A 72089-nucleotide genomic window follows, 5' to 3' on the forward strand; every position below is an offset into this window, starting at 1 on the left:
GATGTGTCTTTTTAAGGGGAGAAAACATGCTTTTCTGATCATGTAAATGTATTTATGATACAGGTTTAAAGATGTGGCACTTATTTCACTTCTGACTTTTTCTCTCATTGTGTTCTCTCCCTCAGACCTCACCATGGCACAGCAGCACAGCGAGTTCTGACAACAACATTATGAGAAGACGAAGCAAAAAGAAAAGAGAAAGAAAGGAATAATTTTATTTAACGGAGAACAGTTTAATGAAGGCTATTTTTCTTTTTGACAGGGCAACCTGTCATAGTATTACTGTTTAGCTTCTACTTCTTGCAAAAGAGATTGTTGTTTTTGTCACAGATTTGCTTGTATCTCTCTTTTATGTCCTACGTTTTTTTTTTTCCTTCCTCCCTCTGTTGTGAATGCAAACATTGAAAATTGTAAATACAGGATATGAATTTGTCTTTAAAGAATATATTTTTTGGGAACTAAATAAATGTCATTATAGTCATTTATTACTGAAAACTTTTTCACTAATTGGAAATTGATCATGAAAAAGAGGAAATAAAGAAGAAAAGCAGAGAAAATGGGTGTTCAACAGAAATATAGAAGTGACATCAATTTTCCAAAGGCAGTACCTAACTTTTTATTTTCAGAAAGTTACGGGTTGACAAAGAATTTATGATGCTAATTTGCATTATGTTATAATCTATCACAGATACCAGTTTTAATGTGAATGTTATAATTAATCCCAACATAGACATTCTCTTTTTATTTTCATCCTTTTAAGAAATTCATGTGCAGACACAGTGGATTTGATATTTTAAGGGGAAAATGATACATTTATATGAATATACATATAATATATAAAAATATTATTGATTTCAGTTGGTGACTGTTTGCTTAATGGTGATCACAGTGTGCCCACCTTTTAATTGACCCCTTCGTCACTGTGTCGAGTTAGTTTCACATTCTCGTTGCCAGCCGAACCATGCAGTGTCAGCCCTTTTTTTTTTCTTTTTTTTGCAAGAAAAGTATCGTCCTTATTGAAATCTGCACTCTCGCCAAAATTCTGAGACTTATGCCAACGCCTTGGAAGCCACTGCAAACCCTGCGGAAATTGAAATTGAAGATTTCCAGGACCTTATGAACCTGCGCCTGTGCTTTCAGCCAGGCCTTCTTGCTTTAATGTTGGATTATACCCCCTCAGTGCCACCACTGCCGCCTCTGAAATATGGATCAGACGGCAGGAAAGGCCAGCAGCCAGTATGGGGGCGGCAGCTCAGGGGGAGGTGGATGGGAGGAGGAGGAGAGAGGTGGGGCGGGGGGTTGTGTGTCACTCCAAGCCATCCTTGACGTTCACAGGCCCAAAGACAGGGGGTAGAGAGAGAGAGAGAGAGGGAGGTGGGGGGTCTTAGGGCTGTTAATAGTGAGTATTTCAAAGCTGTGGCCCTATATTCATGCTTGAATTGGCAGCAGATCATGCATGGCACATGATTTGGGGTCCTCAGGCCTCTCAAGGGGCCCTGACAGTCTCAGGTTCATGTACACACAAAATTTAGATTTAATTGCAAATTTGAAGTTGTGCGAAATTTGGACACTGTGTTGAAAACCATTGAAAGTTAACTGATTTATTGTCACACTGAATGTTGATCATGTAATGCAGATATGATAGGTGACACTGTGTCAAGTGGCTACAGTCTGTCGGGAAAATATCTGCCACATTTCAAATACTTTTCAAATCATACAGATATAATTCAGAATTTGGATACAGTTAATCAAATGATCAGATAAGGTTAAATAGTCTGCAAAGATGCAACAAATAAGCATGTAGCCTTGTGCTGAAGAGCTACGATCTAATAGCTAAATATGAACAATTGAAATGAAGACAATATGGAAACTTATATAAGTGGAGAGCTGACTGGGCAGATGGACGGTCCGCAGTACAGTAAAATACATGTTCAAATGGTGATTAGAGCAGGCATGATACTCACTGCTGCCAGGTTTATGGACCTGGACATGTGACTCAATGCTGCCACCTCACTCTCAGAACAAGTAGAGCAGAATTGTAAAGATAAGGAGTGAAACATTTTATGCTCAGGTACAACACACTACCCTCCTCCGCAAACCTACTTTTATCAGCCAACCAAATATTTAATAATAGTAGAACATTATTTGGTGCAAATTTTGCACGGGTGTCATTTCAGCTAAAAGACATCTTTATAAATTCATTAGTCAAGTCAAATAACCCAAAATCAGATACAACAAATTTGCCTCAAAGGCCTTAACAAACCGTACAGCATACGACACCTTCTATCTTTAGACTCTCAGTTTCAGAAGAGCGCTTAAAAACAAAACACTTTGACAAGAAACAAAGGGGAGAAATAATGTGTTTCCACTTGAGAATCGCTCAGTTTGCATGTGTACTTCATTCTACCTTTGGTCATTTGCCTCAAATGATCAAAAGATAATGCAGTGCCAAGTACTCCTATAGGTGAGGCCTTATCTACATCTAGTTCAGCCTTAATTAGTGCAGATTTGTACTTTTCATGCCAGAAACTAATTTGCATCTTCATGGAGGATCAAAATATATATACATCCACTCTTGTGAGGACCTAAAATGCACCCCTGATGTCTGTGAAAACTGTACTTAAATGTGGTCCTCTCACTTTAAAACTGAAGAATTGTTACAAATAGGGTCAAAAGTTGGCAACATTGATCACATCACCATTTAAAAAATGATAACATGGATCTAATAATTTATTATCTAATTTGTAGACAAACCAGACAAAAAATATAATTGATTTTCAATAGATTGGTGGATATTTCCTGATCATCACCTGGAAATCAGACTGAAGCACATTTGTATCATTCCATCAATGCATCAATCACACCATCACCTTTCACCACAGAAATGCATTAAGTCTATAATCAACCAACCAACCTGACATGGGTGTATGAGGTGTGGGAAATAATGGAGTTGTGACTTAAGCGGTGTATTCAGATGCATCCGAATTCCTCCTCTCTCAAAACCTCCTCGCTGTATATCTTCATCCATCCATCCTCTCACAGAGAGAGAAAGAATCAGAAAACAAGGGATAGAAAGAGCAAACTCGAGTCTAAAGAGAGCAAATGAGAGAGAGGGAGAGAGATGATGCAGTGAGAGCTGTCATTGATGTGAGAACAGCATGGAAGGGAGCCAGACACTTGAGGCCATTTTCACTTCCTCTGCCAACTCTGACAGACTGCCATCAGCACCGCTGAGGAGAATATCAGCCACTCTTTCTCTTGCACACTTCACTTTTTCTACACTTCATCCCAGCCAGATCGCGCTACTGTTCTTCCAAGTACCCAAACAATATGTTATTCTTTCAAAGTTGGATATCAGTGAGCTTAGCATGATGGGGCTGAAAATGACATCAATCGGCTGTTTCATCAGTAACACAGCGCGTCCAGAACATGTTTTGTTATGAAAGGAGGGGGAAAAAGCGAGCAGATCCAAAATATGATTAGCGTTTTCTGGCTGTTGCAGCTAGAAACTTCTTCAGAGTCTCAAGTTTTTGCTTCATGTTGGTTGTTTGTCATCCAACCTGTCCCAAAACTTTTCAAAAATAGAACTGGTACACACTGTAAAGAGCCATAAGTGAGGAAAAACAACCACGATTCTTCTCGACGATACCCTGAGCTCTCCTGCGTGGAGTTTTTAGAGTCATATCAGCCCCTCAAACTCTCAGTGTGAATAGAGTCTTCATTGGTGCTTTGGTATTCTGATATAGGCTCTTTGGTGAGTTCTAATCCCTATTAAAGAGGCAGATTATGGAAGGGATTTGTCTTTGATTTGCCTGTCCCACTGCTCTTTTCTGTCAGCATCTCGCTCTCTATATATATCCTTCCCTCGTTCTCTTTCTCTCTGCTTCTCTGTCTGTCTTGATGGGATGGTCATGGATTGAACAATGATTGCCTCCATGTGTCATCCCCCACACACTCCCACCCTCAGCCACCCTCCTGTGATTATAGCCACATGTATGAGGGCTCCCGGTTGCCTGAATAGATTTGTTAAAGGCCCCCAGTGGATGAGAGAGGTCCAAGCTCCGTAGCCTGGCCCTCGTGTGCTCGACTATCCCCTTTAGAGGCACTCTGCATGGGGGTGAACTCCCTGCCAGTCCCACCCCCATCACCACCACCAATGTTACCCCTCCTACTCTTCTCCGCTCCTCCGCCACGCAGAGATAATCAGGCTTATGTAAAGACGACGTGCTCTTTTGACAGTCATCAGCTCATCAGTGATCCAATCAAGCCCAAATCCGTCATTGTTCACCCCTCAAAGTGTCTCAAATCCGCTTGTGCAGGAGAGAGGGGCTGCACTCTTTATCCTGCCAATCACTCCTGACATTCCTGCAACTGTTGCCATGGCCTGGGGTCAGAGGTCGTGAAAACAGAGAGCATGAGCTGACTCGCGGAGAATGGCGGAGCGCTAAAGGAGGGACTCTCCACGCAACGGCCCCATTGGTCAGCCAACGCAGGGGGTAAATGTAGACAAGTTAGGACTCTATAGCCCCGCTGAGAGGGCCAGCCGGACAGAAAGACATGGACAGGAGAGGAGAAAGGGGGGGGACGAGGAGGCGCAGAGAGGGCCGACGGAAGAGAAAGAGGGCAAGAGAGGTGTGTGTGGAGAAAGGAGGAAAAAGAGGGTTAGGGAGGGACAGTGTTTGATTGCCAAATAGGCTTTACAGAGCTTGACCTCGAGGGGCTTGGAGAAGAAAAGGCCTGACACACAGTTAAAGGCTCTGGAGACAAAATAATGAACACACAAGTTAATATTTCTTGAATTCTTAATGGAGTTTCTGCACATAAAATCTTAAAAAATTGAGCATTTTCCCATAACAAGAAGTAAATTCTTTACCGCTGGAGCTCAAGAACAAGCCGCAAGCAAAGACAAATGTTTGATCTACGTGTGTGCGCATGCTAGCTGCTGAGCTGTAATTTGAAATGGAAATGTACCTCCCAACGCAATGAAGCTAATACATGTCATTGCAGGATAAGCGGGGCACCGGGTTAAATCTGTTGTAATGTTGTCAAAAGAATTATTTTCTGTACCCAATGTATACGTAAGTGAGCAAATGTTTAGCCTAGACAAGATATCATAGGGAATTTACGCCATTCACTGTTCCTCCATAGGGATTAGTGGAATTAAGCGTTTACACAAAAGCAAAGTATCAAAACTCATGGGTAATTCAACAAGCTCCACAATACTGAGTTTACAGACTGCTGCTTCTTAGCCTGCGTTTATTGTCGCGTTGCAGCTGCGAGTACCTTGCAGACAAATAGCAAACATTGTCAATGCCTTTAAAGGAGACAAATTTAATATACAGGGAAAATACACACAACAAATACTATGAAAGGGTGGGAGTGATAAGTCTTTTCTGTTGTTGTACGTCCATTCATGGCAATAATCTGAGGGAAGAAGCAGATTAGGACAGAGGGAGGGTTCGTGGCTGAGTGTTCGCATCGCTGGCTCCTTTCAGCCATTTTGAAACAATGTTTATCCACTGCACTGTTCTAGCGTAGCAACTTAGCGTAGTGTACTGCTGGGAGAGTCGTGAGGGGGCTGAGGACTCGCTGCGTCTTTGTTCAGCATCCATTGAGACACGCTGATGTATTAGAGCGGGGCGGGGAAGCTGCACAAAATTAATCCATGTGCAATCTTGGTGATTTCAGTAATTTGTGTTTTAGAGTAGAGATATCTGGAAAATGTTGTAGAAAAATGAGGATCATCAAAGGGATTTATTTATACAGCCGTTGTTTGCACGTGAGGAAGAAAATCAGCACTGGCTGGACTGTTTTAGTGATCAAAAATCACCAGTGGGACATGTAGACTGCACACCATCTGATCTACCGTCTATTATTGAGCTCTAAATGTTTTGTTAGGGCTAGTTGCTCTGTAGGTTGTCTTTTGGTCTGTCGGTCCACCAGTTTGATCCAGATGCTAAAATACCTAAAATTTTGTACAGACATTCATGGTATTAATTGATGTATCCTAATGACTTTGGTGATACCTTGACTTTTCATCCAGGGTTTCTGCAGGGTTCACCATGTTAAATTTAAGACTTTTAAGGACCTTTTTAATACCACATGGAATGCTATATATTACCTTTAATGTACGTAAGTATGATGGAAAAGCAGAAGGGACAATATGACCTGTCACAACAATCCCACTTTTAGGTATGTAACGTCTCCTCGGCAGCCATCAGACACAAAAATATTTTAAACATTACTGACTGTGGCAGGCAGGAAAAAGTACTTAAAGTCCCCATTCCACTCAAAAATCTGTTTTTCTTCTTTTTACAGTTGGATGTTTGAGCTTCACTGTGCAGAATGATGTATGTGCAGAGTTTGACACTGGAATCATTCATCTGCTGAAAGTGGAAAGTTTCTCAGTGCTCACTGAAAAACTAATTTTAATGGGTGGGCCTATGAGCATGATTTGTGACACCACAACTAGTTTGGAAGCCAATCCTGGTCCAGTATGCAATTTACACACGTGTGATGTGGAAACTTGAAGCCTTTAGTGCACAAACACTGAGAATGAACTTTGCAGTGACGTAGGAGACATCTTGTGTCCAGCAGTTAAACTTCTGAAAGGAAAAGTATTTGCATATTCATAGATTATGGAATTTTTAATGAGGGAGAAGGAGTAGATACCATTTCAAGGATTTTAATGAGGTAATTATACTTTTTTTGTGGAAAAAGCACAGCACAGTATCAGACACAGTATTATTTCAAGCACAGTAAATTTATATGTCTTAATACATGTCCTGAGGGGATCTTTAAGATTTTTGCACATAAAATTTATGACTTTTCTATGGCTTTTTTTTTTTTAAGGAAACTGAATTTGTGACATTAGCATTTAGCTTAAAGCACTGCTGTGCCTGAATACAACCTCAAAGAGCTGCTAGCATGGCTGCAGACACTTAGTCTTGTCTTAAAACAAGTGAAAACAAATCTTCCACTACAGGAAATTTATTTCAACCTGTTTCCAATGTATAATAACTTATATAAAGACTATGGGTATATCTTGAGAGAAGACAAAAATAGTGAAAAAACAATTATTAATTCTAGAAAATGTTTTAAGCTGAGCTGTATTCAAAATCATTTAGGATTATTTCACTGCACAGACAGATTTTTAAAAACCTTTTTTTAAGAAAGTGATACATTTTGGGCCCAATAATAGATAAAAATGACAAGATAAGATGTTGATTCCAACAGTGTACAGTCACCTAGAGTGCAAAAAATCCCTCTGCTGTCTTTCACTTTGTTGATAATGATAGATGACTCATGGGTCACATATCTCCACAGTGTAATTACACATGAGAAGCGTGCATGTGCGTGTGTGCACAATCTGTCATTCACACACACACACACGCACACACACACACACACACACACACACACACACACACACACACACACACACACACAGACACACAGACAGAGTTGCAGAGTAATGTGAGTCCTCATTCATCTGCCCACGTCGTTTAGGGTAATAGAGCTTAATGGAGTATATTAACCCTGTCCAGCTTGCATCCCCTCTCAGATATGTGTGTGTGTGTGTGTGTTTTCATGCACGTGCACAGGGAAAGGGGAAACCTGCCAACTGTTTATCTGCAAGGGACACACACACACACTGGGGGAGCAGAGATCTGGTTTCCCACTGTCACAGATGCTTACCCGCCTCTCCATTAGTGATGTGATTGGAGTGGACATAGAAAACCAGCAGCCTCGTTCCCACAGGGGCAATCTGAGGAAATTATTGCCCCGCTCCTCTCTCGGGAATGTCAGCGCTCCAGAAAGAAGCACTTAATCGACTGCTATCACATGCAACTCTGTCAACCGCATAACGTTAGTTTTTGAGCATTTGGTGTGGATTAATACTTTGCAGAATGGTGTTTGATGGTACGTGATCAGTCATGGCACACAGTAAGAGGCCCGCGGGAGCTGCAGGAGATCAGACACTCAGCAGCGTTTACTGAGAATGTGACAAATAGATGATCACTGGAGAATGAAGATTGATACAATAGTCAAGATCTTTAAGTCTGTCTATCTGTGTGATACAGGGAGGAAATCACTCAGAAGTAAGATGTTGGGGTGGACACTGCTGGTGGCCAAAAGTCCTGGGAGGTCCAGTCAGACATGTAATATGAAATCTGCAACCACACACACACACACACACACACACACACACACATATGCATGCATGCAGACAAGCAGACCTACTGTGTTGTCTTTGGTTGGTCACTTAATTGTGGGTGACCTTTTCACCCTGGTCAATAAGAACTGCAAGTTGAGCCCACTGCACCGGCTAACACCACACACACACACACACACACACACATACACACACATCCCATCACCACCACCACAATAACATTGTAGTTCCCTGAACCACCAGAGGATGGCACCTGAGCTCTAAGTAGCAGTGCTGCAGTAGTTCTCTAAAGCACAGGGGAGAATGTATCCCTGACTCCACTTTTCATGGTATCCCTTGATCTAAGAATCTGAAGTGGACACTGCTGTAATGCTCTGAGATGAAATGTGGTCCCTGGGTGACTAGGATTTCAGGATTTTCTAGGATGATTCACTCTTAACTACCATTTGGCTAATTCTATTTACTTCACAAGGAGATTCAGATAATTCTCGGTTTGCTTTGATTTTGTTTAACATAGAAATAACTCAGAGTACAAAGATTTAAGTATGACTTAACCCCGATGTTCTGTTTGTGCTCGGGTCCTGCCTAACAACTCAAAAACATTTGATTCATGTTATTGGAGTTTTATAACAGTCTAATTGACCTTAAATATAGCAATAACACCACTATGTAGGATAACATGCTGTACATTTCTTTGTTGTGAATGACTTTTTGGCAAACAAAAGGAACATATATTTGCTCATGCTTTCCCCATTAAACATATAGACCTAAAATATGAAATATTTAGTAATGCTTTAAGGTCATTTCTGTACTTTGTCACATGTATGTGTAAATGTATGAGCCCAAACCACTTCAATACTTTTCTACATAGAAAGAAGAAAGAGAGAATTATTTTTTTATATTTTTTATTATCATTATTATTACTTTACACAATCAACAGTGGGATCTGTGAGACCCCAAACAATGAGGAAGTAAAGCCAGTGTTCATGTCAACGATAGAGAAAATGTAAAAAATTTAAAAAATGGGCAGAAAATGAGTCAAAAATGAGTCATAAGAGCAGAGAGAATATAAATGGACAGAAGTCAAATCAGACTAAGAGAGATAATGGACAAATAAACAGATAAGGTAACAGACAGAGGATCAGTAGAAGAGTTAAGGTAGGTTTAAGTGTTTGTTAAAGGATGTATTGGTCCCTGTGGACTGAGGCTTGAAGAGCTGAATAATGTATGTCTGCTCCCAAAGTAATGAAGTGGAAGTGATAGGGAGGAATACGGCTGGCCTCTCGGGGCTCAACGCAAACTGTACACACTCTTAAGAGCTGCCTGTAGCCTAAACCTGTCTCCCTCTCTGCCTCTGTCTGTCTCTGTCCACTTCTTTCTCTCTCTCTCACACACACACATACACACACTGCTCAGCGGCTAAGAGGGTTAGCTTGTCTCTGTTCCCATATCCTACATCATTGATGAGGAAGACCAGGGCATTTATAGTATCCCACTCAGAGTTCAGCTGCTCCAGATCTTCCATGAGGCTCTTATTAGACAGGAGCAGAGCAGCAGCAGATAGTACGTATGGTGCTCGGTGATCAGACAGGTACTCGGTGTTGGCAGCCTTGTTTGTGGATCGGATCGACTCTGCTTTGCTCTTGTACTTGGTTGGAGCTATTGCGCTTAACAAGAGGCAACCACTGTAAGCTGTGTCTTGTGGTGAAAAGAAAGGGCTACTTTCATCCCTCATGATCCATTTATTGCTTGTCCTCCTCTGTCCTCTTCTTTCTCTCTGAATATCCCTCCTTTTTCTCAGAGAGCAAAAGCTGGGGGAAAAAAGGTGGAAAAGTTGCTTTGTGTTACCCCCATGTTCATTTGTCTGATGGTAGAACACTGCGAACAGAGGAGGTCTTGCGTTTTTGAAGACTTTTCTCATTATTTCGTCTCACTTTAGCTCAGAACACCTTAAGATTTCTGTTTTGAAAAAAAGTAACATTTCAGAGGATATATTAAGAATTTTTTGTTTTATCTCCTTGTTGTGGTCAGGCTTATTTGCATTCTTGCTGAGAGTTAGATGAAGATCGATACCACTTTCATTTTGTCCGTTCAATACAAGGCTACAACCAGCAGCCATTTAGCTTAGCTTAGCATAAAGACTGGGAGCAAGGGGGGGACAGCTATCCTGGATCTGTTTGAAGGTAACAAATAATCCGCCTTCCAGCACCTCTAGAGCTCATTAATTAACACGTCATATCTGGTTCCTGGGCTATTGTCATCACAGTGAGGTCTCCAACAACCAGCGAGACTCTAGGAAGTCACTGCACCCAACTGACACTGTCCTCCCAAGGTAGCGACAACATTAGTCATTTCAGCAAATCCCCCAAAACGTCATATGTTTACATTCAAGTGACAAAGCCCTCTAATGAACAGAATTATGACTCTTGTCTGTTGGGGGCAAAGGAGGAACCTGTGTGACTTTATGGAGACACAAAGTCTGCCAAGGGAGGAGGTTTGGGTGGATTGATGGGTCAACAAAATGTTGGACTTCAACATAGGCAATCATTGTTCTGGAGGGCAATAACAAATGAGGAGGGCTTGATCCTGAGCTAAGAAATAGTCTGGCACATAACCATCTGCAAAACCACAAACTGTCATTTTTACTCTTAGGTTTTTGGATGGATTGATTTTGTCATCCCCTGACAGAGCCAAGTTAACTACTTCCCCCTTCTAAAGCTAAAGCAGCTGGCTTTAGCTTCATATTTACCATAAAAATGTAAGAATGGTATGCTATCTTATATAACTCTTGGCAAGAAAGTGTATTTCCCAATATGTCAAACTCTTCCTTCAAGTTTCTGAGACACAAAAATACTATCTGAACAATTTTCTCATCTTTTGTTTGTCTGTCTCACTCAAGCTCAATAGACAATAAGGCTGTGTTTTCACTCAGGTTGGTAAAAAAACATTCTCACTTCAATTTGGGCCCTTCAGCACAACCCACTAAGATCTCTTTTCAAGGTGAAACAGCTAAAACCGAGATGAAGGCTCAAAAAGCATCTACATGTTAAACAGCGATTAAAATTGCATAGATTTCACACTTTAAGGCAGAAAATATTCAAATGCAGCGCACTGTGATTGAAAGAACCTGTGATTGGAGTTGTTTGGCCCTCTCTTCTGCACACTCTCTGCAAGTGCCTAGACTTCCACTTCCTCTCACATTAACATGCTTCTATCATTAACCCCCATGCCCCACCTACTGCATAATAGCTAGAGCAGGATGCAGGGAGGAGAAAATAAGAATGTGTTTCCTTTCTTCTTTTTTTTTTTTTTTTTTTCTTGTGGAGCATCTTGAATGAATGATTGATGTGAGGGGAGCAAGATCAGAAAGATATAATCACGGTCTAACGAACGCAGAGCCTTAAGAAATATATATACTGGAGGAATGCCATAAATTTATAAACACACCATATATTAATATATAAGTAGTCCATTGAATATTCAAAAAGACGGAAATAACATAATCTATGCACCTCTGTGTGCAATGCATGCTTTGTATTCATTCTTTGTGTACAAGAAGAAGGTAATAAAAGCTTGCAAGTTAAAACCTAGACTCTCTATAGTCTGTTCATCTATACCTCACAAGTTTCCCCCTCCATAAATTATAGGAAACCAAGATTAAACACAGTCATGTTCATTGTCACTGGCTAAACAAATTGCCATTCTCTTTGAGTGACATATGTTTTGTGTGAAGATGTGCAACGGCGGAACGGGGAGATAACTTCATTTCCAAAGCTTTGAGCACAGATGAGGGAGAGACAGTTAGTCCGTGTTCAGTATATGAGCACCTTTCACGGGACAAATGGAATGTCAATCAAGCAGCGGTACACAGATGCCTTCTCCCCGGTGGGGCTGGAGATGCTTTCTGGTGATGCAGCTCTGTTGTTCCAGCCTTACTCTGGGTGCACTGGGAATATTTTGTCCTTTTACCCCCCCCACACATCCCCTCGCTCCATTTCAGATCCCCTGACTATTAAGAATTTCTTCTGCTCCCCAAGTTTGCTTCTTTAGGCTTTCCCTCCTCAGCACTTCCATTTCTTCATGTTGGTTCCGTTGCATGTAAAGGTTCATATTCAACTCTCCTTATTTCTTCTTCCACTCCATAACTTCTCATGGTTTTCCCATTTTGACTCTCTTCCATTTCCTCCAATTTAAGGGACAATACGAAAATAATTGGGATGGGGAGGGGGATGGAGTAGGTTTACTGTATACTTGATTTTATAAAAAAGCAAGACCTTTTCGAAACATTATCAATATTTTCTTTGGACCTTCTCCTTGAATTAAAAACAATACCTTCCTCTGCAATATCGCAAAATAAGATATTTATGTTTACAGAATGAGCTTTATGGCTACTTGATGGACTTGAGCGCCGCAATATTTTTCACCAAACCCAGACACAACTTAATTAAAAACTTATATAAATTAGATCAGATGATGCTACAGCCTGAAATGTATGAGATCATATTGCTTATGCTTGAGTCGCATGGCTGTGTCTGTTTCTTCCAGACAGCATCCAAAGAGCACGATAAGTCAAACATTCTTTGTGATGTAACAATTTAATCTTGAATAAATCATTCATTTGAATAAAAAATGAATCAAGAATATGTATGGGATGAGGTAAAAGTTAAAAGATCCTCCCCGGCTCTCCCCCAAAAATAAACAAACAAACAAACAAACCCCAAAATCTTCCCCCTCAGCTGATCCCATCCCTCCCCTAATAATTTGTGTGCAGTTCCTGACTCCTTTTCTCTCTGTCTCATGTCATTCTACCCCTTTCCTTCCCTAAAACTCTTTACTTCTGCTCTTTTTGCACAAATTTATCCAAAGATTTTTGATACCACAATCCCCTCTAACATTTTCTCCATCGCTTTTATACTTGCTCTAGTCTTCCTCCTCTCCTACCTATAAAAAAACCAGAGGTGGGTTGAGAGGAAACGAGTCAAGTGTTTCCACTTCACCAGGACGGCTTAAGACTTTGTTATTAAAAACATGACAAGCCATTCAGTTGGTAAAGGTGCTTACTCAAGGGAATGCAGAAAGTGTTTATTCTTTGATTAATTTGCTTGGAGGAGACCTGAAATTTCCCCACTCATGAATATGTGGATGACAGGGAGATTTCTCCGTGGTGACAAGTTATCTAAACTACAGGGCAAAACGATTATGCTAATATCAGGTTGTAGTCATCAATCATCTTGTGTCAATGTGGTGTCAACGCATGACGTTCCTGATCCCCCCTCTGGCCATAGCAGTGTGTGTGTTGGCGTGTGTGTGTGTGTGTGTGTGTGTGTGTGTGTGTGTGTGTGTGTGTGTGTGTGTGTGTGTGTGTGTGTGTGTGTGTGTGTGTGTTTGTTTGGAAAGGAGAATTGATCACATTCTCATTACGCCTGGGGACTGTTGGGGGGTTGCACTTGCGCTTGTGTGGAGCTGTTCTCCTGGATAAGAGCTGAAAGAAAACTGGGAGGGAATTAATTAGGTGAGTTTCTTCTTCTTGATGTGAACACCGAGCTACGCGCTCAGAGTCCGGGCTGACGTCAGAGAGACGCGCCTTAAAACCAAAGAGCGCATCACGGAGAGATGCATGGTTTGATCACACACACTCGCTTTGGACTGTATGATAGCAAGGGCACTGTCAAGGCTGCAGTAGCTTAGTGAATGAAGAGAAACTGCAAGGGAGGAGCCAGGAAGTTACTTTAAAAGTCAGTTCATCGTGGTGCGTAAAATGAGAGTTGTGCGTAAATGTATGCGTGCCTCTAGTTGGATACGGTGGTAGATAATATTCAAATTTTAAAAGCTGGAAAGTTGGCTGGCGGACTAGCTCTGAGCTAGTGTCAGAGGGAAAAGTCTACCTTTGGCACGGATGCTGTTGGATGTCTGCGCTCCTGATTTTGCCTCTTTGATCTCATTTGAGCCATGGCTTACTCTCAGCTGGGATACTCCTACTCCACCACACCGCAGGTACGGTACATATGTTAAGCATGTTTTTCGTCATTTACCTTATTGAGTCATAACTGTCATTCAAGTGATTGAAAAGCTAAGTAAGGGGAATGGTATATAGACGTATGCACCCACATAATAGCCATTCACACGCCATTCGACTCTTGATTTATTTACAAAATATGACACCTAGAGTAGCATAGTTTCATTTCTTTTCCGTGCATGTTTCATTTTTTTTCAATAATTAACTGAAATTATAACGTCTCAAAGTCCTAGAAAGCAAGCGTGAACATTTAAGACAATAGAAAACTGTAAAGAGATTATTTTACAGTATAAACTAAAGGTTTTTTAAGTTTTGGATTGAAAAAAAATTAACAATTTCTTTCTTAGTGAAGATTCTGTGGGACAAATTAAATTAATCTCACAATTCTCTCCGAAGTTTCTGATGACCTCCAGCTCCTTGGCCGGTTGTCTGGAGCCGGGAACGACTCCGTCCCACCCGGCGCTGCGCTCACCGGGCCACCAACTCACCCCTGGTTCCAGCATCGGTGTCTACAGCGGCCCTTATCCAAAGAGCCAAGGTTACTACAACACCTGCACCAGCGACGCCACCGCTCTCTATTCCAGAGTGAGTTTCACATGCCATTTATAGTTTATTATCATTGTCCTTGTGCATTCATTTAAAAATGCGCAATTGCGCAGAAGTTGTTACTGACGTGCGAGGGAAGAAAGGCAGAAAATGTTATTATTTTTTTAAGGATTTTTCCAGGTTCATATGGTATTATTATCTGAGATAGAGAGAAAAACACCTCACAACAGATAAAGTCACTTCTTGGCTAAAACCACTCTTGACTACATTCCTTTGAAAATATGTTGGAATATTTTAGAGTTTGATATTGATTAGACATAATGTATATTAATGTTACATATTTTCCATTTTGCAGGGGCCACTAGAACCCAAAGACAGAGCTGCCTCTGTGCATGTGGGGACATCTCAGACTCCTGCCTACTATCCCTATGAATATACATTTGGACAATATCCTTATGACAGATATGGGTAAGTTAAAGTTAGTGGTTAGGCAAACGACTGCTTTTATTGCCCTTAAACTACACATTATTTTCTAAAATCAAAACCGTAATATCTTAATTTCAGATATGCTCGTCCCATAGGACTGCTGACTCTCTGATGAAAATGTTACTAGTCTGTAGCACGCTCATAGTGACCATATCTTCTTTAATGTCTTTGCATGAATACATATTATATCCTAACAGTAATATCCCTACTGAGACTTAGTACTGGTACAGTGCGGTTATATTGTAGCCTACTTTATGGTATGGGTATGGGTAAAGCATCATTAAAAGGCTTTCAGGATTTCAGAAGTCAATAGTTACTCTTATTCCTCTAAATGACACAGGCCTTTCTTTATAGCAAATGTCTTTTACTTATTTCTGGAGAAACAGTAACATAATAATGAATGTCACTACTTTGTTCAGGTATTCCTCCTCTGATGGAGCTTCACGTCGTAAAAATGCCACCCGAGAGACAACGGGCACCCTGAAGGCCTGGCTGCAGGAGCACCAGAAGAACCCCTACCCAACTAAAGGAGAGAAGATAATGCTTGCTATCATCACCAGGATGACCCTTACACAAGTAAGTTGTTAGCAAAATATTTAAGATTTAAGGGCACTTGGGTTATTATAAGTTTAGTTGTCGGATAAAGGGTATTTGTCTTATTTTCCGTCTTTCTGTTTGCTTTTCTTACTTTCTTTCTTACCCTTTACACCTTAATATGTTTTTCCTTCAGTCCTTCTTTCTGCTCCCTATTTCCTTTCTTTCTTCCCTTCATTCCTGTATAACTTCCCTCCTTTTCCTTTTCCTATGCCAATGATTTTATTTTCCTTTTTGACTTCCATTCCTTCTCTCCCTCAGGTGTCTACATGGTTTGCAAATGCCCGCAGGAGGCTGAAGAAGGAGAACAAGGTGACGTGGTCACCGCGGGCTTGTAAAAGCTCTGACGACCGAGGCTGTGATGAAGACAGTGATGAGGCAGAGAAGCCACTTAAAACTGACAAAGATCTTCCTGGTAAGTGGGACCGAAATCCATTTGTGCTTGGCTTAAATCAGCTGTTTGTAGAAAGTTTCATTACCCTACACAGACTTAGAGTTATCTGTGTCATTCCTCAGATCAACAGTGTGCAGACCTGCAGAGTGATCTTGAAGACTTCGACCTGCTGGAGTCTGATGCTTCTGACTGTGAACCAAAGCCACAGTTTCTACCAGAGGACAATGAAGCAAACCCAAACACAAACATCCGACATGGGCATCTCACACACAACCCAGATCCACTACACGGGACAGAGAGATTGACTCCTGACTGCCCCAAACTCACATCGGTCCAAGACCAAAACAGCACCTTCTATCCTAATCCAGATGTCCGAAGCTCAGACGCCAAGCCGAAAATCTGGTCCATCGCTCACACTGCTGTGTCTTTGGACCCCAGCTTGCAGCCAGAATACCCTCCCTGTATGCTGTCATCGACCAGGTCCTCCTCTCCCGGGTATCCATCAAATATGGCACTAACCAAGGCAGACAGGCAACAGGATTCACCGGTCGACACTCTCAGAGAATGGGTGGACGGAGTTTTCCATGGCCCCCCTTTTCAACAGCCCAAACCAGCTGCGTTGTGGAAAGGCTTAAATGAAGCAGTGATAGACAGCAGAACGCCAGGACAATCCTTTGTTAGGTCTACGTCATCTTTGTAGTGCAACCAGGCACCATCAATGGCGTTTTTCAAAGACTGCTGGACTTAAAACATAAAGTCTATATTTTGTTGTTGTGACTTGGTAATTGACTGTTCACTAAGCTCTGCCCTCTCTTGGTTTCTGTTGCTATGGTGGCAGATTTATCACTCTGAATTTTTAGTAATTTTTTAAACAATGAATCCTTCATTTCAGACACGTACATTAAAGCAGGTTTGTCATTTCTAGCCAACAACCGTTGATTTCGCCATCTGTAATGACGACATTGGTAGCAGATTTTATTAGCTTTGGTTAGCTAGCTAATTAACATTAATGTTAATTAATTTATTAAAAAGATTGACTCCAGCTTACTTTTTAATGTTTCCAGCTGAGTCATTTTAAAATGAGAGTCCTGTAAAAGGGGTATTAACTATGCACTTAATGGCTACATGCATAATATCGTGATAAAAGACTGAGGCTAAAGCCTCATGTCCCACGCAGGCAAAAAGTCAGCATCCCCACTAGTTATAAAAGACGTACAGGCTTCTAGGATTAAGACGTATTTGGGAAACGTAATGCTGTCTTGGAACATTGGCTGGGGTTACTGGAGTGCAAATTTCCCCAAACCCAATAAAGGGCAGGACAGAGCTGCTAACGTTAGCCAAAACTCTGATAGCATGCTGGACCAAGGTTTCCACATGGTGGATGTGCTAGTCTTGAACAGAACTTTTTGTTAACGTAACATTGTAACCCCACAAATTCATATATGCTCCTTAATGATGTGCTCCTTGGCTTTGGAAGCAATGCTCGGTTACTGTTGGGAGAAAGCTAGTTGGTCGGATATTTTAGCGATTGCAGCAAAAGTTGGAGCTGGTAAATGCACTGTTTAATCCATTCCTTAAATGTTTCTCTTGTGTATTGGGTTTTGGAACAGCTTTAACAAAGACACAACCCTCCAAAGTCTTCAAATGCCGGACATCATTTTTTACTACTGTCCCATGTGCACCGTTTCATCAACATGTGGAGAAATCCAAAGCTTTGAAAGATCTGCTGTGCCTAGTTATGGTTACCAAGCTAGGATTGGACAATTGTTCAGGGTAGGGGTTTAGCAAACAGTCAATTAACAATGTATGATCCTACTTTGGCATTTTGATAAGCTCTAACTCTCATGGGCCCCATTAATGGTCAAATGTCTAAGAACTGCCACCACACACTTCCCTGCAGCAAGGTTGTACGGTTCTCACATGAAAAATATACAATATTGTACACTTGCACTATAGCCTGCACACGCACTGAACCACAAAAATAAAAGGTGTATTCCGTAGCATGGCAATTCTCTGAGTGTGCCCTTACATTATCTGTCCATTGTGCTGAAACCACTTGTGGTATCAGTTTAGATGATGTAAATCCAGTTCAGGAATAGTGGAATATACTTCCGCAGTCTTGAATGTGTGTGTGAGTGTTTGTATGCATGTGTGTGTGTTTTGAGGGAGTGAAAGGGGGGAAGTGGATGGTATTCAGCCGTGACTAATGGAAACACACAGAGGAGGGTGCTGCTAAATTGTTAAATCGATGCCACTTCCACCCCGGCTCCAGATATAGCTGCAATCAGTGATGCGTCCCTTTTCATTAGGCGGCTTTTGACTTTGTCAACCTGGGACTGCAAGAAATTCCACCACTCGCAAAATGCTTCATAAAACTTCTTAAGTAATTTTAACTGAGTATCATTCTGTGCTCATTGGCATATCTTCATCCGCTTCAGTGAATTTGAAATACAACCATTAAGAAGAATAAACCTCATAGAAATAAACAGAGAAATAATGCTTGCATCATTAGCCCTAAATGGTTTATAAAAAATACATTTTCATCAGCTTCAATTATTAAAGGAAACTTGACAAATTTGGCACTCACAGCATTAAAACCAACACTTCTTAAAACAAAGCACAACAAGAAAAAGTGAGAAGTTTTTTTTTCTTCACCGTCTTTCTCCTCCTGTTTTTCGATTTAGGAACAGTGATAAAGTATTTATCAGAACAGAGGAGGGATCTGCCCGGGCTTTGTATGGAATTAACCATTTCAGATTAAATAATTCAGGATGAATTCAACCGAGAATTTCATTCTCTTTCTGCCTCATGAATAAGTAAGATTTAAGATGATAAATAATGACATCTGACTTCTTATTTTTGTAAAGTTTTCTTTCTTCCACTCGCTGTCAGACAGGATCTCATTGTGGTAGGTTGCAAATATATTTTTTATATTTTTGCTCACTTTTTTTTCCTTTTCTCTAAATTTAATGATAGAAATGATACAATTGCTTCCTTTTTAAAAAATCTCAAGTTGAATTTGACCTCAAAAGAAGAAAATGTAGACTCATAAAGGATATCGAATGGCAGTCAGATAAGAGGTTGACCCAGTGCTGAGTGGGGTTGAGAGATATAAGGTTATACTTGTTCTCACCTCAAGCTGTTTGGGACATGACTTGTCTCTTGAGCCTAAAGCATGGGGGAAATATGCAGAAGTACATATACACACTTTAATTTAGTGTTGAGCATCAACAATCTACTTTGATTCAAAAAAGTGTAATTGGAATCAGGTAATTTCATCAAGGTTTTAATTAAGAAATTTCTTAATTTTCAGCATTCTACAAATAATAGCATTTATTTATTTTGAGAATCCCTCAATTAGGAAATCAGTGGAATCCCATGGAAATCAGTGAAAAAAGGCAAGTGGGTCAGTGAAAATACTCAGAAAACAGGAAGGGACCTGTGAAATGCAAAAAAGTGAGAGAATTTAATATGCTCAATATATGCATGAATACAGGCACTAAATGGCACGAAGAACACAGAAAAACCTTGGATCAGCTGCTACTGAAGAGAATCCCTAAAACATGAAAATGTGTATTGACCAATCTTGTGACAATTTCAGTCTGTCAGAGTTTTCACTTCATCAATAATCAATGAAATGATTTTCTGAGAATTACATTTTAAAGTGAGAGCAGTATTAATCCGGACTTTAAACCTGCAATAGTGAAATTTTTGACCATTTGGCAGAAGCAGAAAGCAGCTGTAAACACTGACATATCACCTCTTAAGTTGATGTGTTGCCTACTGGCACATCCAGCAGACACCAAGCAACATTAGCAGTCATTTGGAGTTGTGTTTCTGCCACCTGTAAGGTGTCCAATATGCTCTCCTTTTAGCTCTGACAGCAGCTGCCTTCTGCAGCAAAAAACAACACTATGAAAGCACTGGGACTGAATCAAAACAGTAAAGTTGTGGGCTGGAAGACCAACAACAATGAGCTGAAAGATTTTAAAATGCTACATAGAGCTGAGAGGAACTGCAGAGTTTGTGGGTCCATCAATACGAGCAACATCTTTCAACCACATGTAGTCATGTGATCCATTGTTAATATAAGCCTTACTTTTGACTAAGAGATACTATCCACTTAAAATAAAATATAAAATAACATTGATTTCCAAATAATTGCATATGGAAAAGAGTAAATATAGCTGTTTTAAGTCACACTTGTAGTTACAGTACAAAATGCAATGCAAAATACTGTCAAAACTGAGCATAGACCAAATTTTGGGCTATTTTGAAAAAATTCTAGTTAGATTCTCCCTCCATCATCTCTCTCACTTCCCCCTTTCACACTCTCTAACTTTCTCTGCTGACCTCTCACACTTTTTCTCCCCTTACGACTCCAGCCATCACTTATCTTCTCTTCTCAATCTTTTCCTTCCCTAACCCACATCCCTCTCTCATTCCCTGTCCCCCATTAGCCCCCCCCCCCCCCCCCCCCCCCCTACTCGTGTCACCTCACCTCTGTCTGTTCTAGACACACAAGCAAGCCACTCAACAGCCAGTCTGACACGAAGGCCTGCTCCCTGGGCCATATAATGTGATTAAGCCACAGTGAGTTGCTGTACAGGTTGGGGGAATGTTAGACCCACTGTTTATTTGTCTGGCTCACACCACCAGGAGTTATTTGCCCCTCTGTGACTTATGAGACAATTGACATAGAGGTGATAGGCAAAGGACTTTTTTTCCACTCAGAACATTAATGGTTTGTTTGAATTAGATTTCCATTTATACTTGTTCATATTCTTTTAGTCTGTGCACTGTGACCCTTTTTCTGAGTCACTTCTACTTTTAAAATTTTAGTTGGAATGTCTGCACAGGAAAGTATTGACAACTTCAAATTACTCCTCTCTGCACCTTCCGTCTGACACCTATTTCCTCTCCACACTGTCTGTATCTCTGTCGCATACCCAAACACACACACACACACACACACTGCCACTCACACACAGACTGGTATACTTATACACACAGTTCTAAGTCTCTTGCGTCTTGTCACACACACTTTGGTTTTCCGGGGCTATCAAAGTGCTGAGTGCAAACTCTCTCCTCCAAAAACTGTCACATGTCGCCAGAGGTGTCTCGCTCCCTGTGGTAACCCTCTGAACCCTCTGGCACAAGAACAAGTCATTATTTCCATGGTAAAGGTCAGAAGCTCTGTCACCTGACTCTAAAGTGGAGCTGAGTGGAGTCGCCTCGAGACAATGACCAAAGGTCAGTTTTCTGTTTTGCCTCCTCATACAGTAAGTATAGATTTGAGGACGACGGGCTGCTCCCAGATCTGCCTAAAGCCCCCTCTGGTCACAGTGGCTTCCAGACATGGAGGTTCAGATAATTGGCTGCAGGGAACTTCATAATGAGCCTGAGGGTCTGTAATATGACACATCTTCATGGAGAAATATTTTAATGGGGCAATTACAGCAACAAGGACGATGTTTTGTGTAGAGTGAGTGATTGTTGTGGAGGGGCGCTGTGTTAAGGAATTCAATGGCATTTAACTCCATTATCTATCGAGGAGATTTTCAATATGAATACAGTCTCATTTGAGCTTATCTTTGTCTGAATGGTCTGACCTAAGAGTGCAGGTCGCATTATGCTTAAGAGTTATATTTGCAATTATTATCCAATATTATGCAGAAAGGAAGTGGATAACTGGATGTAGCCATGCACTCATCTGGTGATTTGACAGTTCAAGGTTGAACCCATGAATGAGATCATCTGCAAATTGGTTCAGTCCGCCTTCATAATCTGGAGTTACTTGACATATATGATGTTTAAGAATATTCTATTATACTGGCTGATGCATTTAAGAATGGTGAATAATTAAAGGGTGCAGTTGAATCCAGCACAAAACATAGTGCTGTTTAATTCAGCACAATTCATATGCTCGGTTTCATCTGAAGATTTTGCCCCTGGCAATGCCTACAACTCAACCAACCACCACCTCTGAACCACCAACCGCAAGACCAACCAGTCAGCTCTCTGACACTGACCCGGCTTCCCTGCCTCATTTTAACAATGCACCTCTCTCCCCTTCAATCATCCAAAGTGGTCTGACTATAGATGAGGTTAACTACAGCATAAGCCTCACTTCCAGAAGTCACCAGGGCCAATTATATCAGCCTGACTACTCATACCCAAACTGAGCTCTATGGTGTGGAAAATGCAGTTCCACTGGCTGCATCACTGGGGACAGAACAGGCTAGTGCTGTCTGGAGCCTGAGCCAAGCGCAGGCCAATTTGGCATGCAGAGGTCTATGGAGAATAAGCCTGATGAAATATATATATGATCTTCTTCAAACATGTATTGTTCCGCGCTGCTGTGTCTTATCAGGCTGGCTCCCTCCTGATGTCTTCCAGGCTTGGCAGAGCGAGACTCTGCAGCGCAGATTGTGGGGGGCCGATGCACAAGGAATGCTAAAGGTTCTGTCAGTGCTCCTTACAGTAAACAGCAGAGACGAGCCATATCTTGCCTACTTATTGATGAAAGCAAGTTCAAAGCACTGCTATCACAAGCAATCAGTTATTCATGCAGCAAAGAAATAAATCCTAGTCATGCAGACAACAAAAGAGCAGATGACACAGGTGCACTGTAACATTAATCAGATGGTTTACTGTGGTTCAAACCAATTTGGAGTTTTGCTTCAAACAGACCCTTTAGTGTCATATTTAAAACAGATAGCTTTGGTCTGTTCAATGGGAAATAAAGTCTGAAACTTGGCTTTCATTGCTGTACCAAAAATGTTTCCTTATCTTGGTGCTCTCTGATCAAACACATCTGCAGGACACTACTGACCTCTGCTTGTCATATGGTGGAACTGCATCCAACTACTGCACAGGTAGCAGTTGTGTTAAATGGGACATGAATCTTCACAAATTCCTCACAAAAATAACCCTCAAAGAAACATTTTTATATATTCAACTGACTATGGAAAATACACATTTCAGCTCAGGACAATGTTGTAAGTGTAAATGCTGCAATGTTTATTCCAACAGTCTTCAACAAAACAAAAGCACCCTCAGACAGATAGATATAATTTATTAACCAATATGGCAATTTATACAGAGAAGCAAAGACAAAGGAATTGTTTCAGTGATGATGCTTCTGCTTAAACTGTAATCCACAGTAGCCACATGTGCCCACTTTCGTATCTTTATCCTGGAAAGAGAGAGAGAGACAAAAAAATAGTTAGGAGTTAGTATCTATGTGATTTGGGACCTTTGCATAAATAAAAATAAATTACACATAATAAGCCATAATTCATTTTCACCTCATCTCAGTTGATAGAGATCGATATCAGCGAGAACATTCTTACCCTCATTTAGCTATGCAAGTTTGAGTTCATGAATCCAGAAAAACAGTAAAAAGGTCATACATTTACATGCGCTTAATGAACCACTGTGTAGAATCTAGTGGACTTTATGTAGGTTCTCGTGTATTTTTCTGTTGCTACCTGACAGATTGTTCTGTTTCCTCTTACAGAGATGTCTGGATTTTAACAACACAAACTGAATAAATCCACATAAACCTAGGTGTATGCAACACTTTGAATCTCCTAACCAATCTGATTCACAATAATAAACATGTTGTCTGCTGGTAAACATCACATAAAGCACTGGTTGCACCTATCAGGTTTGACAAAACAGGGCACTTCTAATTATTTGAGATCTTGTGTATGCACAGACTCTTACCAGGTTGATATAGACTTTGGGGTGACCCAGGGCTCCTCCACCTCCATCACAGGACACCACTCTGGCCTCAATGTCAGTCACTGGCTCCTCTGCCACCAACTTGATGGCAAAGTTCTTATTCACCTTGACACAAATAATTTGATTTCTGTAATTATCTCCTTAGTAAAATTAGGTTAAATTAGGTTTATACTGGAAGCATATAAGCAACACAAGGGTATTTACAAACATTACAGTGAGACTGTCGGTGTGTGGGTTAATGATGTTTTGATGGTTGTAGGCTATCACTTGTGTGTACCATTGCTTCATTGTTATGGCAAAGATACAGATTTAAAATGAGTTAAGTAGCGAGCATATGAGATTTTCAGCACTGAAAAATACGTGGTGAACTTGTTTTGAATGTCAATTCATGTCCAATGGTTGAGTCACATGATGAAGCGAGGAAAATACGTGGATTTTAGAACAAGACTGTCGTGTTTGACAAGATTTCAACATTTGTATGATACAAGTGTGCAAATTCGAGGGCATCATTACTTGAATGATTCACACAACACCAGTGATGCACACTACCAGCCTGTTTTTTCAGTTGTTGAACAATACATCCCAACGCAAACGTTTTTAGTTACTTCAGTGTATTAGTTACTTACCTCTTTCTGTCTGCCAACGAATCTGGCTCTCCTGGGATCCTTTTCATCATACACCTGAGTGCAGAAAACACTCAAGTTATAAACTGGAGGAGCAGCCATATAGCGGCACATAACATTTACTTATTTGCTAATGATATAGAAGTCCATTTTCGGACTGTGTTTTTTTTTATATAGCTGTAACAAGAGGCAGATACATATCTTCTCCTTACACACACAAATTAAGGGATAACGTTTAAAGGCATGTAATTTGAGGGGCTGTCCGATAATGGACGTACAGATGCACCTATTACCAACACTACTACGAGGCTAAGGGTTAGCTAACACAAGGCCAACCAATAATACAAACAGAGAGAATAGAGGAAAAGCTTTTAAACTTACCTGGCCGGTGTGAGTGATGACCTCACCGGTGCTGGAAACCTCTAAACTGTAGCGGTGAGCAGGTACAGCTGACAGCCTCAAAGGTGAAACAAGCACCTTAACATTTTTACTGAAGGACAGAACTCTGCCCGCTGCGGCCGCCATGTTTGCACCAGCTTGTCTTGACTTCCTGAGCTGGCTCCTTCTGGTTTTATCGCTTCCCTGAGTTTTGCCTTTCAGGCTTAACGTTCAACGGTTGCGTACCACCTTCAACAAGGTTTTCACCCAAATGTATATGTTTTGGTTTAAGTTATAAAAGATTTATGCTCGGATTACAGCTACATTGGAGTTAGGGTCTACTAATGACGAGAGAGGCAGGATTTGAACGAAGCCACAGAGAGAGAAAACTGACTGGCAGGCTAAATTCAGGGCAGCATTATCTCCATATACAGCAGTTGAACCCTCACTAGCAAGAAGTAGCATCACGGTCGTGTTGTGGTGAATAAAGCGCGACATTCAGGGGTCTGAACCCCTTTTTTGAGTTTTCAAGGAATCTCTGAAAGGTTTGTTCACGTTGTTTGAGTTTGTGATAAGACTGTCTCGCTGGGGACTTATGGTAGGGCTGTGTTCGTGTTTGGTAATGAAGCTAGCAGGTCAACCCTGTCATGCGCGTCTCCTTAGCATGTTGCATAGCTGTCCTGAAGTATATACCGGGCCATGGTATTTACATTTTATGTTACACAGGCTTTAAAGCATATCACTGATTTCGAAAAGGTTGCTAAATATTTTGTGAATCTGGTCATATAGGGGCACAGTTGTCTGTATAGTGCACACTTTACTCATTTGTAGTCATTTGAAGTATTGCTGAATGGTATTGCTACTACAAAATGTTGATGCAAGATTGCCTAATTAATGTTAGGAGTACGTGTGTTGATAATCTCGCAATATTTAGGCAGTTTTGCGTTCAGGCAATAGTTAATCTTACATTAATTCAATGAGAGGAGAAAATGTGATTTTAATAGTTTTTAGTAAGTTAACGTAAATGAACTTTTCCTCTGGAAAAACTATATGAGACACTTATGGGACATATGAGACTATTACTCAAAGTAGAGCAATTTTAAATATCATTTCTTAACTTTGGGTCAATTATTTATGCCTCTGACAAAAAAGGATAATATGATGGGCAAGCAAGTAAATGCATTCAAGGTTCATTTCTGTCAGCTGTGACAAAAAAGCTTAGAAAATATGTTTCATGCTGCCTTGAAAAGTATAAAAATGTAAATGCATGATCTCTAAAACACAATCTTGTGTCATATATATTGAAACATCTACATTTTCCAGCTATAACTTGTGAATAATCTGTTTCTGTCCATCTCTTTAGGCTTTGACATCATGGCGTCCCACCTGTTGAAGCACCTGGCTACCTCCCTGGCCCAGATGAGCCGGTTAACGCCAACCTTCTCTTCACCTGCAGCTAGTGCTTACAGATGTCTGTACACCCTCACCACAGCTCCCCGCACACTGCTGCTGTCATCGGCCAGAGTCAACTCAATCCAGCCCTGTTCGTCTGGCTCCTCAGCTCAGTGTGGATCATCTCTGTTGGGACACTGTGAGCATCTTCCCTGGATCCAGCCCTCTGCAGGGATGAAAACCAAGTCTGCCCTGAAGAGGCGCTGCAAAGACTGTTTCTTCGTTCGGCGAAGGGGACGTATGTTTGTGTACTGCAAGACAAATCCAAGACACAAGCAGAGACAGGGCTGAAATGTGTCAGGTTAAAGGAGTATGGAGAAAATTGCTTTGAGATCATGGGGATTTCTATTTACGAGAACTGTGCTACAACAATAAATTGTTTTGCTGACACCCATCATAGCTCTTTCTACTCGTGTTTCTCTCTCAGCAAAGATGGGGCAAAGTTGCATCAGATTTATGTGTATTCAAAAAATGGTGAAGAAATGATAAATTCTGTCATTTTCCACTTTAAGAGCATTTTAGGAAATGTATATAGCACAAGAGTTAAGTAGAAGTGTCATTACCATGATAACCATTTCAACTGGGCCTTTCTTAGTACATTCACATATTTTAGAAACTGACTGGATGTTTGTTTCTCGCCAGCTCATATTGGAAAATATAGGAATGCTTTTAATTTCTTTTTGAGTCATTATGAATTTGTAACTAAAAGAAAAAATAATCTTAACTTACATACATACACAGTAACATATTACACTGCCATTATCCGGTTATAACCAAAGTAACCTTTTGCAAATTGGGGCTTCAGTTTCCTAAAATTATTAGCGCACTTGTTAGTTCTGTCTATGGGATAACAATCTATCATTTCAATCTTGTATTTTATTGATTTTATCACACAGACAGTCTTCCATTGTTTCTCCACATGGGGGAGCCAAAGTCTTTTCTACACAAATACAGGAGCCAACCTGTGTTGGTCCCTTTGAAGTCCTTGTTCTCTAACCGCAGTTACCTATTATAAGTTGTGTCTTTCATCCTCTGCTTCTACACATTTTTATCAGTGTCTTAACAATATTCACTCATAAAATGTGCAGAATCTTGTGATGAAAGTTGTCTGTCCTTAGGCTTACACTTGTTAAGGTCCTAAAAAACAAATAGCTGTGTGTCCTAAAATCTGTGGCCACCTTTTATATTTTTACTGAAAGACAGAGAAAGCACAATTTACACAACAGTATTGACATACTGTGACATGCAAACTGTGCAGCCATGGAAACCTGGCTGGTTTAAAGGTGTTTGGCAACAAACAGAAATAACCTGCTTGAATAGTTTTCCTGAAGGTTAATATTTACTGATGGAGGAACAAGGAGCAGCAAAACACTTGCCTTTTTTTTTAATGTATACTATATTATTTAATTTGAATGTTTGTCTTATTCCCAGAGAGCACGGCAGGATGAAGTTTACTATTTCTTGCATTTCACTAAAGCGTAGTCATGAATAAACTCAGAACCTTTCTGTGTGGCCCCTAACATGTTATCCTACATTTATCATCCTCTTACAAGTCCTGTGTTAGTGAAATACTGTAATGAAGGGCATCTTGAGTAACAGATGTTCATTGAGCTTTACAGTACATACATTTTCAGTATGTAGTTGATGAACAAGTCAGCCCCCGGATACAGTGTAGATCTACCATCTGTGGCTTTCAGAATCAGTAAATGAGGAGTTGCTGTCATCTAGAAATAAAAGAGATGGAGGAAAAATTGATGGGTGGATCAAAAAAAGGAAGTTTGACTTCAAATAGATACTGTATGTTACTGAAGGCCAATTACCCCAAACATCTCAAACATACATTCCACAGATGGCCTCTGAGTTCTTACCATCTTATCGTGTGTGCATGTGTGTGTGTGTGTGTGTGTGTGATTGTCTCTCAGATAAGTTGTCCACACTCAAACGTCACAAATGTCTACTTTTCTAAAAAGAAAAAAAAAAGGATGTACTCAATCACTCAAGTTGTAAATTTCTTAATAAACTCAATATTTTTACTATTTCTATAAGCACAGTGAAACACCCAAATACATATGTTAAAGATTTAATTTGTATTTGCACAGTTGTTGTGCATGTTTATGTTTATTTTAGAATTGGACACACACAGGAAATGTACTGAGACATGCGCGTGTTCCCGTGCGCACGCGTGCCACCACGTTTCCAGAGCTGGTCACATTTTTGCCAATACGAGTATACCTCGTGTAAGCCTAAAATATATAAATATATAATTACTTTTGCGTTTTTATTAAACCGCGCGTGGTATCTACATATTGGGAGCGCGTGCACGTGGAGAAAAACCATTTCATTGTAATGTGTATTTTATTTTGAATTTTCAACCGGAAGTCAAGTCATTTAATCTAGCCAGAGTGATGTAGATAAAGAGAGTGGCGACATTTCCGTTGACTTTCACTGGTATTTCACCAGCATGATTAGTGTGTTAGCCATCGTTAATGTTATGAATTACACCTGTATTTGATGAGTCAGGATGTCAGTAATGAGAAAGGCCTTCTCATTTCTGATCCACTGTCTCTCTCCATGGTGCTGAACAATTCAAAATAGCTTTGTAATTAAACAATGACAATTTTACACTTGCCTCATATTTTAAATATGTTTAGGTAAGAACATCTGTGATAGAATATGTCTTATAGACCCTCTTTGATTACAGCCTGTAAAATGTAAATATTTTATATATGGGGTACTAATGAAATACTTTGTTTTTTATTTTATTTATTTATCCCATTAATAAGTGAGGAACAGAATTAGAGCAACTTATATTAATACAAATTTGGCAAAAATGATTGAAATGTTTAAAAATGTTTCCTTTGTGTTGCATTACCAGACTACAGATGTAATAGCAGATTTGCTACTACAAATAGTTGATTTGTGAGAAAGCTTTGAAAAGTTTTGATGTAAACTGTGAAAGTAAAACGTACAACTTTCTTCAGGGGCCAAATCTTTTTGCTGCAGGGCCAGATTTGGCCCAAGGGCCACTATTTGCCTACCACAGCTATAGACTGACATAGCTGCTTTTTGAACCACACTAACAGTTGTCTCCAGTGGTTGACGCAGTCCCTCACTACTGTGCTTATAAGTTGATTGGTGTAACCCTTTATTTAGCATTGGTCAGCCAATAATAATTGCTTAGAACACAAACTGGACTATTGATTTGTTAACTGAGTCAAGATATGTCTGGCTTGATTGCAGCATCAACTCCCTCTCATCCTGTCATATGTTGGATAATACACAATATTTGATATTACTTTTAAAGGTGGTTGTAGCACTGTTTGTATGGGTGGCTTTTCTTCAGGGTGCTTGTGATGCATATGGTGCCATACAATATTAATTAACTGTATTTAAATAGCCAAATATTATTTAATTAAGCCTTAAAAGCCTCCTGTTTAAGTCTGTTTAATGAAAGTACAGAATGCGACTTTTTAAAATATTTTTTTCCCCCAAGGTGGGTCTTTTTGGCCTTTCAACAATGGCACTGAGTGCCCTGATGCTGAGAGGCCTCCTGAGGAGAACAGGATCATCCACCATCTGCCAGTCCTCCCAGATGACCACGAAGAGGAAGAAGAGATTGACATCATTGGTGATGAGGATGGGATTCAAGAGGCTGGGCCTTGTGGAGGTAATAGAGACAGTGAGAGGGATGGTGGTCGAGATCAATATTAGTATTGGTATCTTAAAAGTCAGAAAGATAACAATAAGATGTGATGCAACTATCACAGAAGATGGAGTAGCCTATGGTAATGTTGCACTCAAATCTGTTTCCATCATCATTAATATATTTAATATTCCAAACATGAATCAATGATATTAATCACTGTATACAATACACAAAATTACTTCACAAGGCTGTACAAGGCTTTAAAAGTCGTTTTTTGTTGGTAAATCCTGATGGGTCTGAATCCCACATTTACAACATTTCCGAGCTACATGAGTCATGTGACCCGCTGTCGCAACTCTTCTTCTACACGGCTCTGGATGTAGCCAGCTGGTAGTAAATGGACTATCCTCCCCGCCCAGCATCACACAGCAGTCTCTCCTCTTGTCAGAGGAGGGTAGACCGGGAGCCGAGGACCCACTGTCGCCACAGTGCAAAATAACGAACTCAACGAACGTTTCGGAACATTTTGGACACGACTTTTCTGATGTTTTCGGGTGTCAGGTTGTCGGCAATGAAGTCGTCACACAGTCGCCCCTCCAGAGTGGGTAGAAACCCCTTCGCCCACGAGCTGAAATTCACCATGACAGAAAAAATAAAGGTAAGACCATTAAGATAACAAATGATAAATTAATTGTGTACTGTTGAATACATACAGCAGACCTGTCAACTCTCATTTTCCCGAGTTTCCTCCATTTTTTCACCCTCTCCCATCGTGCTCGTGTTTAATAATTTCCCCTGTAAATCTCCCGTATTTCCCTTTTTTCTTTTTACAGTCATACGCAGGGCTGTAGTGCAGACTAAACGCACGTAAACGCCGTTCACCCACTTCTGAAATTCAGAAATAGCGTTTACGCAGACTGTCCATCACTTTACAGCTGTTAGCTCAGACTGCCTTCCTACCGCACATTCTGTTGTAGAGCGCTCGTTTTGTTGTCCGTTTGAACATTGTAACGCTCGTATGAGAGACGGAGGATACTGTTAACACGGAGCGACCGGCCATTCGTGCTACGCGGATGTTTAAAACAAACGAGCCCTTCGTGCTGAAACTAGCAGGTAGACTGGAGCCGCTTTCATGAGACAGACGGATGAATCAGAGTTCAGAGGATCTTATATGACATTAACTGACATGTGCGGCATCAAATCATAATCTGTTAGACAAAATACAACGAAGTAAGTAGTCAGAAAAGCTCTTCAGTGGAACAGATTTTTATTATTTTTTTAATTGACATCTAATCAGTGTTGCTTAACCGCCCACTGTATCAAGTGCTGCTGCTAGTTAGCTTGACTGCTGATGCATTCCCACTGTGTTGTTTGTCCACAATTACTGTTATTAACACCATACAAGTTAAAGTTCAGCTTCATGCTCACTCAGACTTTTTAAAAAGAAGACTTTTTAAATTTCAAAATGAGTGAAGGAATCAAGAGAGAGAGACAGAAGTGAGGAAAAATTGCAGGATGTAATGGTGTTGAAAGAAAAACAAGGAGAAAGTAAAGAAGACAACTAATTCAAGATCGAAAGAAATGGATTAAGGAGGAAACATAAACACAGAAGCATCCCAGGTGTCAGGTGATGGAGAGACATGAATAAATTCAAAGTAGGAAAACTGGTAAGAAACTTAAACCTGTATCTAGATGAATTACTGTGCTGGCGAATATTTTTGAAGCCACAATCTGTTTGCAAAATGTCAAAAACGCAAATCCAAATATAAACTAAAGGGCGTCCCCACCAACAAAAGTCAAAGCACAAGATTGAAACCTGCTATAAAAGGATTTACGGATCTTTTAATACAGGCACTAACGCTGCACAACAACTCGATTTAACATTAACATTCTTAAGCCGTTAAAATGTTGTTGACTTCAGTAACTGTACCTTAACCAAACAGGTGAGACGCCAGCAAAAAAAAAAAATTGCTGTGCAAATATTTAAATACCTGGGGGAATATTTTTCCCATTCCTGACAAAAGACATGTTAGGAAACAACCATGCATTTTTGCAAGGTGTGTAGGTAGACTTAAGTGTTGGTCATGGTGGGAAAAATGATGTTAACCAGTATGCTGTTAAACATAAGCGTGCCAAAGAAACCACAAAGAACACATTAACCGTCCGGTCAATTACAGCAGGGCAGGCAAAGTAAAGGCACCTGGTGATTAGATCTCTGGAGCCGAGCGAGGATACCCTTCTCATAACGTAAGAATTATGGTCAGGTGGTATCCTGGAAAATCTCCCTTATTTTCAAAGCCCAATGTTGACAGGTATGACATACAGCAATATATAAACGCAGCCATATGTTATATATCTTCTTTGGCTGTGAAAAGCTATTTGAAGGGACCCTTTTTGTTTGTTGTATAACTACACCTGAAGTTTAGGTTTATAGGGTTTCCTCACTGTTTTCCTGGTTGTAGTTACCACAACAAATGAGCAGTCCATTTAATTACAGCATTAATTCAATATCTTCATGTCAAACACAACTTAAAGAGAAAAACCATTTGTTCAGCAAAGTTTAAATACATGCAGTCATTTCATAAATCTTAGACCTTTAATAGCCCCCCAATCCATGCTGTGTGTTTATTTCTTTAAGATTTTCCCCAGCCTTAGCTTGGCAGAGGGTCTGTATTCCCTGCTTCATACGTGTCAAAAAGTGAGGAAGCAGTTGCACTATAAGGCTCATTGTTATCAATCTGACCATGATAATTGTTTAGCCGCCAGTTGGTTTGTGAATGTGTAAAGACACCTGTGCAGCCTTAGACTGAGCTAATATTGGTAGGAAGGATAACAAATAGTATCAATCACATGTATCGTTTATTTCTTTCATATTTTTGGTCATTCAGTTCATGTAACTTGCCATGCCTCCACCTCATAGGCTCCATTATGAGTGTTATGTGAAACTAATGGTATCACTGTGGGGCCAGCCACTACCCCACATTTTCCTGGAAGGATTTACCAAGCATGAGTTGAATGATGATTGACCAAATTTGCATGTCAAACATTTGCATTAGATTTTCGGTGATGCACCTGCTGACTGTGGGAAGTAGATTGCACTTAATTGCACTCCAAACAACATGCATGTTTTTCTACATCGTTAAACTGTTCACCTGTCACGCTGATATGCTGACGAGGGTAACGTGCATTTCACTTCCTCCCGCATTCTCCCTCTATCAGTCAACACTTCTCTGTTTCTAGCCATTTGTTTTGGCTCATACAAGTGAATGTAAGCATGCATACTGAACATACACACAAGCTCGCAGTGTATACACCTGGGTGTTCACTCTGTGGTAAACAAGTGGACGGCTAACTGAGTCTCTTGTATACTCCGATAGACCAAATTAGACTGGATCAGTTCACAGGATGGGGTCGCAAAAGTGACTAATGGCTTAGGTCAGAAGTTAGGGCCTACTAGGTGGGATGACTGATACTTAAATACTGTGGTAGCACATTTAAAAAAGACGCTTAATGAAGTACATAGGCTACTTATTAGAGGAAACTGTGTGCGCTTGGCCAAACATGAACATGGAAGTGGTAGTAGAGATACTCTTAATGGTTCTGCAACAGATGGACAGCTGTGGCTACAGCCTAAGTCAGCCATTGAAATTGATGGACGGCAGTCAGGCTGAAATGCGTCCTCATCAATCAACCAATGGATCAATGGACTTTCATGCTTGGTGATTGGTGGGGTCTGCTGACAGCATGAGACCTGGAGACACACTGCTAATGTAGTTCGACTGACCAACTGAAAGTCATTTCTCCTATTGTCATACTAAAACAAAATGGAAATCATCCCCTTACTGGTGCACGGCTCTATGGATGGAAATGTCATTTAGATGGTTGAACAGTTGGTTGGTCAGTTGGTTGGTCTGAAATACTATATCTCAACAACTACTAGATGGACTGCCATGATATCTGGTGCAGATATCCATGGTGATGGTGCCCTGAGGATGAATCCTAGTGACTTTGGTGATCCACTAACTTTTCACCTAGCACCACCAGCAGGTCAAATTTGTACTTTTCCTATGAGATATCTCAGTATGTACTTGATGGGTTGGCACAAAATTTTGTACAGATATTCATGTTTCCAAGAAAATGTTTCAAAGTGACTTTGGTGAGCCTTTGGTTTTTTTCTAGTGCCACCATGAAGTTAACATTTATGATCAATTGTAATAACTTTGGTGGTTACTTCATCTAGCACGTCCCATCAGCCTCAGCTGTACTTTGTCTTTAGTGCTAATTAGCAAATGTTAGCATGTTAATGTGCCAAACTAAGGTGGTAAAAATGGTACATAATACTTGCTTATTTTTACATAAGCATATTTAGCTTAAAACTGCCTCACAGAGCTGCATGTATGACTGCAGACTCCTAGACTAGTTTCTGAGAGTGGAGTAGACTGGAAACAAGTAACAAAGATGTATTTTTCTCTAGAAACTCTTTTCATTTTTTTTGCAGCCGTACAATCAGACAAGAAGAGGAAGTACACTCCCTCTACTCTACCCCATCAGGTCGATCTGTTCAGCCTTTTTCCCATATCCCCAGGGCCCGGAGGTGCCTGCTCTCATTCAGAGCAAAATATACAAAGCACAAGGCTCAGGAAATTGGCCCTTATGTTGGTGCAGTCAGTTCCCAACAATAATGCACCACTGAGGCAAGCGGTAAACTCAGGCTGTTTTCCTTTTTGGTTTTGCTTGCTTTCACAGCAGCAAACTATGCTTAACTAACAACTTCAGTTGGGCTCAGTGAATGCTGTAACTACATTTTTCCCAGTGCTGTTGTTGGGGGAATGTCTTATTAGTGAATGTTTTTGTCAATTTGCCATTGGAGTTTGCAGTAGTTGTAAACAGTTATGCGTTCGTCCGGTAAATGTAAGCTGCACCATGTGTGTCTCTGTGTCTAGTTCACACCTCCCACTGCCTGCTTCTAATATGGCAGTGAGGTGTGTTTTTCCACTTCAGACACGTGTGTGTGAACTCACAGGGTCACACGTAAACAAACACGAGCTCTGGCAGAGCAAAAACATGACTTCCTAGATGCCGTAGGCTTTAAAGCTATATGGCTGCATGCCGCGTGTGTCTGATATATAGAGAGGACAAGCGCTGCGTGATGCATAAGCACATTCCTCCCCCTGGCACTTGTTCTTCCTGGAAAATCTTTTTTTCTCTAACTTCCAGCAAATGTGATCAGCAGCAGACCAACTAGGTCAGCAAGTGAAACAGACAGTAGTGCTCAATCCAGCTGAGTCACACATTTCTGAACAGTGAACATCATACAGACATGGCTGCCAACGCTCCAGCTCACAGACAAAATACCTGTGACATTTGATAGAACTGCAATGTCCAGAGACTGAATTGGGACACTTCTCAGATCTCAATAAATACCTGAAATAATTCTGGAGAAATGGCGTATTGGATATTTATATCTATATATATTGGATATGGAAATTTTTGGCTATTTGAGTATCAAAACTTAATCTGCTTGTGCACAGTTGTTGTGTTTGTGACAGCTCGATTTTTAGAATTTTTCGTAAATTTTCACGGCAAAGACAAATAATTACTAATACCTGATGTGACTTATATAGTGTATTTGTGTGTGTGTGTGTGTGTGTGTGACAGATTTTAAAGCCTTTGACAATGCGGACCTAATTCCCATTTACTGGCCTTGTTACTCCCTGCCTGACACACAGCCTAGATCTGTACATCAACAACATGACAAACAGAAGGAGAGGTTGAGTGCTTCCTGGGTCCTCAGGTGGAAATTAAAGCACACTTCCCTCCGCTCATTGAAAACAATTAGCTCAGAGCGATTAGCCCTCACTACAGGGAAGAAGAGCAGTTAAAGGTGTGCTTGGCCTCATTGCACAGGGGAGTTGGGTGTTATGTGGCAAGGCTATGGAAAATTAGGTAATAGTATGTTGGTGTAGATAGGCTACACACAGTTTATAGTGGCTTTTTTCAGCCTGGATATGAAAGATAAAAATACTATTATACTGGTCCCCATGGCAAGTGGCATAATCCCCATCCTCTCCTTAGTCAATCAGTATTGCAGGCTGTGAAGTTGGGGGACTTGTGAGAGAGAGCTTTTTAAAAACAATCATCAAAATTGATGCAGCTGAAGTCAAGATATCTTAACTTTAAGTCCCTGTACGGGTCAAATTCCAAAAACACCGGAACACTGGCTCCTACGATTCCCATAATGCAACTAATAGCATCAAAAGTACCGCCCAGTAAATGCCCACATCTTTCAAACTGGATGTCACAATGCAGGGTTTCTGTTATACAGTACTGTGCAAAAGTAAAGTGAGAATGCTCACAAAAATATTGCTATAAATTGTTTTCATTTATCAATTAACTTCTTACAAAGTTGAGTAAACAGCAGAAACCTAAATGAAATCAATATTTGCTCTGATAACTCTGATGACATCATCAGGGTTATTTTCGCAAACTTTAGAGAGCTCTATTTAGAGCCACAGAAGACTACGCTTTTCAGATTTAAGTAATGATCAGACTGAATGTAAATAGAGATGAACCTAATGTAGCATGCTTTTACTGAGGTGGCTCTCCTTTCCCCCGTCCCCCGCATCTGTCCCTGCTGCTTGACGATAAACTCGACCCGCCGTGTGACCGTATGTACATATATAGGTGATGGAATGTGTCAGATGTTTGTCATTGCATGTTGTGCACTTGCATGCCTGTGTTTGCATTAGAGTGCAGCTGACTGACATATACGGCACGTGTGTGTGTGTTTAGAAAGCGGAAGTGTCGAGCTATAAGACAGGCTGAGTGACTTCATGCCTTAATGGACCCTGACAGCTTTAATGCTGCCATATGTACAAACAGATGTGTGTGTTTTAGGAGACAATGGCTCCATCATGGCTTCCCAGAGTCTTCTGAATATTTTAGGTCCAACAGAACGGCCTAACAAGTCACTGAATTTTTCCCTCAGGTTTTTTTTTTCCCCTCAAAGACATTTGCTGCTACTTCACATTTGCTTTCTGCCTTTGTACATGTTATAGTTTCACTTATGTATAATATTGCAAGTACATAAGTAATTACTCTTAACTTCTATGAATCATATTTAAAGTGTAATTATCTCCAATATCTGGTAAACTTTCCTTATAATTAGGCATCATCTTCTGACCAATGACATAAATAAATACAAAGTATAAAATATAACCATGTGTTTGTGTATTGTCATTTTATCTGATTGCTGTTTGAGCCTACAGTTCCCATAAAGCAATTCAATAGCATCTTTTAGACCATACCTGTCTTCTTTTTACTTGACATTTTTTAAACTCCACACTGTAACACAAGCTATCTGTTAAGAAGTCTCAAGCCCAATTTGAAAGAACTCTGATAACATCATCAGAGTTTCTCAGACGTTGGAAAGCTCCCCTCAGATCCTCAGATTTAAAACTGCTGAGTAGCTCTCCTAATGACAAGTAAACTCATCTTCATGTGTAAAATCAGCTGAGTCCCCCTTAAACACATTGTGTTTTGCCCAGTCTTGCACATTAGAGGAGGCTTTTGAGAGAGGTTTCACTGCTATACTTATAAAAATATAAGGAGTACAGTAACAGATTACTGTGCTCAGAGAATAAAAAAAGGAAGTCACTTTTATAATAGATTTGGGGTTTGTGCTACTTATGAAAATCTCATTTCTTTGACAAGTGAGCTCAGCGCTGCAGAGGTGTATTTTTACAGCAGATTTCAAGCTGTTAGCAGTGGATGGAGTAGTGTACTCATAAAACACTAGACATCGCTCCCCTCTACCCTGCCCCAACTCATTCTCATGCCACCTCCTGAGAAAATGTCAGTGGATCCTCCCTGATGGATTCGTTAAGCTCTGATGATGAGTGCACTGTGCATCAGTCATGGGGGTGGGGAGGCAGGAAGAGGCGTTAGAGCATTATAAATCACCCCCATTTCTGTTTATTTATTAATATAGCCCTGCAGTGTGCACCTGGGCTCCTCCAGAGAGAGAGAGAGAGAGAGAGAGAGAGAGAGAGAGAGAGAGAGAGAGAGAGAGAGAGACACGCACAGGGAAGAAAGGAAAGATGCTATAGGGAGGAGCGGGGGCGGGGAGCGCTATGATAAATGAAGGTGCAGCTGAGCAAATAGACATGAGATTGATGGACGGATGGATAGTTGAGGAGAGATATTCCTCTGGGATGAGATTGCAGATTACTGTAAGGTGGGCGGGGACGTTGATGAGACAGGAACGAGGGAGCGAGATGAAAGTGTGGGATGAAGAGATCGAACAGAGGTCGGACAAGGGAGAGGAAGGGGCTTAAAATGTCACTCAGTCTGAATTAACACTGGAGGCCGTGACTCTGTGACCCTGTTAGCACACATACACACCACATCTCCCTCATTACACAGTAAGAGAAAAGGCATGACAGGTCAGTCAGCTGACTTCTCATCTCTGCTGTGGCACTCTTTTAATAAACTTTATTTCAGTGAAAAGACTTGTACTGCATAACCAGAGGTTGGATTTAGCCTCACACTCTGTTTACAGAGTTGCCTTATCTTATTTCCTACCCAACTATTATCTCACTGGTGTTATGCAAAAAGCAAAAGCTCTTTTCTGATCATACAAAACAGTCAGAAATAAAAGCAAATGTTAAGGAAATCCCCTCAAATTAATTTACAGGATAAGCTTCTTGAGATGCAGCATTTTGTTTTCAAGAGGGTCCTGACAAGTCATTACATTTTATTATTTGATGGTGTCTACAATAAACATGACAAATAGTAAATAGAAACAATAACAAAATCATCATCATTGCTGTGGTATTTTATCATAATTATAGTCCAAAGCACAAAAAGGGCTTCCCACTCCCAAATCAATCAATGCTCACACACTGCACACTGAAGAAGGCATAGCAGAGATGTCTATGCATTTTTCCCCTGTGCTTGTATTGGACAAGTTAAATGAAATAAAAAGAAGATATCTAATTGATCTGTAAAAACTTCTTCGAATAAGCTGTGTAATTAAAATGAGTGCATGTAAAAATGAAAGTGAACAAATGAATGTTTCACCTTGCACTTAAAGACAGTAAATTAAGACCCTCATTCATATGGATATGATGCACATTACAGAAAATGTACACAGACTAAATAACACTTATTAAGTTAAAGTGGGAACTATTATCTGCATAATCCAAAATAAGTTGCAACAACTGGGTGACAAACTTTTTTTCTCAAAAAATCATACTGAGGTTAATACTGAATTTCGTTAACAATTTGTTTAATGATTTTTTAGATCCAAATACAATCTAACCTATATTTCCCCAGTGTTGTCTAACAATAGATTAGTTGTATGATATAAACCTGTATATATAGGACATCCCTAAAAGCTCCAGGGTTTCCACACCAAGCAAGTGTGAGTAGACCATGACTGTTAGTGTGTCTTTGACTGGAAGGTGGTTGTTTTTTTCCTTCCTGAATGCACAAAAGGAATGTGGTCCCCTCTTCCTGACACCGTAGGGCGTGAATGCATACTGTATCTCCCTGCCATAAAGGAATGTTGGGTATGTTAAAGACAAAGAACCATGTTAAATGATGGTGGAAAGACAGTGGAATGGTAAAATTACGACTGTCCATATCTCTAGCTCTCCCTTTATGTTGCTCACATACAGTTTGTCTCTCTCTCTCTCTCCAGATAGGACTGATGTCAGTTACAGTGTTCCCAGTGCGCCTGCTACTGGTGTCCTTCCTCATGCTGCTGGCATGGCCCTTCGCTTTCACTGCCTCGCTGGGACGTTCTGAGTTCGTCATTGAGCCACAGTCATGGTGGAGGAGGTGTGTATGTCTGTGTTGAATATTTATGTGTGTAAGAAAGTATTACATCGATTGTGTGCTACTAAGACATATGGAATCAACCACAGGGGTTATATCTTCTATGTATGTAGCATCGGTAGCAACTGATGTGAACCTATTTGAAGTGACAATGATCACATTAAAGCAACATGTGATTGGGATGATGGGAATATTTTATATTAAACACAAATCGAACTTCACCATTGGCACTAATGAAGTCATAAAGCCTTACATATACAAAACCCTACCTTTTAAATACACAGATAAATGCAAACAAAGAGAGAGTGTAGAAGAATAAACATTTGTGGTGGGTGTAAGACTGGAGGTTGAAGGAGAGCATTGCTTGAAACTCGGTATTAACTATCTGCATGTCCTTCATCAGGTTCTTAGACCTGAGTCTCCGGGTGATCATGCGAGCCATGTGGTTTTGCGGAGGTTTCCATTGGATCAAGGTGAAAGGGGAACGGGCAGCACCATCTGAAGTTCCCATCCTCACCGTGGCACCACACTCCTCATATTTTGATGCCATCCCAGTCACCATGACCATGTGCTCCATAGTCACCAAACTGGAGAGCAGGAGCATTCCTGTCTGGGGAAGTGAGTATCACCTCTACTGCACCTACAGTAGATGTAAGGTGCTCTTAACAGCATTCTCTCAATAATTAGTTGATTAAATCAGTTCTATCGTGGGTTTTTATATACATAACAGTAGCTTCATATTTAATTTTCCAAATTTAATCTTAGTTAAGACATAACTAACAACATTGTGTATTATTTAAAGACTGTTGGACAAGAGTGTCAAATGTGACTATAATTACATTTTTCTCACCAAAACCACTGTTTTGTGTTCTTGACCAGTAATTACAGATGCACTCATATTTCAGTGATATTTTAATCTACCACTGCTAAACAGTTAAACATGGTGGTGCTGCTACTATAGGACTATCACTGCTGTATCATCTGCATCATAGAGAAGGAGTCCTATGTGTTTAGTCTGTGAATTATGAATTAAGACAACTGAAAATGACTTGTTCAGCAGATAGGTTTGGCATGCAGACATTTGGAAAAACATAACCACAGATTAGATTATAAAACAATCCATAACTATCACACAATCAGGAGCGTAGAGCTCTGCAGAGAGACGTGCACTGCTACGCTAAGGCAAATACCACTGAAGCTAAATTTGATTTATAAAATGTGTAATACAAAAATTGACATACAAAAAAAATCTGATTTTAAAAATACAATTTGCAGCACACACACACACACTATAGTTTAACTGTTTACTGTTTTCTTGGGAATATTTTTCTTAATTTTCTCTTCAGAATCTATTACTCTCCTTGTCATAATATGACCTTATTTACTGTAAACTATGGTGAACAGTGTCTGCCTGCAACAGGAAACATCAGCTTTTGGAAGTATTGGAACATAACATCAGGTCTCTACGGCTTACTGCCAAATTTGAGAAGTGGTTGCATCCTGACTCTTTTGATCTGGCGATATACCTACAATTATTTAATTATCCTAACATGATTCTCACATTTAATCTTCTGTAAATCCAGTGTATACTTAACAAATGCCACCACTTTATTTCTTCAAGCTGAAAAGCTCTGAAGATTTACTTACTAAGTTTTTGTTTTCTCTCATATTCTGGCATTCATCCAAAATCTGCCTCTTCATCATTGTCCTCTCAGCTTTGATCAGCTACATCAGGCCAGTGTTTGTATTTCGCTCGGACCAGGACTCCAGAAGGAAAACTGTTGAGGAAATCAAGAGGAGAGCCCGGTCTGGAGGGGAGTGGCCCCAGGTAACATACATGAAAATAGAGGCACATAGGTAGACACACACGCACACACAGTGATCTAACCTCAGCTGGCACCACATGGGAATTGAAAGGTGATAATATAAACACAATGAGTCACACTCAGTTCACACGCATCAAGGCCTATTTTAAAACAATGGGTAAAAGCCAGATGCATTTGTTTGTGTGGTATATACCTTATTGTGTATTTGTTTATTCCAGATCATGATATTCCCAGAGGGGACGTGTACCAACAGGTCCGGTCTCATCTTATTTAAGGCTGGTATGTGTTCGGTCTCTGTCTTGCTTTAGGCTGATCGTGAAACCAGATGGAAGGTAGCCTCGTCTGTGTGTGTGTGTGTGTGTGTGTGTGTGTGTGTGTGTGTGAGTGAGTGAGTGTGTCTTATTGAACAAAACATACAGTTAGTACTTGTATACAGCAAGATTTTATTTGACTTTACTTTCAAACCAAACTGCTTAAAATATATAGGCTCTTGATCACTTATCATGTCATAAAATGGTACAAAAACACATTTTAATGACTCCAACACTTCTCAACTAGCATTTTCCCTTAAAACAATCTCATTCTTTTAGCAGAGCTATAGGGGACATATGATGATATTTGTGGTGCCTCTTTTCTTTTTCCATAGGTTTGTTTTTCTGTGCTTATTTCTATGGACCCAAATATTACAGTTCGCCCTGACATTTGTTTTTAGCCACGCTAGCAGCATGACTCTACGAATGGCTGCGTTAGCCACTTTGGTCCCGACTGAAATATATCAAGAACAATTGGATGGATTGCCATGGGATTCCCCACAGGATAAATCCCACTGACTTTGGTGATCCCCTGACATTTCCTCTAGCACCGTTAGCAGGTCAAATGTTAGCATGCTAACATGCTAAACTAAGATAGTAAACATGGTAAATATACCTGCTAAACATCAGTATCTAAGCATTGTCACTGTGAGCATCTTTTACATGTTGTAAGCAGCTATTCCTAAGAATAGCCTCACAGAGCCACTAGCATGGTCATACTTTTAGTCTTGTTCAACCAACACACATCCCCAAGAGAGTTGTTTTCATGTTGTTTTCAGTTGTACATGTGCAATATAATCCAGTCCTTCAATACTTAATTTCAGAAACTCATAGTGTTACTTTTAAGTATATTTAAATTAGGAAACCAACAGTTTTTGTCCAGTGGTTACACTTATTGGTAGAAATGATCTGCTAGTCCAAATGAGGGTTACTGTCCGCCAGAGTAGCTGATACAATAACTGTGCAAGCCACCGCTCAGAACAGTATTTAGTCGTTGTTTTAGGTGAATTCCAGCCCTGGGTGTGTTAATTTAGAGGCTGTAGTGTGATCACTTTGTTGAGTATTGCATGTAGTGGGTCTGTACTCGTACATAATTATTTATGCATGGAGTTGGCTGCATAGCTCCGTGGGTGTGTCCAGGTGTGGATGTCTGAGCAAATTAATTTTCTGTCGGTCCAGCAGGTTTATTGGTTCAGTGTGTTGCTTAAGGACATCTCAACAGGATACAAAACTGTTGCTCCCATCTCTCTGGCTTGGGCTTGTTTTTCTGCTTTTTGTGGTCCAGTCACCTCCTGTGTGTGTGTGTGTGTGTGTGTGTGTGTGTGTGTGTGTGTGTGTGTGTGTGTGTGTGTGTGTGTGTGTGTGTGTGTGTGTGTCCTGCATTAACCAAGTTATGCTGTCAGCCATTGTCCCCTGCCTGCTCTGTCTAATCCCCTTTCTTCCAGTCTGTAATTCTGTCATTCTCACTAAGCCCTATTGGTCACACTTTGTCCTGTTTTGTGTGTGTGTGTGTGTCTGTTGTGTTTGTCCAGCTTGATCTGTCTGCTGTGTGTCCAGTCCTCTCTGGATGTGTCTCCTCTTGTTATGTCTCTTCATTGGCTCCCAGCACAACAAAGCAACTGTGTGTATGGATGCGTGTTTGTGTGTTTAGATGTGCATGTGCCACCTGTGCTGTGAACGTGCTCTGCAGATACCTCCAGTCCTTTTTCTTATTTTCAAAAGGCCTTTTTAATCGATTCATCACATTCATCTTCACCCTTCTCTTCCTGTCTGTCACATTATTATTGAGAGGTTGTAGCAGTGATCATTCTCATGCTCCTTTATGTTCTTTTATAGTCTCATGTGCAGCTAGACCTATATAATAGGCCAATATTGTTTTATTAAAAAATCAGATGTCAGCCAGTTGTGCCATCTATATTTGATTTGAGACTTTCTTGATTATTACAGCTACTCTGGTTAAAATATTAGTTCTACTTTCATTCACAGTATTTTGATCAGATTCTACACAAGGTTGTTCTCTGGCGTGGAAGTATTTTAGTCCACCACCTTCGTAGGTGTCATGTTTAAGTTGTAGTGAAACTGGTCTCACCCTGCCTTAAGGACCTGCTATCAACTTACATATGTACACGTATGTAAGCTAGTTTGAACATGTTTTTCAGCAGCTTTTTTGTAGTCCAGCCAAATTTAAAGAAATGGACAGTTTGTAGTGTGGTTAGCAATTGTATAACTCATATTTCATTTCTAGGAGACACTACTAATCCACTGAATACATTGTATCTAGTTTTCAAAGCCTGTACGTGTTCATATCTCATATGAGAAACATAGAGATATACAGAATACATACAGCTGACATGTTCACATATATGATTTTATATATAGTAACGCAGTAGAGGTAATTTCCTTCACAAAAACCCTGTATCTTTGTAAGATACCCATTTAATTGAACTAACTCAGACTGGTGAAGCCTCATATTAGCTTTGGCTGATGCTAGGAAGGGATTTTTACATCTTTACATGAATTATTACAGTGACCAGTTACTCTTTCAATTTACACATTTACTATCCTTTAAAATATTAGCACAATCCAAAAAATATTGGTTTTGGACACGAAATTGCCTCCTAAGTAGGGCCTTTCAATATTGAATTCTAGTAACTAGCGTACTTCTCTTATTCAAAGCTAAAAGCGTAGCTTGAACAGGGTTTTGTCTAGTAATAAATACTGTATGGAGCTTCTGTCAGCTTGCCTGTCATCAGAAGGACATTATAGAGTCTCAATAGAGATGCTGTCTGCCAGGGCTGAAGGTTATTCTGAGGTTGGGAGCTTGTCACTCATCTAAACTAGTACACATGACTCAACCCAGTGTATTGTTCTGTGTCTTTGCTGTGTTTAAATGAGATAAAATCTGTAAAACAAAAAAAACAAAGCACCAAAGCAATGTAGTCATGTTGGTATTTTTGTTCATATATGCATGTAGTAATTCAATAAAAATCAAATACTGGTGATTTCACAGTTTCATTTACTTTATTGACATACATAAATGGTTATCAGAAGTAATATTCTTGATTCTCGATTGTCCTCTCTCTCTTCTTTCTTAGGTGCTTTCATCCCAGGACTCCCAGTGCAGCCAGTGGTGCTACGCTACCCAAACAAACTGGTAATCACCTTGCATCCAGTTATACCTTTCCTTTTCATCCTTTTCATGTCTCCACACATACGTGTAACTTCGACATAGTTCAAGGTTAGCCTGACTCCACCTACACCTACTTACACACACCTGTGATGTAATGGTTTCTTGGTTTCTTTCCCGTTAGTATGTGTTCCTCTTGTGGAGAATGACTTCATGTACAAGTAGGATGATATTTCATCCTCCTCTTTCTCCCTCTCTATCTCGCTCTCACGCTCTCACACACACACACACACACACACACACACACACACACACACACACACACACACAGGTGTCATGTCTCTCTCTCAGCACCTCTCTTCACTCTGTCATGAATTATGCACCTCTTATTAACTAGCGCTTCTTGTCTGTTTCCCTAGAAAGCTTTTGTCACTGTTTCCCTTATTGCTGACTTTAGTCACTGTGCTCACTTTAGTGACAACATGGCAGTACCAGGCAGTTAAGTGAGGTAAAGAAAACATGAATAAACCGCTCTAACAGGGTAACTTGTCTTTAGTTGTGTATTCCCGTCCAAGTCTTTATTTCTACGCCCAAAGAAATGTTTGTTGTTGTCATTGCACTTTCCTATGTTTGGGGACTCATAAGAGACACAATGGAGAAAACAAAGGTCAAAACTGATGGAGCAGAGGCTGGGATATGCTGACTTTTAGCCCCAAGTATGAGTCAAGCTCTAAAACCACCAGATCCTACCTTTCCCACAGTGCAACTTGATAATGTGTTCCATTAAACTCCCCATGCCTCCTAAATGCTTACTACTTTGAAACCCACACCTCTGGTTTGTAACACAGGCTTTCTGTGAAAAATATGACGTCTGAAGCCCAAACTTTGAAAAGCTCTTCCAGAGTCACATTATGCAACAGTTTTCACAGGATAGGTAGCACTAGTCATGATGAATAAACTGAACTTCAAGTGTAAAATTAGTGAAGTGCCTCTTTAATCAAGTTGCAGAGACTTTTACACTTTGTTTTAAGTTTCATGTTATAATCTGATCGCTGTAATGTTGTTTTAAGTGCAGACTGGCCTAAAAAGTTTAATCTTATATGCTATTATAAACATCCAGTGGCACATTGATTCCAATAACACAGCACTCTTTCACACGGTATAAACAATGCCTAGTTTCTTGTGTAATGTAGAATTGCATCAACAACTGAAATGTAATTTGAGTTGCTGACTAAAAAAGTATTGCAATATCAGAATCACAGATTTCAGGATTCAATCAGTAGCTACGAGTAATCTGTATTAAGTAAGTGGTTCTTCGGCCATCCTCAGTACAAATAGACACACACAAAGAGAAACATAACAAACAGCAGTTCCAGGGAGTGAATGAAGTTGTAGGAAATTGACTTTATGAAATGTTTGTATGTGTGTGTGTGTCTTTGTCATGAGCCATTTCCTTTTCTCCTCTTCCTCTCCACAGGATACTGTTACATGGACATGGCAAGGTCCAGGAGCGTGAGTGTAACACACTTAACACACTCACAAACCACCACACATAGCTTCTACTTCCCTTTGCTAACTATGTAGTTAAAACACCAGTGACCTGTTTCTTTTAAAAAAGAAACATAGCGAGATGCTGCAGGGGAACCTCCATTATCTCCAGTACCATCTGTTCAGTCTTGTCTTCATCCATCATATTATTTCACTCTTTCTAATCTTGTATTTTCATGTATGGACAAAGCAAATTCTTCTGTCTACCAGGTTCAAGATCCTGTGGCTCACTCTGTGCCAACCTCATAATCCTATGGAGATAGAGGTGAGTATTTTGTAGGCCAGTATGTAAAGCTTGATTTACTTTTTTAGTCACAGTACCTTAAGTGCACAGTTTTGTGACCGTCTTTCTCTCCTTAGTACTTGCCTATTTACACTCCATCAAACGAGGAGAAGGAAAACCCTGCTCTGTTTGCCAATAATGTCAGGAAACTCATGGCCAAGTAAGTGTGTGTTGGTATAAATGTCATTGATCAGCATCTGATCTGTCAGCCTGTCGTTGCTTGTTTTGTGTTAACATATCACACAGACAATCCTGTATATTAAAGTCCTGATAAACATGTCCCTCCGTCCTGACAGGGCACTGGAGCTGCCGCTCACAGACCTATCCTTTGATGACCGCGACATCAGCCTATCACAGGGCCCACTGCGCATCCATGATTACAGCACCCTGCTTGAGTTCAACCAGCTGGTGTGTCGCTTAGGGTGAGTGGAGGGAGACTGGATGGACTGGTTGGACGGGTAGAGAGTGGGTGTGATTCAAGACAATAGGGCTTTGATGGTGAAGCAACACTGACACCTAATGGCGGCAGGGCGGAAACACATGGACCTCTGTCCTTTCCAACACTAATATGATTCAATCAATTAAATTCGGATGAAGGAATGTTTGTAGTTATATGTTCTGCCAAGACTAAATTTTTTTTTTAACTGCCGCAGATATTAGTTCTGTGAAATCAGGATTTATTTCCAGGGGATGAATTAAAATAGAGAAACTGTCATATCTATAAGCTTCTCTCTTGAGACTATTTGGATAATTAGAGAATATATGAGTGAGAAAGAGGTAGCACTGTTTTTTATAAAATCATCTGTCAGCATGTGTCTTTCTCATTTGAGCATAAATTCAAACTGCTTTGCTAATTAGTTCTAATATGGAAGAAGTTATCTTGATAAAAATGATCAGTATCAGCACTTGATGGATAATATGCACAGTGACAATATTCTTGTGATCATACACTGAGCATGAGGGAATCTTTATAGAGATGAGAGAGATCATATAATACCGACTGAATCATACGACTCATTTCATCATCTTAAGAAGTCACAGAGACTCTCCTTCGTTAGATCTTTTCAGCATTGATGTACTGCCTTTTAATTGTGACTTTTTAGGCAGAAAGATTGAGCTTTTATTTAGCAGTATTCCCAGAAATAAGCCACTGTGTCAAAGTATTTATAATTTTATTCATACTTTATGGTTTACTATCAATAAAACAAGCTTGAATCAGAGTTAGAATCTTGTGAATTAAATATATTGTATGCACCAGTTTTATTATGTCAAAGTGAAACTAGATATTTGTTCTGGATTTAGCTTCCCACAAAAACACTCATCTTTTCAATATCAGTATTATAAGTGAAGTGTGGAGTACAGTCCACACAAAAGCAGCTGGGATCAGAATTACAATCATTAATTAATTTGTTTTGTTTGAAAAGGGCTTTTAAAGTAATCACAAGAGTCAGTTGCAGAATCTTTGGAGTTGTGATGATTAGTAGAGAAGAGAATACCATGATGGAAGGAAAAAAATCTAATAAATCTGCATATATTAGTACCCTTTTAAAGTAAAGTGATAAAGTGATATAAGTGCAATAGTGGGCAAAACTGAAACAAATCTACTTTAAGCCAAAGGGGTGCAGGATTTTTGCAGGCCAACCAAAAAGAAGGTGACAAACCTTGTTTCAGTATATGTCATATATTTGTTTTTTAATAGTACGTGCTAACTAATGCATTGTTACATTATGTGATTTCTCTGTGTTTTTCTCTGTTCCACTGTGTGTTAACAGGCTGAGAGCAGGGACCACAGACAAGGTGCTAGAAGAGCAGGCCAGAAGAGCCAGAAAGCTGCAGGGAGACAGGCTGAGTTTAGAAGACTTTGCCCAGTTCTTCAACCTGCCAGTTACAGACACACTCACACAAGTCCATAGCCTCTTTGACCAGGTAAAAAAACAGAGTTATTTCTATGAGCTTTATTTAAATTAATACAGGTAAACATAAAGAAATAAGATTAGATTAAAGTTGCAACGCAGGACTTTTGTCTCCCCCTTCTGGAATTGTGAGTAATTAGAAAAACACTGTTGATGCTGTCGGCGGCTGCATATGTTATACTTTAAAGGAGAGACTTAAAAATAATAACAATAAACCACAACTCAGGTTGATACTTTATGTAGCTGAGGGCTAAAATACACTGTACCTTACAAATTAGCAGTAAAATCAATATTATCCTCTATATTAATAATAGAGGCCCTAAAATTAACCTCTATTGTAAATCCAAAGTTTAGATCAACTGTAGAAAAAGAAAAGTTACTTTGAACCTATCTACAGCAAAATATGATGTTTAACAATCTCAAAGGCAAATCCTAAATCTAGGAGAGTCACAATGGAAAAGTTAGCCTTCAATATCAGCAAGTAGGCAGTAAGAGGTGATTATTAACAACTGTGAGTTGGGGAGAGGGGGGATATTTAGAATAGCTCAATTTTTTAGGCTGATAGTACCAGTTACTTCCTGCAGCAGTTTAGTAGAGTTATTGTGTACTACCAGTTGCTAGGAGAGTCACAATGGAAAAGTTAGCCTTCAATATCAGCAAGTAGGCAGTAAGAGGTGATTATTAACAACTGTGAGTTGGGGAGGGGGGGGTATTTAGAATAGCTCAAATTTTTAGGCTGATAGTACCAGTTACTTCCTGCAGCAGTTTAGTAGAGATTGTGTACTACCAGTTGCTAGGAGAGTCACAATGGAAAAGTTAGCCTTCAATATCAGCAAGTAGGCAGTAAGAGGTGATTATTAACAACTGTGAGTTGGGGAGGGGGGGATATTTAGAATAGCTCAAATTTTTAGGCTGATAGTACCAGTTACTTCCTGCAGCAGTTTAGTAGAGTTATTGTGTACTACCAGTTGACGATGACTGATCAGCACCCTCTTGTGGAGAATCTGTAGCTGACTGAATGTCTGTGACTTTGAGTTACAAGCCAGAGAATCTTTTTGGTGTTTTTATGGCTCCACACTGGCGACAGTCATGGCCAGAGGCTTTATGTTTTTGGGTTGTCCGTCCGTCCGTCCGTCCGTCCGTCCATCCGTCCGTCCAGGTGCGGAGGTGTAAGGGAAAGGGGCTGGGTCTTTGGCTTTTTCATAAAGATCAAGAGGGACTCTGTGGACAGGAAGGAGTTTGGTAACTCATTCTACTGCCGGGGATCTGCAGAAAAGAAGGGTCTGGCTAGCGACTTAAGGCCTGGTTGTGGTGGTGGTACCAGGCACCTTTTACTGGCAGGGCGTTGTGAGCAGGAGGGAGCATAGACCTGAATGAGGGAGTTCAGGTAGGCAGGAGCTGTTTTAATCGCTGTTTTGTAAGTGAGTGTCAAGGGTTTGAATTTGATCCTGGCAGAAACTGATATCCATTGGAGGGATATGAACAGCGGGGTGTCGTGCTGTTTTTGGCTGGTTGAAGACCAGATGTGCCACTGCGTTCTGGATCGTCTGCAGAGGTTTGAGTGTGCATGCGAGGAGACCTGCCAGCATGGGCGTAGATATGGGTATGGACCAGCATGGGTTTAGATTTGGACATGTCTTTACCAATGTCAAAGTGTTGCTGAATTGTCCCTACCAATATTTTTACTGATCTAGAACCATCTTGCCATTTTAACTCCACATAATGTTAATGGTAAGACCTGTGCAGAGTTGCCAGGTTTGTGTGTTTTCTGCAAAAAGTGGGTTATAATGATAAGGAGTGAGACGGATGGGGGATACTCGATTACCTGGCAACCCTAAGCTTCAAACTGTTACGAACTGTCGACTAGCTGCAGCCGAAAGCAGCAGCAGTAGTGAGGTTGGTGAGGTTGAGAATGACTTCACTGGACAAAACTAACATCAGTCAGTTGATATTATATTTAAATTTTAGGTGTTAGCTAATTTGTGATCGTTACTCAGACGTGCCATTTCATTAAAGGTTCTGTATGTAGGAATCAGAAATTCCTTCTCATTAATGACACCTGTGGCCGTGAAATAAGCTATAGTCAACATCCTGGAGCTCGCACTCGCGTGTATGATTCAGGCCCAGGGCCTTCACATAGAAATCAGTCCACAGGCTGTTACAGGCAACTGAGAAAGTTGGAGAAGGTCTCATTTTTTACGTTACATTATGATTATGTTACAAACAATTATAGAACCTTTAAACAACTCAATTACTGTGGGTGAAAATGCATCTCAAAGCAAATTGAAGTCCTTTTCAAAGAGGGACCAAAGTGTCACTGACAGCTGAGCTTAGCTAATAAAAGTGTTCTGTATTTAACTTTATGATGTTACAGAGACACACAGATCTCCCTATCAGTGAAGGGCGGATCCTGAGATACCGTGCTTGGATAAATTCTGTTTTATTTACAGGCGATTGGCAATTCCATAGGCCAAAAGTAAAGGTTCTTAGGGTTGCATAGTCTGCGACAGATGTGATTTTTTCCGATGACCTTGGAAGACAGAGATGTCCTTGTAGCACATGTTGAGTGAGGCAGGCTATGAGGACTCGCACAGATAGACTCGAAGGTCTTTACCCAGTTCAGTCTTAACACAATAAGGGCTGACACTTCTGCTGATGCTACAGCGCAGCTTGTGTGTTCAGTACCAGGAAGTACCGCAGCTGAACCTGCCCCTTTTTGATTATCACAACAATACAGCAGATAGAAGGCGCAACCCACGTTGTCTAACCCACCTATCAAAACTCAGAGAATCAAACTAGGAAGTGCCTGCCCCAACAAAGCCTGGCAACAGCCTAAATTCAATTTAAAACTCAAAAACAAAGTTTCAAAATCACTTATCAACTGACCGCTATCTCCTATGTTCTTTATCAGAGCTTGTTCATACTTAGACTCAAGGATGAACTGATTAGATTTTGATGGTCAAAGGTCAAGGTCACTGTGACCTCACGTCCGTCCCATTCTCATGAATGCTCAGGAACGTCTGGAGGGAATTTCATTACATTTGGCACAAGCTTCCATTTGGACTCAAGGATGAACTGATTAGAATTTGATGGTCAAAGGTCCTCACAAAACATGTTTTAGGCCATAATTCAAGAACTGATACACTATTATGACAAAATTTCACACTAATGTCTAATAGGATAAAATGATGAAGTGATGACATTTTATATCCAAAAGATCAAAGGTCAACTTCACTGTGATATCATAATGTTCTGCAAAAACACTTTTTGGCCATTATTGTTATATGCTATATGCTGTAACACAGGGATGGAAGGGGAGATTCTGACCATTGTGACCGGATACTGAATTGGTGACACTAATCTTGAGTACTGTCCACCTTGAAACTGTGGTGATTGTATAGATCTTCTGTGCTGTTGGGTAGGAGATGTGTAAAACATCCATGTTTTAGAATTTGTAAATTCTTTGCAGCAACATCCATATCTGAAGCATTGTCTACTGTCATGGTGACAACTTTGTGTTTTATCAGAATCAGCTTTATTGGCCAAGCATGTGAACATATACAAGGAATTTGACTGTTTTTTGTTTCTCTTAATGAACTTACACGTTAATAGACATACAGCAGAACAAGAACAACAAACTGAGGCAAGGGGAAAAACAATGAATAACAAGCTAGAAAACAACAAAATGAATAAATTCCAAATATACTTGACTAGGGAGGTTTGCTTACTACTGTTGCTGAGAAAATGATCTTGTGATGAATGAGTGAAGAGCCAGGGCTGAAATACTTGAAAGGTGATGAGCGGATTGAAGCCAGGTGTTAGATGAGCTAAGTCACTTTGTTCATAGAACAGCAACCCAAATCACATCATGGTCACTGTTGATTTGGACCCGAAGGTACTTGTAAGAGTCCACCCTCTTCACTTCCTCTCCCTGGATGACAACCAGGACACGGGGCCTCCTCTTCCTCCTCTGGTAGTCCACCATAACCGCATTGGTTTTGCTGATATTGAGCTTCAGGTCATTATCGTTGCACATGTGATGAAGCTCTCAGTCCTCTGTACTCCTCTGTAAAAACAGTCTCTAAGTGAAGAGAGCATGTTTCTCAATGGAAATTATTCACTGGAATCAAAAATTAGACTTTTTATTAAATTCCTTCAAAGTCAAATATTGTATGAGTCTGGACAGACATGGATATAAACTGCAATTTGACTGGTTGATGGAGGCGTACAATTGCGAGGCAGTATTTCTAGTTTAAAGATATAATGAAATGCTTTATCCACTACATGATTTCAAGCTAGAAATTAGGGTTTTTTTTCATAACAGGATCCGATTAATTTCCTTGCTACATCTCCTCACTGAGATATTTTTTCCCCAGCATGGAGATGGGCAGATAGACATCAGGCACTTCGTTATAGCGCTGTCGACTGTTTTCCGACCATCAAAGTCAATGGAGACCCTCAAACTGGCCTTCAAGGTAGAGAAAGCACATTTACCATCAAATTTGGGTTGAAGTAGGTTTTAACACATTGCACTAAGAATATGTTTTGGTGTGCAGATGTATGAGAGCGAAGCGAACGGGGAAGTCCTGGAACAGGAGCTCGCTGCCATCTTGGAAATAATGCTGGGAGTGGAAGAGGTGGAACTTTCTATGCTGTTTTTAGATCTTGAAGGACCTGACACGGACAAGATCACATATGGTAAGACTCACTTTTCGTTTGTGACAATTTTCATTATAAATGCTACAGCACTTTTAAACATCAGTGCAAAAATGTCAAATTAATTGTGATACCATGGTACAAATGAGATCATGGTGGAGATGATTGACAGCATGTAGCTCCATGGCTTCACTGAAGAGGATAAATACCGTCTGTTTGAAGTAATTTTTTTTTTTTTTTTTTATCCAGGGTTTCATCTACCATCTGCCTTTTCTAGAAACTTTCAAAGCTTTATTGTCCTGCATAGCATTTTTTCCCTTATTATCATAAAACCAATCCCAATCCAGCAGATTTCCTATCTGCACATAATATGTATGTAGACATGTAGCTGTGAATCTTCTCTTTAATGGTCTCGAAACATCAAAGTAATTATAGTGATGCATGATTGCATGAACAAGTTAATGACTTATTGATGTTAAAATACTTCACATTGCACCTTAAATTTAAAAAAGTGCTCTATTCCAGTCCCCTTTTTATGATAAAATAGAAAAAGATACAATAATACATAATATAATAGTGCAAATGCCTAACATTTCAGACAGCAGTAATAACATTTAACACCTGCTTCTATCTCTTGCTTCTTTTTCCAGATGAACTTCATGATTTTATAGAGCAGCACCCACACTTTGTCCTGGATTACCTTGATTTTAAAAACCACCCGCGCAAATTCTGCGTCGGCCGACCTAAGAGCTGCAATGGCCAGAACCATGACAAAGACGACTGAATTATGGACTTGAGATATCCCACTACTCTATTTCTCTTCTCTCTCTGTCATAACAGCATCTTCACATGCTGCAGTTTGCCTACCACCTTTGTGCCTTTTAAGTGCAGGGAGGGAAAAAGGCAAAAGAGTGCTTGGATGGGAGGAGAATAACAGAGTAGTTACTGTAGGAAGTGTAAAGATGAATCATGGCAGCACAGATGATGGAGATGGAGTCAAAATCTCTACACCATCACTCCATCTTTTTTTTTTGGCCTTTCTTTGTTTTTACTCTGTATCATGATTTAAAGAAACTTGTTTTATTAAATGATCTGCAAATATATTATTTATTTTAAGATTATTTTCTTATATATTAAGTATTAAGATATTTATCTAATTAGTTGATGAAAGGGTTTTTTTTGTCAACTTTTTGTTTAGCACTGTTGTTGATCTCAGGCAAACAAACACTAGCACATCGCCCATTCCTGCTGCTCATTATTTACATACTGAAAACTTCAATTTCAGGTTTAAAAAAAAAAAGAATCAGGATATACACCATGCTGCCATTCAGACTGAGCCTGTGATGTTTATACCAAAATTGTAACACCAAATACTGCAGGAAAAAGCTAAACCAGCCTCTTAATCCAGAGAAATCATTCCTTACTTCAAGCAGCTATCTCACTGCCATGGTGTACAAACCAAAAAAACCTTACAAAACAGTTTTTCTAGGGATGATTAATAAAGACCGACATAGTTTTTGTCCAACTATGTTTTTCTGGTAGTATGATGAGTAATGTAATAGCTATTTCTGCTCAATTTTGATGTCAGTGCTGTTTTCCAAAAAATGTTTTGTCCATCTCCAAATAAAAGGAAGGTCTCGCTTTTCTAAGAACAACATATTAGAGGACAACACCTTTGCATTTCTAAATCACCAAATCTTTCAAAAAAAAGAGATAACACACATATCTTCACTTTCCTAAACCCCCTGTTCATTTCTCTGCTGGTTTAAATATTGATCTCAGATGGTTTACGCTGGACTGACACATTTTTTGTATCTTATTACTGGAATGGTATTTTTTTTTCAAGTACTAATTCTCAATAAGAATCTTCATTGCAGATATACAAAATCAAGGCTGGTTGCTTTTATTTTACAAATAAAGTGCTTTTAGTTTTGTGTAGTTGTCACTTACTGTTTCTATCCACTAGATGGAGCTCTGCTTTCATGCATTTGCCTCAGGGGAGGTCTGACAGCACTGACTCTCTCAAACCCACTTACAGTTCTTCTATGAATCAAGTCAAAGGGTCTCACTCATCATGGTGCCGTCATGTTTGGAAGTTTGTTGAATGCTTTATATTTACTGGATCTCAGTTATATATTTATATCCATATTATCTCTCAGCTCAGGTTCTTTATTTGTGTTCCTTTGATTATTTTTGGTGATCACACAGTGAACGGCTCACCAGCATGCTGTACCAACCTGTTCTCATAGTGGCTGATCTCGTTTGAGTCCACATGGTGGTGCTAGCTCCCTAAACTATATACTCACCAGAGAGCCCATGCACCACTGCCCACCTGATGGACAGGAAAAGCATTACCTCATCCCTTCCTTTCATTCCTTCAGGTAAAAATAGACAGATTAAGCCTTGGCTTTGATGAGAGAAACCTACAGAGGAGGTGTGGAAGCAGGGAGAGAGGGATAGAGATGGAGGAGAGAGACTAAATGGATCGTTCTGCTCCAAATCCAATTCCTAATAGCTGGAGGGAGGGTGGGTGGGAGGAGGGAGAAGAAAACAGTCAAAGAAAGAAGAGAGGGAGAGGGGGAGTGGAGATATCACGTCTAACAATTAAGACCTGCCTTCGGGGTCTAAAGAAGAAGCTTTGTTGAGAACATATAAATTGCTCATTGAGCAGCGCCTCTCTGCAGTCTCTCTCAGATACTCCTGCCTCAAAGGAATCTGCCATAAAAGACAGCAGCCTGCAGCCCACCACATAGGAGGGCTGGAATCTGTTCACAGTATTTGGGGATCCATCTCCAGCCGCTATCCTGGCCAAGCAAAATCCCCCCTGCAGTAAGCACAAACCTGGATGTAATCCCAGTCAGTGTAGTAAGGAAAACATCACAGCGCATCCACTGTAGATCCCCTGTGGTAAGTGTACTTTACAGGGTCAAAGATCCAGCGCAGCCAACAGTTGTCTTATTTATTTTTGTTGTACAGGCCAAGTGGATGAGCCTCTTGATAGTCTATGCCTGGATATTAGCCTGTTGGCCTTTCTCTGAGCCAGGTTGTGGAGGTCGACACTGGCAAATATAATATTTTAAATCAAGGTTTTATCTTAAAACAGGATAATGTGGTATGACAGGAAAAATGGCTTCACAAAATACAAAGCTATTGAAGTCCACTTGGAGAAACACTGCAAAGTGAAATAAGTGGCCGAGGGTTCACTGTAATAAAGTTTCATCAGGTACATTTACTGCATGTGAGAGCCCTTGAAAAGTTTAGAGAGCCCTGCCTAAACTAAAAATATTAATAACTAAAATTAATCAAAAATTTTGCTGTCAAAAATCTGTCTCTTAATTGACCCTGTAATTGTAGCTCTGTCTTGACTTTGATTTTGCCAATGAATTTCTCTTCAGCTGCAATATTCAATTAGACTTTCAGTGGGTTTTAGCTGTGACCTGATTCTGCTTAACTAACTACTTACTGCTTGTGTGAAATGTATTTTTGGGGGAATGATTGATGACACATCTGAGCTAACATGTCAGCCTCTGCTGCCACTCAGCTTACAGTTTCATCATGCTCATCAGCCCACCGAGTTCATTGACAAAAATAGTTAATCAAATCATCACCACTACATTTCTGTGTTTACATACTTCTTGTTTTATTTTGGTGTCGGCCAGCTGGCATGTTCAGACATAAAGTCAGTCACTAAGAAAGAGAAAAATGTCACATCTTACTACACTGTTGTGAAGGCTTTATTAATTTCTGCATTTATTTTCTATTATTCACTGGAAAAATACTGTTTCAAAGGCCAGTCTGCATACTAAAGGTGATCATTCATTCAAAATCATTATTTATTTTGTGATCATAAATCAGGGTGAGTACAGTAAAATATATTTGAGTCTTGGGACTATGAGACTGTAATTGGTATAGTGGTGCTTTTAGCTAAATGCTAATGTCAGAATTACAGTACAATTAGAGTGTTCAGTACATGTACGGACAAATCTTTACATCAAATCTTTAGACTGAGCTGACCATACTGAATCACCATTGTCACTGACCGAATCTCATGTCATGTCAGTTTCCCTCACTGGTGACTGAAAGCACTGTTGTCAGCTCAGTTGTGATAGTTACGTCCTCATTAAAAGCCTATTAAATTACTGTGAAAGCCACAGAAACAAGCATAATCTGATAACTCTGTCATAAATAATAGGCTGCTGAGCTATTAAACTTACATTGTGTACCGTGTTTGTATTGGCTAGTTTTGTACTGAACTGAACTGAATGGCAGTTTGGACCACAAACTGAACTGAAGAATCAGAATCAGTGCTGAATGATGCATTCACTTACTGGTGTATGTAATGAAGTGCCCACTGACTGACCCACTGACTCCTCACTTTCTGACGTACATGCTTAGCTTCGGGAAACACAGTGAACAAACTGCATAGTCAGCGATTACAATACTTTGAACTGAACTGAACAACATGATTCGGCAAAATGACTTGTTATTTACACCTCTAGTCAAAACCTGCTCACAATGACAGTGCTACATGCTGGTGTTTAGCAGTTAATGTTCACCATCTTAATTTAGTATGTTACCATGCTGACATTTGCTAATTAGCACTAAACACAAAGTACAGCCGAGGTTAGTTTTGTATCAGAAGCAAATCAGAATTTTAACCAGATGGGGCAATGTTCCCCCAAGCTTCATTATAAGGGGAATATTTCAGTCTAAACCACAACTGCTAATGTCACAGTGGCACTATAGGAAAGGTCAAGGGATCACAAAGTCATTAGGATACATTGTCTGGGAAAAATTAATGTCTGTGCATAATTTTATGGCAATCCTTTCTTCTAGCTAAAAAGTACCTTTCACTCAGAACTGCTGCAATCTAACAACTCCACTCAAGCAGTAGGATGCCACTCATCTGTTTATCTCACTCACCTATTTTGTCAATGGTATACTGTACATTTAATAACAGAACATTTTGGCTTCTGGTTGGTTCAACCCACTTTGTTCTGGTTGGGCACGACATCTGTGGGTTGATTGTAGATATTCTTGTTTGGGCTTTTTGCCTCACACCACACCACAGACAATATTCCTCATTTTCCTCTTGAGAGTTTTGTACACTGCCTGCTCCAAAAGCAGAGTGATGTAGGTGTTCAAGGAGGGATGCACGCTTATATCAGATTCCTCTGAGTCACTTTCCATGTTTTCATGGTCCCACCAGCTCACTTTTGTACATTCCTCCTCCATGTTGTGCCTCAACATGTTTTTTCCCCCCATGATACATCAAATATGAGAAGCAAGACGCTAAAATAATTCTGAAAAAAAGAACAGAACACCCTGCTGTTTGAGTCACAGTGCTTTTACTATGCTAAAATCATGCCAACACCAGAGGCAACGCTGCCTTTTAGAGAACTTTATGTTGCTTTTTCATTCCCATTTACATTACAGCTACAATTATTAAATATGTTTTAGATCAAGAACATACTAAACTAGCAGTTACAAGTACTGACATGCTCAGTGAGTGGGTTTGGAGTGTTAAGAAATGGCCTGCCTTGACAAGGAGCTATAAAACCATTTCAACCCACAGCCATTTCAAAAGGTATCCAAGTAAAAAGCTTTTGAAAATGGATATATCCCTGTGCCTGGTCTATGAATGCTGCATATTGATGGTTGATGAGGTGAACCCATAGAATATTTTCATACAAGTATAATTCATCCTTTGTTTTCCCTCTATGTTGCATATATGTGGCATGGAAACATGCTCTTGATCAAGGAACCCTCACTATAAAAGACTCACGGTGCTGTATGGAGTCCATTAGCCATTGAGACAAGCAAGCAGGCAACACTTGCATTCAGAGATGGAGAGATGTAAAGACGGTGAGATTGTGGCTGAAAGGTTCAAGGCGAGTACCAAGAAAATAAATCAGAACTTGGCTGTTGCCATTGTCAGCGTGCAAACACGATGTAGAGCCTATCAGGTAGAACAGCCTGTCAGCCACATCAGAAGGCAGGCTGGGCTTTCTGTGGAGGAGACATAGGACAAGTACAATTACAGTGACAAATGTTATGAATGGGGATGGGGCACTCTAGTCTTGGATACAAACACTTTGAGTAGGGTTGTTAAAGCACCGTACATGGAGTGACTCTGCATGTTTTAGCCCATTTACTACAAATCACAAATCCTTTAAAAGTCAAATGATGAAATGAGCTTGGACTGTATAACACATCACACTAAATGTTAAGTCTAGATTTTTTTTAATTATGTGTGACACTGATACAAACACAAACTGAGTGAAAGTCAATCTTGTTTGAACTCAGTCAGAAGCAGATTTTTACCTTTAGCTACCATGCTAGTCAGCTAGCGAGCTGAGTTTAATTACACAGTTAGCACAGTTGTTAGTAATAATTACTGTTGTTATTAGTGACTTAAGTTACTCTTATTTCTTAAAAAATAAGAAAAGAAAGACAAAATATATATATGTAAGAATATGAGATACATTCAGGCTGCTAGCTGCTGATGCTAACTACCTGCTGCCAACTGTGTTTGTGTGTTAACATTATAACTCAAGTCCTGCACCAGATACAGTGAGGACAGAGAGACATTCAGAGCTCAGACACTGACAGAGACCCCAGTTTGTCGAAAAAGAAGTCAATTTGGGAGCAGAAAAAGACAAGAAAGGTTCTGAGATGAAGAGCAATAGACAGAGAGAGCAGCAAAAAACAACAAAGCACAACAAGGAGAGGAAATATCAGCAAATTAATGGAGAAACATTTTAAAATATTTTTTCTATTTTTCTTGAATTTTGTTGTTGGTAAAACTTGATTTATAGTATTAACAAACCAAAAAAAAAAAATGTAGTTATGTCTAAATTAACATGTAACAAACAGTTACATTTTTGTTTGTGGCCAAATATTGTAAATCATAACTCCCTTGAGTAGTTCATACATTGATTTTGTGTATTCAAACAAAATGAGACTAATCTGTCTACTTTTTCAACAAAAACGGCCTCAGCAAATAGAACCTTATAATCCCAAACAAACACTGAGTTCTATCGGAAAATCACCTGATCATAAAAACCCCATTTAAACATGTGATAGGATATTGATAAATTATATTTATATTATATATTTAGAGTACATTAAGTGTGTGTTATTTTGACGAAAGAAAAAACAGAGAACTGTACTGTATATCAGTTTTGCTAATGAGAATGTCAAAACTTTGAATTCTAAGGGGACGATTTGCTAAAGCTGAGAAAACTCCATCTGCTAACAAAGCCACTATGTTCAGAACATGCATTTCAACAGCAATGCAAGCTGCAACCCAGTTTTCACCTGGATTGTCTCTTTTTTTGTATAAATAAAAACTTGTAGTATGCCACCAGACATTTCTGAAAGATGATATAATCACAAAAAATCTACAGGGGTGGCTTTAAGCATCTAAAACTCATAGATATAGTCTTTTTAAAGGATAAGGTGATATTTTATAGTTGTGTTTAAAACAGACACAGAATTAGTTTGTCTCATAGTACTTTTTGACCTCCCCAGCTTGTCTGTGTCGCTCGCCTCAAAGACCATTGTTTTTTTTACTGAAGATGTCAATCTTTGACGAACAGCTTGCAAATATATAGTTTCTTTTTTTTTTAAGGCTAACTAATTTCCCAAAATAGCTGGACACCGTAGTTTTAGCAAACGTTACTCTAACAGGAGTAGTGTGTTGATGACTATTTTCAGCTGTAGATTGATAGACGTTGTGTGCTTTAATGAGTATTTATAACAGCAGGATGGCATATGTGGGATTGAGTTTAAATAAACTACAGTGTCCATGTTCATGGTAATGAAGGAACATGTCACCCAGTATTAATTGACATAATATTACATGTTGGATACGCAGACAAAATGTGTTCATAGGATCAATTAATTGTTGGTTTTGGTCTTTTCATTGGATTTGTTAAAGATAAGAAAAATATAGAATATTGCCTGACTTATGCTTTAAATTACATGAACTAACTTTTTATAAGTAGAATAGTGCTTTGTGTTTCCACTGAAATTATGATGTAGTATTGATCTGGAAGTTTTAGAATACATCATAAGTCGTTTTACAAACCAGGCTTTGTTTGATATCAACAAAGGAGCTTTTTGGTCTAACCTATAGACCATTTCATGAGCTGTTAGGAGTTGTGACATTCAATGTGGGATTCCTGGAAGTAATATCAAACAGAGTGAGTTACATGATATAGATGATTAAAAACAAATAGCTTTTCTTTTTTCATATTTTTTTGTTTTTATTGGTAGCTTTTTGCATCATACTGTCTTATTTCAAGGCTCTTTATCTGTTTTTCTGTTAACATGACATTACTGTGAATGTCCTGTATCTGTCTGGTATTGAATATTATAACAGGTATGCAGGTTTTTTAAAGCTGATTAGAAAGCGGATGCAAGTCTAATTTATCACATCCTGTTAGTAGCATATTCCCATCGTGGTGCCAAATGGACAGGTTGTCATTTTGCCTGCAGCAGCCTGTCAGTGGGACTGAGGCCTGTGTGTGGTTGAATATGTTAGTGTGTGAGCGTCCATCTTGCCTTCAGCATCAGTCCTTTTCACTGCAGCCATAATTACCTCTGTCTGAACGTAACCAACAGTGGCGGATCTCATTATGCCATGATATGGGTCGCGTCTGCATATACAGGCGCACATACACTACCTATTTACATATGAATATATCCAGTTTTGCACACACACCCACAAGCAGGCAAACACTCATCTATCCACCCACCCACGTGCGCACACACAAACACAGCATTTACATATAAAAGCGTTAATGTGTGACACACACGTTACATAGTACACACACACAGCAGCCTATTCATACATGCATCTCACACATATGGGCTACTCATAAATTTAGACACTTCCGTCAGAAGGCCCTCGCCAGCCGACAGGGATATGAACCCAATATAGCATCCCAGAGATAAGCCAGTGACTCTGGAAGCAGAACTAATATTATTTGCACGGTGTCGAACGTTTATCTGGCACCGCCTGCAAAGTGATGGTTCGGTGTCACTTTTGTTTAATAATGATGTGCCAATAGTAATATGCCTGCTGGCTGGAAACCTATTACAGTTCAAAAGATTATCCAAATACAATCTAATTTGGAATATTGCATTTTGACAGCCTGTGACTGGAGGAGGTGGGATGGTAATGCGATATTTTCTTTCCTTTTTAAAAATTCCAATTAACATTTTTAATGCTCAACAAACCAATGGTGACTGCAAATATGCAGAGGTGTTTGACTGTGCCAAATCTCCTGATGGGTTTCAGACAAAGGAGAGGAGAAAATAACTTTTGTACAATGCAAACTTTTGATGAGGTGAGCACTACGTTTGGGCTTTCCTGTCAGTTGACTTTAAATTGACATGTGAAACAGAGATAATCTTTAAATATACTTTAGGAGAGGAAACACTGCCAAACTGTTAAAAATCATTTTACATTCATCATTCTTATCAGGAACGACAGAGTTGTCCTGTGTTGTCACACTAAGTGGAGTAATTTTACATACTACCTACCACATAGATTTCCATCCACAGCCTGATAAATTAGTATTATGCAAATAGTGCTCACTGAGATACACTGTTACAACTTGTAAGTCTAAAGGAGAAAATTAGTTTAGAGAAACAGAACTTGACATGAACACTTCCTCTAAAAAACACGTTCACTTATTACACAATAAGACACAATAATCCCACAAAATACATCTCACTGTACCACTAATATCACTTTATTAAAATCTGCCTTGGCATACCTGCAGCCATAAATTTAGCTACCTTATTATCACCTTCCTCATAAATACTTAACCAAGATAGATCAACACAGTAGATGAAATTGTTGGAAAAAGGGGAAGACTTTTGCTGCTTATTAAAATTAAGTTATTAAAATTGAAATTAAAATCCATCTCAGATCAGCCAACGTTGTTATATATCATCAGTATCTAATGTTTAATGTATTCCTGGAGTTAGTTTGTGATCAAGTGTTTTAATTTACTTTTTTCATTCATACCCACTCCCCCTCAACAGTTAAGGATTTTCTGCATTTTCATGAATGATTTTTGACAACCGCCAGAGAAGCAATGAGTTGTTTCAATCAAAGTGGGTGTATTAATATAATGATGGTAGGCTTATAAGGTTTCATCTTACTGCTGGAAAATTTTAAGATATTGAGCTTTGAAGTTTTAAATTTGTAGACCTTCATCTTTGTGCTGCCTGTCTGCTTTTTTCTTTTTACACTATGTCTCTGTTTAAAAGGTCTTTAAAAATGAAAACGGCAAACACCTGGCATGAGAGTAAGCTGTTAGGCACAGATTGCCTGTTCATAGCTTTGCTTCTGCACTCCGTTTAGCTTATGGTTCTGCACCTGACAATAGCAATGGTTTATCTGAAGCAAACAAATAAAAAATCTCTTTAACGCTGTAATGGTGGTAAAAATTACACTACCTACCTAACTGTCAGTTTGCGCCAAAACCCCCAGAAACCAAGTTTCATAGCTCTGGCACCCAAACCTGAAATTGTTGCTGTTTCGTTCTAAAAATCAGTTCAAGATGGTCTGTGACGCTAAGACCCAAAACCCTATGGGTTGGGAGGAGGTGAAACGTAAATGTTGTCATAAGCCCAAAAATAAGGTATGGCTGGAATCGTCTCATCCTGGGGAGTAACATACCTCAGTCCCGCCCCTATCAGTGGCTCCACCCCTGAGAAAATCAGCAAAAGGCGTTGTCAAGAGGTCGACTTTGAACCTTTATGACTTTGTGAAAAAAAAGGCCTGGAGACACAGGGCCAATCATTTTGGAAAGCTCTCAAAGAGTTCTTTCCAGCACATGCCGTCATCGATAGGGGGCGCTGTTCCTCGATTAGAAATGCAATTTCGACCACTCCGTGAAATGATACATCAAATTTGACTCTGCAGGTGTGTTCACCATCCCTAAAATAGTCCAGCGGCTCATTTTGGGGCAATTGTATATTTTCATGGAGGAATACTTGATCATTTCCAAATTGAACTTCAGTTTAGAGAATAAAATGCATTGCTTGGAATGGCTGTCAATACTTTTCAATTAACTTATTATGGAATAAGAAATTCTTTTTGGAAGAGCTGTACTTTTGGAACCCTGGAAGAGTTTACAGCCCATAACTCTAACTCTGTAACAGAACGCCCTAGAGGCATGGGGAGGACTGTTCCTGATAATCTTCAGTACAAAAGTAACAATGAAAAATATAGAAAGGTAAACTTTTTATTCAAAATGAAGTTCCAAAAATAATCCTTATATCAGAAATAAAACAAAAAAATTGATATTATAGAATCACCTATTGTAGTGATAATGTATTAAAATAGTGACTATCATATAGTAATACTAATGATAATAATGAAAAGAACATTGGATAAATAAATAAGTAAACTGTTTGGAAGGGCCATACTTTTGGACCTCTGGAAGACTTTACAGGCCACAAATTTAGATCATATTCTGGATTAAGTCTTTAAAATTGGACTATGCTTAGATTATATTCTGTAAAATTGGGAAACAGTCTTTGGAATATGGGTAGAGTTAGGATCGTATTCCTGGAATTTGGATCCAGTCTTTGGGGTAAGATTAGAGGTAGGATTGTATTCTTGGACTTTGGGTTCAGTCTTTGGAAATCTGAATATCCAAAGACTGAATCCAATTCCAGGTATACAATCCCAACCTTTCTTTTTAAATTTTTTACGAAGATGGAATGCATCCTCAGTCACAGCTCCAGAGGCGAGGCTCCACACACGAGTCGAGCACTGCTTTCCCAAGGCCCAGTTATTGCATGCTGACTCTGATCTCCAGAGCGGGAGACTCTCTGGCGATACTTCAGCGACTCAACTCGGTCACCTCTGAAGTTGTGAAGGAGGTCTGCGATTCCATCTAAGGGAGCCTAGTTGACCTCAGCTCAATGGATTTCATATTTTCCAGGTCTATTTATATCCCTCCTTTTGTGAACTGGTGACATCATATATGAGGTCACAAAGCAAGATATAGCCTGAAATAATATCCGAACTGTGACATCATCTGTGAAGTCACAGAAAGGGCTAATACTTTAGGACCATGACATCATCAGTGAGTTGCATTAGTTGGATGCAAATTGTGTCACCTGATTCCCAGATGTGCTGCAGCCACCTATTGGCTGATTTAATTAATGCACCTACAGTAGTGGGTAGGCTGAGCAGTTGGAGTGCGGCAGGCTTTTGAGAGTAAAAACATGAGGTGTTGTGTGTTTCTGACATAATGTAAATAGGCTCTGGTTTGTTCTTCTTTGGAGTGTTTAATTAGTACCTGTGCAGGGAATATTGTCCATTTTACCTAACCTACACTGGAGATTACTGTGCTGTGCAAATATGTGAATTATCCTGCCACTTGCCTGACATAATTTCCTCCTTTTTCATGTCTTTGTTCATGTGCATTGATATATAAAGCACAGCTTAACAATTTTTCAATTTTACACCCTAACCCTAACTCTAACCCAACAAACCAAGCTAATGTCTGCAATAATATACGTACTGTGACATCAACTGTGAGTTCACAGACAGGGCTAACACTTTAGAATCATTATATCATCAATGAGTTCACACTGGCTAATTCATATTCTATTATCACTTCAGTCATATTTTAAAAGATGTCATTCAAAAAAAAAAAATCAATTTCTGGTGGCAGCTTCAGAAATATATACTCAGCCAAAATTATGATGACTTTGTTGATTCAAAAAATAAAGAAATTGCTCAACTAATCAACTGAGATGGTCAAACTACATCCCTAGTAGTCAGTTTAGATGTCCATTATTGTTAAAATAATATAGAATTTTTTAATCAAAGTGAATATCACCATGGAACACAAAGTTTTCTGATGATTAACAGTTGTCATCATGATATAAATAATGTTATTCCATGCATATTTGTGGAAATTATCATATTAGTATGGTTTTTCAGTCACATTTTTTTGTTTTTTTTCAATGAAAATACAATAACCATTTAGGTCAATCTATTATGATACTGCTACTATTGTTAATTATTCAGCTAAGTCAAATTTAAACTCCTCCTTCTCTCAAAAATGTGTTTCATCTTGTTCCTTCAGTTGGATGTTTGAGCTTCACTGTTCAGAATGATGTATGTGCAGAGTTTGACAGTAGAAGGCATCTTTTTTTCATATCTGACAAAGAAGAAAATTGTGCTCATTTGAAATCTAAGTTAAAGGCATGTACCTTTGAGCATGATTTGTGACATCACAACTACTTTGGAGTAAATTGTGATCCAGTGGGTAACTGACACAAGTGTGATGTGGAAACCTGAAGGCTCCTGTGCGCAAACACTGAGAATAGACTTTTCAACGAAATAAGAGACATCTTGTATCCAGCAGTTAAAGTTTTGAAATGAAACATATGAAGTAGAGATATAAATAGAGCTATACTATAAAAGCACAATAAAATGGTGATGACAGTTAATCTGACACTGCTCAGTGTGACAGAACATACGGACAGGTGACAAATTAAAGGAAATACTGGTACAGGCCTTTTCTATCCTGATGGAAGTGGTCTCTTCCAGGATGACAATGCCCCAATTCACTGGGCACAAGGGGTCACTGAATGGTTTGATGAGTATGAAAATGATGTGAATCATATGCTATGACCTTCACAGTCACCACATCTCAACCCAATTGAACACCTATGGCAGATTTTGGACTGACACACTCCCCACCACCATCATCAAAACACCAAATGAGTGAATATCTTTTTGAAGAACGGTGTTCATCTCTCCAGTAGACTTCAGAGACTGTAGAATCAATGCCAAGGCACATTGAAGCTGTTCTGGCAGCCAACACCTTACTAAGACACGTTATGTTGGTTTTTCCTTTAATTTGTCACCCGTCTCTATATTGGTAAATACTCAACTTTAATTTACCTTATTTACCTAAATTAAGTCTTTGTTTGTTTTATGGGAGTGCTGAAGTTTTTTTAAAATGAGAATCAGCCTTTGTGTTAATTTACTCAGTAATTTAAGGTCTCACGTTTTCCACTGAATTAACTTTAAAATGAGCCTTTCATTCTTCATTTGTAAATAAAGTGTCTGATTGGAAGACATGTCGGCTATATATATCGCTCTCTTTTTTTTGATGTGGGAGGATGTGCTCTTGTAATGAGACTTTTGGCTGATGAAATCAGGTGTTGGTCTGCCCACCAGATCTTGTTTCATTTTCAGAGCTTCTAACATCAACATCATCATCAAAGCTTGACTGGTTGTGGGATGTGGAAAACAGAGTACATCTGAGGGCTGATAGTGTCAAAAAAAAAAGGTACATGTTGTACTTCTGTATGCTAAAGAGCAAAACTGGAAGTTTTTACCTTTTGACATACACAGAATGTTTGGACCTCTTCAGTTCGATTCTTACAGTGAAATGATACCAGAGAGAGACATTCACGAACTGATATGACTTTCTCCATATTACTGCGTGCACTGTCAACTTCTTGCACACACATGTGGTTTGCAGTTGAGTATTTCATGGTGATGGGCTGTATATTGCGCTGCTCAGATAAGAATTCGGCCATTTCAAATGTTTAGATTGAGTTGTGGTTGCAGAGGGAAATCACATCTCTTCATGGCATGATGTGTGAGACATCAGCATGGTCAACCATAATACTTCGTGGAATTTTGATGAGTTCATTGGCCATGTGATTGCCAATGCATTCTGCTGTTGCTTCACTTGTACTGGAGTTATGTGCCAGTTCTTATAGAGGAAAATGCTAATTTCAGCCTGAAGGCATGTAATGACAAGTGATAGTGAGGTTGTCTTTGCTATCACTGTCTCTTCTCTCACGGCATTTTTCTCAAGCACAAGACTCATATTCCCTGTCCAACTCTTATGTTCTTCATAATGGTCACATCTGTCTTACATTGGCATATTAAAGTCAGTGCTGAATTCTGTGCTGCTGATGGTAATATTAGGCAGTGACGGGTGCTTCTCCATTTTTTCTTGTACATAATTAGTACATCCATGACATATTCTGTAAAACTCAATATTCTGCTTTTGTGCTTTTTGCTCTGCTATTCACTCAGTTACACTAAATATTAAAGGACTTAAGAACATTAATTTCACCAAATGGATATTTGGCTACATTTGACTAAAAAGCCTGTCTCAAGGTTGCTGCCCGAAAGAATCCAAGCTGTGCAGGCTTGTGAAGAAAGCACATAAAATCCCACCAAAGGGGACACACATGAGCAGATACAGAACACTGATATATAGCAGGCACATAAATGCACAAGGCAACAGATGCCATTTTAAGTGTGGTAATAAGAAACTAGGCAGGGAGGAGGCTGAGGTGGTGGAGTGAGGAGTCAGTGTAGAGGGTAACAGCAGCCAGTAGCAGGTTGAGATGACATCAACGGAAACAGCAGCAGCAGCAATGTGAATGACTGTCAAATGATAAACAGTGAGTCATTGACTTGTTTGAGTGTGATTGGTGATTGTATGAATCATCTGATACTACTCTGCCTGAATTAACTTGATGCTCCATTAGTTTAACACTGCAGTGGGGAATTTACAAAATATAATTCAGCTTATGTAAGATTTCTGCAAGCATGAAGCTTAAATGAAAACTGCAGAAACGGATGTGATTAGATGATGATAAGAACACCCTTAAGGGTCTAAGCAAATATTTCAAATTTGTACCTTTTCATACATGTGAACAGTATTCTATGTAAGACATTACACATATTTTAGGTCCAATAAATAGCTAATGAAAATGAGAAATTAAAATTTCAGTTGAACATCTTCGGTCTGTCTATAATCACAAACACAACCATTCCTTGAATCACAGCATGTGCTGTGACTGCACTGTATTGTAGTCTACCAGTGGTGTAAAAACTGTATCTCTGCTTTGACCAATAAAATCTTTTGATTCTACCTGCCGATTTTTAGCATGGCTCTATGGGTGCCATCCATAGAGCTATGCTAAAAATCAGCAGGTAGGTTGGCAGGTTGGCTGGTCGGTCCACCACTTTGGTCTATACTGCAGTATTTCAACAAGTACCAGATGGATTGCCATGACATTATGTGCAGACATTCGTGGGTCCCAGAGGATGGATCCTCATGACTTTGTTAATCTCTTGACTTTTCCTGTAGCGCCACCATGAGGTTGACATTTGTAGTTTTGAGTGAGATGTCTCAACGACTGTTGGATGGATTTATAACAATGACTTTGGTGATCCCTGTACTTTTACTTTAGCACCAACAGGTCAAAATGTCAATTTTTCCATTATTTTGATTTATGATCAAATATCTTCCAAAACTAATCCCATTCCCATCAGCATCAGCTGTACTTTGTGTTTAGTGCCAATTAGTAAATGTTAGCATAGTAATGTGCTAAACTAAGATGGTAAATATGATAACATTATACCTGCAAAACATGTTAGCATTGTCATTGTGAGCATGTTAGCATGTTGATGTTTGCATTTAGTTAAAAGCACCACTGTGCCTAAGTACAGCCCCATAGAGCTGCTAGCATGGCTGGAGACTCTCAGTCATGTTTTTCTGCCACCAACCTATATCAAAGCTGTGCTATTAATATGTCAACATGGTGTCACGTCATCTGTATCGTCATAAGTGTGAAAAGGGAAAAACATCACCAAACAACAAATTATGCCAACACGGCTGTTATTTACCATTTTATTTCCTTTTGAAAACTGTATCCAAGATATTTTGGGCCCATGACTTTCATCAAGAAGCTATTGTTGCTCCTAACCTGACAGTTTTTCATTTTTCATATTGCTTTATGGTGGTGTTTCTTTGACCTTTGTTTTCCTTACAAGTTCTTCTCTTTAAGATCTTATGTCTCAATCAAACTTCCCTGGTTAAGTTAAAATAAATAAAATATGGACCCTGCAACTGATTTATTTTTTTCCAGATGACTGGCAACAGAACCATTTTTGTCCACGGAGTAGCTACCCAACCCCACACACTAGCTAAGAGACGTTCCAGCTTCCTATCTGTCTTCCACAGCAGATGAGATGTTACAGTATCATATCAGTGCAGCAGACTCACAGGCACCCAGAGATACAGCACCCACACACACATTGGGATGGATGGGTCTGCCAATCAGCCGAGCAGACTGCAGCCCAGTCCTCGGCTGTGCATTCTCTCCCACAACAGCGTGACTCACACTCAGCTTTGCAGTCAGTGGAGCGTATCAGCCTCCATCTTCACAGGAAACACTGCCACCGCTTCCACTTTTCTATCTCATTATGCACTTACATACACTTGCTAATAAACCCAGCATGCTTAAATCAGCCATGCAAACATGCGTCGAAAGTGTGAAAGGAGCATGTTGACAACAAGGGCAAAAAAATGTTACTGTGATGGCACTGAAGCAAGCTCACAGGCAGGCGTGATGTGTTAATGATTTTGCAACAGGAAGAAAGAAAGGACGAAGAACTATAAATTAGTTGAACAAACTTCATGTATCTTGGATGAGGATGTTTTTAGGGAGACAAATAATAAGTTTACTGCACTGCAGTGGTCAGGTGATCTCCATTATAAGAAAGCTTTAAAGCACCCAATATTCAATATTTCAATATTTAATAAAAGGCTATAATCACCTTGATGATGATATACAGTAGTTCTGTCAGTTCAACAATTACATATTGTAGGCTACATCAAAAGCTTTTGGAACAAAGATCAGCTGGCCAGTAAAAACAGCATAAAGCTTAAAGTGCTCAAAAACAAGTAGCCTATGATTGTGAGGACAAGTTGTGACCTAGAACAAGCGTGTGTATGTGTGTAAGATTGTGTCTATTGTCTCCGTTGCCGATGCTTGGTGGCCCTCCTGTTAGTGTGTGACTTGGGAGACTAAATGAGATGAGTCACACTCACAGCTGTGACTCATCTCTCCCAAGTAACACGATGTACTCATACAGACGTACATAAATACAACTTACGAAATGCACAAACACAGATACGTACACACACACACAGACGCTCCTGCCCATACACACAGCTGCACCTCACATGCTGCATCTCAAATGCAGATTTCATTAATACACCATGTACTGTACATGTAGTACTCACTTTTGCACTTTTACTTTTATTCACACTACACATCAGAGGTCTTCACGAAATTGGACACGGTCCGACTTGGGTCCCCGGTCAGGTCTCGGTTTGTTAGAACCAAGTGGACCCGTGAAGACCTCTTCTACACATTTACCGCTCTTGCTGACTATATTACTGTTTCTTACTGACTTGTTGACTATTTTATTATTATGATTCATTTTTTACTGTAAAAATACTAGCAATTATTGGTAACTGCTCATTTCAAAGAGTATGATTGATAGTTGTACACTTCTTGAATAAAATGACATTTATATCTTTAGGGATTAAAAAACATGTCACTTTTGAGGAGTTGAGAAAAACTTGAGGATTGAGGATTCACAGGTCATGTCCTAAAAAAAAAAGTTTTATTGGCTGCTAATGAAAAGGAAGGAAC

General features: G+C 39.6%; 5 protein-coding genes across 7 annotated transcripts in view; 4 read left to right on the top strand and 1 right to left on the bottom strand.

Moving 5' to 3' along the window:
* Positions 1-714, top strand: part of irx1b (iroquois homeobox 1b) — a 4672-nt gene extending 3958 nt beyond the window's left edge. The window contains exon 5 of the mRNA XM_042435735.1: positions 126-714. Coding sequence (XP_042291669.1) covers positions 126-174 — 49 coding nt within the window. The 3' untranslated portion in view covers positions 175-714. The remainder of the gene's footprint in view (positions 1-125) is intronic.
* A 13037-nt stretch (positions 715-13751) lies between these two features.
* irx4b (iroquois homeobox 4b) lies at positions 13752-18212 on the top strand. The gene is made up of 6 exons (XM_042435502.1): positions 13752-14170; positions 14589-14777; positions 15094-15206; positions 15644-15800; positions 16080-16233; positions 16335-18212. The coding sequence occupies exons 1-6, from the start codon at positions 14126-14128 to the stop codon at positions 16910-16912; spliced, it is 1236 nt and encodes a 411-aa protein (XP_042291436.1). The 5' UTR covers positions 13752-14125; the 3' UTR covers positions 16913-18212.
* Positions 18213-23273: 5061 nt separating this feature from the next.
* On the bottom strand, positions 23274-25150 carry ndufs6 (NADH:ubiquinone oxidoreductase subunit S6). Its single transcript, XM_042436719.1, has 4 exons — positions 24966-25150; positions 24588-24641; positions 23944-24066; positions 23274-23410 (listed from the first exon to the last, which is right to left on the bottom strand). Exons 1-4 carry the CDS (start codon positions 25107-25109, stop codon positions 23342-23344), a joined length of 390 nt encoding a protein of 129 aa, XP_042292653.1. The 5' UTR covers positions 25110-25150; the 3' UTR covers positions 23274-23341.
* A 47-nt stretch (positions 25151-25197) lies between these two features.
* Positions 25198-26809, top strand: mrpl36 (mitochondrial ribosomal protein L36). 3 transcript variants are annotated; one of them, XM_042436718.1, is made up of 2 exons: positions 25198-25221; positions 26326-26809. In XM_042436718.1, the coding sequence occupies exon 2, from the start codon at positions 26337-26339 to the stop codon at positions 26703-26705; it is 369 nt and encodes a 122-aa protein (XP_042292652.1). In that variant the 5' UTR covers positions 25198-25221; positions 26326-26336; the 3' UTR covers positions 26706-26809. The 3 variants fall into 3 exon arrangements, with proteins under 3 accessions (XP_042292652.1, XP_042292651.1, XP_042292650.1); XM_042436717.1 differs by lacking the exon at positions 25198-25221 and adding an exon at positions 25236-25507; XM_042436716.1 differs by lacking the exon at positions 25198-25221 and adding an exon at positions 25595-25664.
* A 3665-nt stretch (positions 26810-30474) lies between these two features.
* lpcat1 (lysophosphatidylcholine acyltransferase 1) lies at positions 30475-55223 on the top strand. The gene is made up of 14 exons (XM_042436435.1): positions 30475-30718; positions 39764-39903; positions 40304-40518; positions 41616-41728; positions 41945-42005; positions 45133-45191; positions 46642-46676; positions 46923-46977; positions 47073-47155; positions 47292-47417; positions 48768-48921; positions 53285-53383; positions 53465-53606; positions 54215-55223. Exons 1-14 carry the CDS (start codon positions 30605-30607, stop codon positions 54346-54348), a joined length of 1530 nt encoding a protein of 509 aa, XP_042292369.1. The 5' UTR covers positions 30475-30604; the 3' UTR covers positions 54349-55223.
* Positions 55224-72089: the final 16866 nt, after the last annotated feature.

Source organism: Thunnus maccoyii, chromosome 15 (genome assembly GCF_910596095.1).
Source record: "Thunnus maccoyii chromosome 15, fThuMac1.1, whole genome shotgun sequence".
NCBI classification, from domain to species: domain Eukaryota; kingdom Metazoa; phylum Chordata; class Actinopteri; order Scombriformes; family Scombridae; genus Thunnus; species Thunnus maccoyii.

Coding starts and splice junctions, on each gene's coding strand:
- irx4b (XM_042435502.1), top strand. CDS start 14,126: ATGGCTTACTCTCAGCTGGGATACTCCTACTCCACCACACCGCAG. Junction 14,171..14,588: donor CCTACTCCACCACACCGCAG/GTACGGTACATA, acceptor TTCTCTCCGAAG/TTTCTGATGACCTCCAGCTC. Junction 15,207..15,643: donor TATCCTTATGACAGATATGG/GTAAGTTAAAGT, acceptor TACTTTGTTCAG/GTATTCCTCCTCTGATGGAG.
- ndufs6 (XM_042436719.1), bottom strand. CDS start 25,109: ATGGCGGCCGCAGCGGGCAGAGTTCTGTCCTTCAGTAAAAATGTTAAG. Junction 24,642..24,965: donor TCATCACTCACACCGGCCAG/GTAAGTTTAAAA, acceptor TTCTGCACTCAG/GTGTATGATGAAAAGGATCC. Junction 23,411..23,943: donor CCAAAGTCTATATCAACCTG/GTAAGAGTCTGT, acceptor CTCTCTTTCCAG/GATAAAGATACGAAAGTGGG.
- mrpl36 (XM_042436716.1), top strand. CDS start 25,610: ATGCGCGTCTCCTTAGCATGTTGCATAGCTGTCCTGAAGTATATACCG. Junction 25,665..26,325: donor GAAGTATATACCGGGCCATG/GTATTTACATTT, acceptor CCATCTCTTTAG/GCTTTGACATCATGGCGTCC.
- lpcat1 (XM_042436435.1), top strand. CDS start 30,605: ATGTTTTCGGGTGTCAGGTTGTCGGCAATGAAGTCGTCACACAGTCGC. Junction 47,418..48,767: donor CAGCTGGTGTGTCGCTTAGG/GTGAGTGGAGGG, acceptor GTGTGTTAACAG/GCTGAGAGCAGGGACCACAG. Junction 53,384..53,464: donor CCCTCAAACTGGCCTTCAAG/GTAGAGAAAGCA, acceptor TTTGGTGTGCAG/ATGTATGAGAGCGAAGCGAA.